At 39.2% G+C, this 69629-nt stretch overlaps 8 protein-coding genes and 2 non-coding genes across 11 annotated transcripts; 5 read left to right on the forward strand and 5 right to left on the reverse strand.

The window, feature by feature from the left end:
* Positions 1-4451: 4451 nt before the first annotated feature.
* On the forward strand, positions 4452-9509 carry LOC104448547 (alpha-1,3/1,6-mannosyltransferase ALG2). Its single transcript, XM_010062405.3, has 9 exons — positions 4452-4624; positions 5133-5349; positions 6466-6582; positions 7177-7370; positions 7449-7554; positions 7651-7798; positions 7889-8025; positions 8785-8951; positions 9039-9509. Exons 2-9 carry the CDS (start codon positions 5274-5276, stop codon positions 9330-9332), a joined length of 1239 nt encoding a protein of 412 aa, XP_010060707.2. The 5' UTR covers positions 4452-4624; positions 5133-5273; the 3' UTR covers positions 9333-9509.
* Positions 9510-11050: 1541 nt separating this feature from the next.
* On the forward strand, positions 11051-13073 carry LOC104448548 (the record flags this gene model as incomplete). The annotated part of the gene is made up of 1 exon (XM_039314378.1): positions 11051-13073. A coding segment is annotated over one exon (1641 nt), but the record flags the coding sequence as incomplete, so codon positions are not given.
* Positions 13074-16367: 3294 nt separating this feature from the next.
* Positions 16368-18301, forward strand: LOC104448549 (pathogen-related protein). Its single transcript, XM_010062407.3, has 4 exons — positions 16368-16881; positions 16998-17130; positions 17305-17603; positions 18009-18301. The coding sequence occupies exons 1-4, from the start codon at positions 16735-16737 to the stop codon at positions 18162-18164; spliced, it is 735 nt and encodes a 244-aa protein (XP_010060709.1). The 5' UTR covers positions 16368-16734; the 3' UTR covers positions 18165-18301.
* A 197-nt stretch (positions 18302-18498) lies between these two features.
* On the reverse strand, positions 18499-28261 carry LOC104448550 (anaphase-promoting complex subunit 6). The gene is made up of 16 exons (XM_010062408.3): positions 27935-28261; positions 27670-27804; positions 27039-27112; positions 26734-26773; positions 26458-26503; positions 26094-26173; positions 25802-25983; positions 25601-25726; positions 25090-25164; positions 23862-23987; positions 23218-23287; positions 22271-22353; positions 21907-22020; positions 21100-21199; positions 19861-19896; positions 18499-18843 (listed from the first exon to the last, which is right to left on the reverse strand). Exons 1-16 carry the CDS (start codon positions 28178-28180, stop codon positions 18739-18741), a joined length of 1638 nt encoding a protein of 545 aa, XP_010060710.2. The 5' UTR covers positions 28181-28261; the 3' UTR covers positions 18499-18738.
* A 98-nt stretch (positions 28262-28359) lies between these two features.
* TRNAE-CUC lies at positions 28360-28432 on the forward strand. The gene has a single exon. It is a non-coding gene; the product is annotated as a tRNA-Glu (tRNA).
* Positions 28433-30865: 2433 nt separating this feature from the next.
* TRNAE-CUC lies at positions 30866-30938 on the forward strand. The gene has a single exon. It is a non-coding gene; the product is annotated as a tRNA-Glu (tRNA).
* A 4743-nt stretch (positions 30939-35681) lies between these two features.
* LOC104448552 (protein GRAVITROPIC IN THE LIGHT 1) lies at positions 35682-38859 on the reverse strand. 2 transcript variants are annotated; one of them, XM_010062410.3, is made up of 2 exons: positions 38374-38859; positions 35682-37488 (listed from the first exon to the last, which is right to left on the reverse strand). In XM_010062410.3, exon 2 carries the CDS (start codon positions 37486-37488, stop codon positions 36103-36105), a length of 1386 nt encoding a protein of 461 aa, XP_010060712.2. In that variant the 5' UTR covers positions 38374-38859; the 3' UTR covers positions 35682-36102. The 2 variants fall into 2 exon arrangements, with proteins under 2 accessions (XP_010060712.2, XP_018732288.2); XM_018876743.2 differs by lacking the exon at positions 38374-38859 and adding an exon at positions 38116-38356.
* Positions 38860-39984: 1125 nt separating this feature from the next.
* LOC104448553 (protein transport protein Sec61 subunit alpha) lies at positions 39985-44055 on the reverse strand. Its single transcript, XM_010062411.3, has 7 exons — positions 43900-44055; positions 42713-43087; positions 41991-42218; positions 41448-41802; positions 41241-41368; positions 41012-41147; positions 39985-40574 (listed from the first exon to the last, which is right to left on the reverse strand). Exons 2-7 carry the CDS (start codon positions 43054-43056, stop codon positions 40335-40337), a joined length of 1431 nt encoding a protein of 476 aa, XP_010060713.1. The 5' UTR covers positions 43057-43087; positions 43900-44055; the 3' UTR covers positions 39985-40334.
* Positions 44056-45036: 981 nt separating this feature from the next.
* Positions 45037-50142, reverse strand: LOC104448554. Its single transcript, XM_010062413.3, has 8 exons — positions 49910-50142; positions 49294-49349; positions 49091-49215; positions 48164-48323; positions 47630-48054; positions 47019-47504; positions 46258-46357; positions 45037-45540 (listed from the first exon to the last, which is right to left on the reverse strand). The coding sequence occupies exons 1-8, from the start codon at positions 49976-49978 to the stop codon at positions 45354-45356; spliced, it is 1608 nt and encodes a 535-aa protein (XP_010060715.2). The 5' UTR covers positions 49979-50142; the 3' UTR covers positions 45037-45353.
* A 15576-nt stretch (positions 50143-65718) lies between these two features.
* LOC120294335 (TMV resistance protein N-like) lies at positions 65719-66541 on the reverse strand. Its single transcript, XM_039314379.1, has 2 exons — positions 66058-66541; positions 65719-65846 (listed from the first exon to the last, which is right to left on the reverse strand). Exons 1-2 carry the CDS (start codon positions 66539-66541, stop codon positions 65719-65721), a joined length of 612 nt encoding a protein of 203 aa, XP_039170313.1.
* Between the last annotated feature and the right edge of the window lie 3088 nt (positions 66542-69629).

Consider the following 69629-nt stretch of genomic DNA (forward strand, 5'->3'; position numbering starts at 1 on the left):
TTGATTTTTATTGTTATATTTATGATCCATTTCCTCGATGTTTTCTCTGATAAAGTCATTAAAAAATTAAGATGAGAGTTATCAATTGGATTTTCACCTTCTTTTTCTTTTCCTTTTTTTATTTTAGATTTTATTGCCTAAATTTCTCTTTGTATTTGGGCTTGGGTATTTTTAAAGTTTTCATTTCTAAGTTTTGATGATTAATTTCATTATTAAGGTTATTTATATTAACTAGATTAAATTTTCTTATTTCTATTAAGAATATCTTTGAGATTATGAGTTGTATTAGAATTGGTTGAGATTTTCATAGAAAACTGGAGCCTGTCCGAGTATTAGTTTTTGGCTTCTAAATCTGATAATGTATCAATTTCTAACAAAAATTCTTATTATTTTGTTAAAATATTGATTTGAGGTGTCGGCTCATCCGGAGAGGAATCACTTTCTTCAAATTCTAATGGAATTTCTATTTGATTGATTTGAAGATCCTCTTCTTCAAGAAACTCTTTTGAAGAAGTATCGTCATTTGTAATTGCCATAATGTTATTAAGCCAATAAAGTGTCTCCTCATCTATTGAGAGCTCATTTAATAATTTATTTGTTCAACAATATTTTGTAATGTTTCTTATTTTCCCACAATTGTAACATCTAATATCTTTGTTAATTTTGTTTTGGGTTTTTATTTGTGTTTATCTTATTTGTTGGTATGTGATTCATTTTTGTAATGATTTTTAGGTTTACTTTTTTCAGGAGGACAATTCCCTTTATACTTTGGTTTTGATGGTGGAGTGTATGAAGGATCATATTGTGCATAGAAATCTCCTAAATCTTTATTGCCTAGTGATTGTTCATTCTTTAACTACTTTTGTAATTTAATTGTATTACAAATATGTGTTCCTTATTTATAAAGATATGAAATTAATTCTCCATATGACAATAGGTGATAAGGTATTTGGCCATCATATTTCTCTCTTATTTTATTACGAACCTAATCTCCTATTAAACGGGATAATCCGGCTAAGAATTTTTCTTTCTAAAAAGGTTGATTATAATTTGGTCTAACTAGTATTTGTAGTAGGAAATTATCTTTATATTCTCTAAATTTTCCTAAAGATTTGCATTTCATATTAGAAAGATCTTGATGGCTCGCTTGAAATATACAAAATGAAGTAGAGTTATAACATTACCATCTGCTAATCTGAGATCACTGTGTATCATACACCGTCGTTTGTGCCAAGGTCATACTTTAAGACCTCTACAAAACAGCCGGATGAATCCTTATTCTCAACCTACATAATAGCCCATATGATGGGTTAATTTGATTATTTGAATCCCTCCTAATAGCAGTCAATAACTCATCCTTCGACATTTATTTTAAGAGACATCCATGCAACTCTATTAAAGGTCTACAACCTTTAAGGAATCACTTTCTCGTAGCATCAAAACAAACATAAAACCATTAGAAGATGGGTCTTGAATTTGGTGATTCTCTTACAAATTTTACCTTAACTGTATTTTGAGGATTTCTATAAATAATTTCTTCACAAGAACTCCATAACCTATTGAACTCATATTAATACATCTCAATTAATTTTTTGATTACCTTCATCTTAGTCCTTCTACATTGGCTGATAGTAATATTTAAACTCATTTGCTCTCATACAATTCTCTTAAATTCTTGCAACTTCATTAAAGGAGTGCCCTCCACAAGCTTAGATAATGCTTTGCCATGTATGTAGATGTAAACCTTCTCACTTAGAAAGACTAGGGGCACGTGTGCTCCTCCTTGAAGGTTTTCACTCAAAACAAGCCTATCTTGTTGTCTCTAGCTACATAAGTTAGCCAATCACAATCTTTAGCCTTACATTTTCCCTTTATTCTCGTCTTGTCATTCTTGATAAAATCAATATTAACTCTTTTGGTGGCTGCATATTTTAGGGCCATTAAATATTGTATTCAGTGCAAAGTGAGATATCTTAGTGGTTTCATCATATTACACATGTGTGCTCTTCCTTCTAACGACCTCTTCTATCTCTAGTTCTTTTTCATCACTTGTGACAAAGCTCCAATTAGAGTAACTAGAGTTAAGGTATTCAATCTCAAGCTTAATATTATTTTCACAATGAGTTGTATAGCCTCTTTCCTCCTCCTTTTTGGTTCCATTTCTACATCCATCTCATTAAGTATCTCCAACAACCTAGCGACACCATACGCATTATCTACCTTAAAAGTTCTAGTTCTTCCCCTAGCCACTTGAAGTTCTTCTTCATTGTCGGATAATCATGGCACCTTAACAAGCTCATCATCATTTTCAATAAGCATTACAACTCCCTTATTTTCTTCTATGTTCATCAATCTCCCAATTATCCCATCACCAATGCCAACACTCATATCTTCACCATGTTCAATAAATATCTCATGTCTACCAACAAAATTTGCCCAAAGTCCCAACATTTCCAACTAAGTGTCATCTTCTATTAGACCATTCTCAAAATTCTTCCCTAGAATTAAATAGTGGAATTTCTCAATATTAGTGTGACCCATATCTTGTAACAATTGGAAAATCTCAAAGTAGCTCAATTTGTTAGGATCATAAAGCCCCTCGATGCTATAATCATCAGCATACTCTACTATTTTATTACGAATAAATCTTCCCCCAACCTATAGAGTAAATTTGGAACATCTCATCAACCATTTATATTTACAAAAAGTTATACATAAAAATCATCTAAACTGAAAAAGGAAAAGGACATCGGTCAATATAGTTCTATTGTTCATACAATATGAATAAACAATCATGAAATGTATAATCTAGCGAAAAGAAAACAAAGACAAATGTGGGCCATGTATAAAAAGCCACAAAAAAAGCTACTCTCTAAAACTATGTCAAGTTGAGACCACTTTAAATTAATAAAACAAGAATTGTCTTGCCTTTGATATTGTTTCAATACTCTTATGGGATATTGCATAATAGAAAATGCCCAAATAAACTATTTAAACTTTACGTCATAACCACACTCTTATCGAGTCAATAAACCGTGTATTATCATCTTCAAGAAAGCCTTGATTAAGCCATCTTCAAGAAAGCCCTAATTAACCCTAAATAATAGCAATGGAGGAGCCATCACGGCACATTGTCCTTGTAGAACCCCTATGTGTACAAACTCAAGTCTTCATTGGAAGCATTTTGGCCAAGACAACACTTCGAGCACAAAGTAACTTCTTTTGTGCGATGAGATAGAGTCATTGTTTAGAGCAACCTTGAGTCTTGAACCATAAATCCACATATATGCCCTAAAAAATCATGATGCGTACTTCTAATAGAGATTGTAAGGCTTACCTCCTCCTTCTTGTTCTTCTTCCTCGTGTTCTTTGTGTCTTGATATGGCTTTTTGGGACCAACCAGAGATGAGAGCACAATCGTAGAAACATAGAGAAGAAGTGGCCTTTGTATTTCTTTTTTGGATGGTGGCCACAATTTGAGTTGTTTTATTGTTAATTTCCATGTGGATTTTTCTCTCTTAGTTTGAAATACGTGTTCTTTTTTATTTTATACTTAAGAGACTAAAAGCCACGTCAACAAATTTCATAAACTTTAACTAACAAAAGGTCGAAATAGTTTAGGAATTAAATTAAACATCCATCAATAGTTTATGGATCAAATTGAACAAATTAAAAATCTGGGAACAAGATTGAAGTTCATGGATTATTTGTGACATTTTCCCTAAACTATTCCTATATATGTATCTCATATAATAGCGTAGATTTCATGTATTGTTTAAATTGTTTTCATATGAAAATGAAAAGGAAAGGTTTTTACTTTTTATGACTACATACTCCATAATAAATTAATGGCATTGTAAATTTGCCGTGTCAAGTGAATTTGACTACATATTTTCCAATCAATCGTTACAATGAAAATGCTTCTTAATTTCAAAACACTCAAGTGAATATTGTCATTGCATTCAAAATTTATTAATTTAAAAGAAAAACCTTTTCATTTTATTTTTTGTTTCTTTATGAAGTAACAAATAAGCTGGTATTTTTTTTTTCAAAATTAGATTAATATCATGAAAATTTGTAAATTAGTATTGATACCATATTTACCTTAAATTAATTTTTATATCATAATTTTTTTTTCAAATTAGTACATTTGCGCCAAATTCACCCCAAATTGGTATTGACATGCCACTTTTATCCTAAATTAATTTCTATGTCATAAGAAATTCCTAACGGGTATGTTCATGTCACATTTACACCGAATTAATATACTCGTATCACATCTAACAAAAAAAAATCTCATATTTATCGTAATTTGGGGTAAACATGGTACAATATGGTACTAACACACTAATTTGAGCACTTTTGCTAATGATATAAAAATTAATTTAAAATAAATACGATATAAATATATTAACTTAAGATTTTTTGATATTAGCCCGTCAAAATAAACATCGGAAGACGCGAATGGGAGATCGAGCACTGTCCTTTGATTGGCTGTGCATTCTGAGCGAACGGAGAAGAAGAAAGTCTCCTCGCTTCCTGTTGTAAAATCAGACAAGACTTCCGCACCGATCGTCGTCCCATCTCCGATTCAGTCACTTGTCAGGCGCCGGCCAGGATTCCGGTGAGCGCTCTCCGTCTCTCGACTTTTGGGTCCCGTTCTTTCTCCTTGCCCTTCGATCACGGTGGCTGATCGTTGTTTAATTCATGGGTCCTGTTCGGAGTACTTGCACCGATCGATTTCCGCGGTTCCCTGGTTCGACTACTCCTTGTTTTTTTTTTTTTTTTTTTTTTTTTTTCTGGGGAGTTTTAAATGCACCCAACATGTGTCGGTGAAATGCCCGATACGGCAGAATCTAAGTTCTTGGTTAAAGGCTGGAGCTTTGCTGCGGTTTGTCATGTGCTGATGGCTGTAGCCTTCTTGTTCTGTGCTTGGGTGGTCGATTCTTTTTTGGGTTTTTTTTTTTTAATGTGAATTTAATTTCTGGGTATTTGCGTGCGACTTCACGAGTTCCTCGGTCTCTTCTCTTCGCAATTTCGGTGGAATCATGATCGGCCAAGGGACTGGTTCCTTATTTGGGCCGTCTTTTCTCGTAAGAATTGGTACAACAACGACCTTTTCCTCATTGCAGGCCTATGGACCATGGCTGGCTGTGGAGAACCATGTTCAAGATCGGGGGCTTGAAGGGTTGCTGACAATTGGCAAATGTTTGGTTCGTTTTCTGTGATTTGCCATTAGAGGAAGAGTTTGTTGGTCGATGTGAAAAGTGTCAATGGAGGACAAGATGCAAGCAAAAGGAAGTCAAAAGAAGATGAAGATAGCCATTATACATCCCGATCTTGGTATTGGTGAGTTGCCTACTGTTGCTATCGTTGCAGTAAAATTTTGTTAAATTTTTCTTACTTTTTGTTGACAATCTCGGTGGTGTAGAAGGCTTTCCCATGGAAGAGAACAGATTAAGTTTCTTGTGGGCCTGTTTTAGTTCCTTTTAAATTTGGGGATTTGAGAAATTTTTGCCTGCATCAGTTGTGCATCGACATAGCAAATCATTATCCCCTGATTCAGTTGCTTAAATTTCTCTCTTTGACTTAGCTACTTTTCTCTTTGGACATTTTGAATGAATAGTATACTTAGAATTAACTAAAATGGAGCTCAGTTTTTATAAGTTTATTCTGGTAAAGGTTCTTACATGTACTTTTTTAACTGCTGTTCCGCTCAGTCTGGCTAGTGCTACAATCTCTGGTGGGTGGCCATGTTTTGTTTGATGTGAAGGTTGCATTTGATCAAGTTTCAGGCTTAAATCATGGGCCAGGCCAGGCCTGGCCAAGCTTAGTCAAATGAAGGAAGTCACCAAGCAGTTTAAACTTCATTGGTTGATCAAATTTAAGCTCGTTATGCAGTTCCAGTCGAAATGGGCATATAGTTTCGTGGAAGTTGTCTGAAAAATGTTCGTTAGACTTTAAAGGTTGGGGGCTCATTGATGGTGGAGTTATGGGGATTGCTATAATTCCTGAAACTGAATATAAGAGCAGTTTCACGTTTCACAAGGACATTTGGTGTATAGGAAGCTTCAATGATAACATCCTCATTAAAAGGCTTCATTCTAAAAGTAGAATCTTGGGAGATTAGGATAATGCCATAGTTCCTTTGGTTTGTGGCGGTAGTAAGCGCTTGCAAGTTCTTGTAGAGGGAAATTATACCTACTTTGACAACCGACACGTTATATTTAAATGATATTGAGGAAACACTCAATAACCTTTGTGCAAGAAAATCGGGGAGTTGGTTAAGTTTATCATTTCTCATGTATGCTCCTTTTCTCGTACCACCATTTAAGGCAACAATATTCATCATGATTTGCTCGAGGGGTGTGTAGTAAACTTCTATTGATAGTATGCTTGAATATTTATTAGCTGTTGCCACATCTTCCGTCTGTTTACATGACAGATACCTTGTATGGTGCATAGGTGGTGCTGAAAGATTAATTGTTGATGCGGCCGTTGAGCTGGTATCTCATGGGCATGATGTTCATGTTTTCACCTCACACCATGATAGAACTAGATGTTTTGAGGAGACTCTTTCCGGTTTGTCTTCTATACCTTCCTCCTCTCTCTTTCTGGTGATAACAACTTGTTCTCTAGTGAATTTGGACCTTGTGTTGCCTTTTTTTGTCTTGAATTATTGTACATGATTGGAGCTCCCTCTCCTATCAACTTTTCACTTAGCTACTAACACACATTCAGAGTTTCAATAATTTTCTTATTATGATTTTTTACTTATCAATCTTTCTCTTTTTGCAACGCGAGCTTGTAACCTGAGTGGGGGCATTAAGGAGGTGGGACGTGGTCTTGGGATCTTTTCTCTCTTTCTTCCCCTTTGCCTTATTGATTCGCTTTCTGTTGGTCGTTTTGTTGCTTTTCCGCGGTTTCCTTCCACTCTTTTTGGAGCCGTGTTGGTTGTACAGTTTGACCCCTCTTAATATGTTGCTTACTCTTACCAAAAAAAAAAAAAAAAAAAAACATTTTCTGTGTGAGCCATGTTCTCAAATAAGTACAAGCTATCATAATTGGGAAGGTCTTCATTAGCTTCTCTAAACTATCTAGTTGTTTATTCTGTTGGCTATTCTAGTCCTATTTCACCATCTCAGCCCTGAGCATTCAGTCAACGCAAATATGCAGGTGCCTTTCCCGTTACTGTGTATGGTGCTTTTCTGCCTCGACACATCTTCTACCGTCTCCATGCCATATGTGCATACGTGAGGTGCATTTTTGTTGCTCTTTGCATGCTACTTATGTGGCCTTCCTACGATGTTATTATAGCAGATCAAGTTTCTGCTGTCATTCCAGTGTTGAAACTGAAAAGGCCAGCAAAGGTATCTACATCTTCTCTACCATATAATGATGGATGTCTTCCTATCATGGTTATAGTTTAATTCCCCTTTCTGATTCAGGTTGTATTCTATTGTCATTTTCCGGATCTGCTGCTTGCCCAACATACTACGTTTCTTAGGAAGATGTACAGGAAACCCATAGATTTCATCGAAGAACTAACAACAGGTTTGCTCTAATGCTGCCTTATTTATTTGTTCTTGGGTCCATGGGCTGTTTTATGAAGTCTTCAAATTTCACATTAGTATGGTTGCGGGAACGCAGGAATGGCAGATATGATCCTTGTCAACAGTAAATTTACAGCTGCTACTTTTGCGAAAACATTCAAGCAGCTTAATGCACGAGGAATCAAGCCAGCTGTTCTTTACCCAGCAGTCAGTGTTGATCAGTTTGACAAACCCCATTCTATTAGGTAACAGAAATACACCTTAACGTCTTCACATACCAGGCTCACTAGTTTCCTATTATGCTGACGATCTAATTATCACTTTCTGTACTTCAGGCTGAATTTCCTATCCATCAATCGTTTTGAGAGGAAAAAGAACATAGAATTGGCAATATCAGCTTTTGCTAGGCTCTATAACCTCAAAGGAGAATTTTCCAGTCACAATTTGGATGGTGCTTCATTGACCATTGCAGGCAAGTCATGTATCATTGCATATTTCTTACCAAGATTTTCTATAATTTACATATACCTTTTGTTTTAGGAAGAGGAATCTGTAGATGAAAAAGTAATTCTTCAGGAGTAGGAATCTCACGGATGGACATTTTTGGATTTGTAAGGAATTTTTGGACAAAGATATTTGATTGATGACCAAACATATGGACATTGTTGTAGAATATCGGGAAGTCATGATATTGGTAATTTAACACAAGGAGATTTTTGGTTCTACTGTTCCTGATTGGTGGCACGAGATAACTGGGACATTTGAAAGAAAGACTGAACTGTTGAAGAGATAGATGATGGATTTTGATATCTTAGAGGTCTATGCTTAATCATGTGAAGGGCAGGAGTTCTGTTAAAACCAAAAGAACACTCTGTTTGACAGTGTAAAGATAGAGAAGATCATAACTCCTGAATGTTTTGATTTATAGATTGATTTGTATGTAGCTCTTTGTCAAGTTAGCATGCAAATGAAGCAGCACAATGGGGACTGTCTTTTGACTCAACATGATTAAGTGATCCATCTGGTACTAAGATATCCATCTTAGTAAGCAAGCTGACTTTTCTTCTTATGCCATGCAGCAAAGAGATTTAAATGACTGTTCAATTTTTGTACATTATTTATTAGTAATTTATCTTAAGTAGTAGGAAGACAACTGTGCATCATTGCTTGCCTACTAGATTTGATTTTATGTGGATTGCGGAGCACCTTCAATGTTCATATATTATATCAGGTGGTTTTGATAAACGTCTAAGGGAGAATGTTGAGTACTTGGAGGAGCTTAAAAGCCTAGCGGAAAGGGAAGGAATCTTGAGCAGGGTTGACTTCATCACATCCTGCCCAACAGCCAAGAGGAACGAACTCCTTTCCGAATGCCTTTGTGTTCTCTACACGCCAAAGGTTAAATAGAAAATGTCACATTTACACAAATAGCACCATATTTGAAACAAATGGTTGTCATATTGACATGATGGTGCTAATTTGCAGGATGAACATTTTGGAATTGTCCCTTTGGAAGCAATGGCGGCTCATAAGCCTGTAATTGCGTGCAATAGTGGGGGACCTGTGGAGACGGTTAAGCATGAAGAAACGGGATTTCTTTGCGATCCCAACCCACAAGAGTTCTCATTAGCTATGGCTAAGCTAATAGAGAACCCCCAAGTGGCAGAGAGAATGGGTGAAGAAGCTCGGAAGCATGTCACGGAGTCATTCTCCACGACGATATTTGGCCAACGTTTGAATCAGTATATTCTGGACATTGCTCATAGGAAGGTGGACTAGGAGTAGTTGACCTTGTTTAAAACCCATAGCCCTGGTTTAGCTTCGAATGCAGTTTTTTATCTTTTATTTCAAAGAGGGTTGTGTGGCCCAGTAAAGGAATTTATAATACCTAACGAAGAAGATATGGCAGTTCTGTTTAGTTTATGGAAGGAAGCGGAGTGTATGATTTTTGGTGAATTATTGTTGTGGTTAGGAAAAATTAATCCCTAAAAAGGAGGTTTAGGATCCATAATTCCATTCTTGGGTGCATATACTTTGTGTTTCAGAGGAAACGGACCCCATTTGCTTCATCCTTCTTTGGGGAAGTTCTTCGACACAAGCCATTTAGAAAGTGCCTTTTGGGAGAGTTGTTGGATTGAGCTTTGCTTTGCTCATTGAATGGCTGGTGGTCCTGTCTCACCTGAATTCTAACCGACCTTATCTTTGGGCTCGTCTGGAATTACTCTATAGCCTTTAGTCACATCACCTTTACGTGTGGACATTTTATAAGTTTACAACAACTAGTCCTCATGGACTAGAATGGGGTTTGCGTTCACTTAAAAATAATGCCTTTCTGATGCAAGTCGTCAATTTACCGACCGTACAAGGCACGCATATTCTATGCGAATCTCAAACTAGGATAATGTCTCGATACCCCGATGACAGTTATCTCCAGTTTTGCACATCGGAGTCAGGAGAACAAAACAGAGACAGAGCATCAAACAAAAGGTTGACCCGACATGGGACAGAAGCAGAGAACAAAGGGACTAAGAAAATATAAACAGGTCGAACGATTGACAGAAGATGAGAGGGAGAGATTCTTAACCGAGTCCAGCTCATCAATTTCCATCCGTTTTTGCACTAGTTAGCGTGAACACAAACGCTTGCCGACATCTTCGTGGTCAACCAAGTACTTAAAGATTAGATGGATCCCACTGGCCAGAAAGTAACCCATTTTCTGACAAATAGTGAAGAAATCGTTCGTCTCTTTTTTGCTTTATCTCTTCTTTTTCTCTCTTTTTGCGGTTTTCGGGCTTTCGAGTCGCAGTTGTTCAACAGTTACCGAATGCACGGCCGTCAGTTGCAGAATCCACCTTGAGGCTGACGACCCATTTGATTTCACGGCTCAAAAAGGGCATGACACGGTGAATCAGATTCAACCCAGATAGATGCGATTTCGTGGAGATAAGACCCTCCTGAAAAATCGAACCTTTTTTGTCGAGATGATATTCTTCTTCTCGCCCGGATGCTTCCTCCTCGAGTAAGTAACCGCCTGGGAGGAACGCCAGTTCTTGCCCCTCCTTTTGCTTTCGATCTCGGTTGGCTGTTGCTGTAAAGGGACGACGACACGCTGTGAGCCGTTTTCTGGGTTGCTCTCGTTGGTTTCCGAGGATTTAAGTTCTTGGGTGTTGGAATGCAATCGAGTCTTCTCTCTGTTTGATGTCGATGTGGGTGCGATTGTTGCCAGGCAAGTGAAAAGTTCTCTTTTTTTCTCGACTTCCGGCTGAAGTTGTGACCATGGTTTTCTGTTTTTTGATGACATTCTGCCGTTTCTGTAGTAATTCTTGTCTATTCAAATATTAGTCAGATCATTTGCCATAGCTCAATATATGATTTTCAGCTCTTTGTGCTTGTCAGGCTGTAGCTATAATAGATATCGTATGAGTTCGTAGATAGTCACCCAGAGACTTTGGGGGAAGCTTCTGTTTTTACTTCGAGATGGTTTCCACTGATAATGGAAAGGACAAAAAGAAATTGAGGAGCCTAATGATCAAAGCGTTAAGGTCTCGAATTCTGTTCATGTCTCAGTATCTCGAAGAACGCTGTTGAGTGATGAGAACCAGGAGAGAGCTCCACCTGATCTGTTGAAGTTCCTGAAATTCGGGTCTGCTTCTGCCAGGTTCATGCGGATAGCTAAGGAAAGAGATGAGATTTCGCGTTCTGTAGCTTCATCTCCGAGTGGTCGTAGGATCCGAGAACGCGTCAATGCAGTGTTTAGTCGGAAGATTGATTGGGGCTCACTCATGAGGATGTCCAAGGAATGGATCAAGGACCCAATGAACATGGCCCTTTTTGCATGGATCTTCGTTGTGGCTGTGTCCGGTGCAATCTTGTTTCTTGTCATGACGGGAATGCTTAACAAAGCAATCCCCAAAAAGTCTGAAAGGAATGCTTGGTTTGAAGTTAACAATCAAATTCTCAATGCGCTCTTTACTCTTATGTGTTTGTATCAACATCCTAAGCGGTTTTACCACCTAGTACTTCTGTGTAGATGGAGGCCAGAAGACATTTCTACATTGAGAAAAATCTACTGCAAGAACGGGACTTATAAGCCCCATGAATGGGCACATATGATGGTGGTTGTCATTTTGCTCCATATTAATTGTTTTGCTCAATATGCACTTTGCGGACTGAACTTAGGATACAAGAGATCTGAACGACCAGCTTTAGGGGTTGGCATATGCATATCAGTCGCAATTGGTGCACCTGCGTTTGCTGGTGTTTACTGCATTATCAGTCCTCTCGGGAAAGATTATGATTCTGGAGTGGATGAGGAAGCTCAGGTCCAAATTACCGACCATCAAAAGACAGAGAGGGTGAAGCCTTTCGAGAGGAGGTATTCATTTGCACCAAGAGATGCACATATAATTGTTGAAAACAGACCAATGTGGAGTGGAGGGATACTCGACTTTTGGGATGATATCTCTTTAGCATATCTCTCACTCTTCTGTAGCTTTTGTGTTTTTGGGTGGAACATGGAGAGACTCGGGTTTGGTAACATGTATGTCCACATTGCCACTTTTATTCTGTTTTGTATGGCTCCTTTCTGGATATTCACTTTGGCTGCAGTTAATATTGGTGATGATATTGTGAGGGAGGCTCTTACTGTTACTGGAGTCATCCTTTGTCTGTTCGGTTTACTTTATGGTGGCTTTTGGAGGATCCAAATGAGGAAAAGATATAACTTGCCACCTTATAAGTTCTGTTGTGGCAAACCGGAGATTACTGATTGTGCACTCTGGCTTTTCTGCTGCTGGTGTTCTCTTGCTCAAGAAGTACGAACTGGGAATTCTTATGATATTGCGGAAGAGAAGTTCTGCATAAAACAAAGGGACGATGGTGAGCTGCTGCCGATATCTCCCTTGCCTAATGAAGATAGAGTGCTCGAATTCAGATCCGGTTCGGCTTCCCCAGCTGGTAAGATCTCTAGCTCACCTAAGAATGCTGCAGGTAATTCTCCAAGTCCAAGCAGATTTTCAATTGGAGACCACAGTCCTTATAGGAAGCTTAATGTGGTGAAAGAAGAACCTTCTCCACAAGCTAAGAATGAAATTATGAGCCCACCTGCTCCTTTGCTGATTCACAGAGAGGGCCAGTAGGCTTCAGATTTTTTGCAATAGTATTTGAGCTTATGTGATGAGTGATGTGGTAGAGTGTGTCTGCAAATTTCTTGCTTGAGGCAATGCACTTTTATTGTTTTTCTGGTGATTTGTCATTCTTAGTCTTGTATAACTTGAAAAGGTAGAAGAAGTGATTTGTGTATAATGAAAATCAATAGTTTCCATTTCTTTTTCTGGTGGATTAAATACTGTCAAATATAGGGATGAGTATTAACACGATCATTTGAACTGTAAAACAAAAATCCCTGGAGAGAAATATACTGTAGACCCCTCAAGCTGGGAGTTAGCTCCACTTCCTTCACCAGCTATTTAGCAAACACACACACACAGCATGGAATGGTAGGATGATGTTCTTAATACACTTCTTATTTCTCTTATTTTGGCCTCTATGCTTTGTTCTGCTTGGGCATTCACTTTTACTGCAACTTCTGTATTTTTTGATGACGGATCCTTGTAGCATTATGTATGAAACTCTCAACTTGAACATTCCAAAGGAACGAAAATATTCCCAAAACATCCACATCCCCTCCAAGTGGATTGCTATTTAATGTGTTTCCAGATTACTCTTTTATCATTTCGTCCAATAGTTTGAGTTCTTTTAGTTCCTTCACTTGACTCGCTCTTGTTGGCTCATTGTCTCCTGTTGTCACGTGTCATTCTAAAAAGTTGTTCCATCCATTGATAGAATACTTAGCTGGTGATGCTTGCTGTCAAATACAGAGAGAAAGGTGGTATTAAGAATGAAGTTGTATCACTTTAAGCTTTGTTCCAATTGGACATCTGTCTCGTAGTCTCACATTTGGTCTTCCTGATTTTAGTTATATTGAGTTGTTTCTAAGCTTGTAGGAGAGATGGTTCATGTATTAAACAATAGCTCGTGTTTGTTTGATTTGGTATTGGTTTTCTAACAAAATGGAATTGACTGAAAAAGTTGTGAGAGAGAAAAAGTATTCCTGTTTCAAAGTGAACTTAATGAAATGAAGGTTATTCTGAAGACGTCTGATGTTGAAGGGTGGGTAACCAAAAGATTATTCAAAGCAGTCATGAAGGAGCCGTCTGATGGGTAACTCCTGCGATGATTTTCCAAGATGAAGGGGTGCAGAGCACCTATCTGATCTGAATACACCTCATGTTATGTCAATCCGTATATTTCCAATTCTTTGACGCATGCAGCCATGTACTCGGTGTCGGACTGCCTAGATCCTAAATTGAGAAAATTGTCCAAAAAGTCCTAAATCCATTATATTTTTGCCAATTCAATCCTAAAATTTTTCATTTCTTATCAATTAAATTTATCCGGCTAATTTAGATTGGAACTTACTGACATTGCACTTTTTAATAAAATTTTGAATTTTTTTGTGGTTTTCTCTTCTTTTTTCTTTTTTATTTATCTATTTTTACTCTTTTTTTTTTTTTTTTTGGGTTTTTGGATTTAGGGCTGGCAAGGATTGCCGGCCAACCTTCATCGATTGACTTAATTGACAAAATGTGAAAAAGGGTTTAGGACTGAATTTACAAAATTATTTAGGACTGAATTAGCAAAAATGTAATATAGGCTTATGACTTTTTAGACAATTTTCCTCCTAAATTTGTATACTTTCAAGTTTTAGTGTAAATCTTGGTTTTTTTGCCCTCCAAATCTAAAGTTACCGGTCTGCCTTTACATATACTTCTAGAAAAGTGGATTGTCAACCTCAAACACATGTTTCATCTCGATGGCAACCTCCCTCAGCCGATGAAGTTGCTATCATATCAGATACGGCCAGATGCCTTCATTTAAATATAGTTCACAAGGCTAAAACCTGAACTGTTCTGGTTCAAACTATGGGTCTTTAATCTCTCTCTCTCTCTCTCCCAACCAATCGTCACAAAGCATGTCCCTTCAATGTGTTGGTGATAGTGAAAGCCGAAAGTAGACCGTTGCTATTCTTCAGTGGAGACTGAAGAACGCAGAGTTATGTTATGCATTCAGTACCTTTCACTTCCTGGTATGGCTAAATATATAGTTACAAAAACTAAACTTGGTTAACATCAACGGGTCATATAAAAGCCGCGGAGTCGGCTTGAAATTTGGATAACAATATCAAAATCAGGCATTAGGTAATCAGATTATCTGGGGAATGACCCATTTTCCGGGTCGAAAATCTCCTGTCCTCCTCCAGTTGATCGGCTTTTTTTCTTCAAGATAAGTCCGTTAACCATTCCGAAGATCAGTAGAAGTTTCTCCTGGTTTCTGGATGAGTTTAAATCTCCGCTCGTGCTGACAGGCATAGATAAGGGGGCAATTAGTGTCGTGTCGTGTCACTGTATTTGTATCAAACATTAGTTATGCTCCAAATTTGAGTAGTGTAGTTAATACCTCTTTTAAAATGATTGAGTACAGATATGGTAAGTCCCACATTCAGGTTTATATTGCACGAGTCTGTAAGTTTTCCGTATTCTCTTGTATTTGTATATCGTTTTCTTGCGCGATGCGAGAAATCATCTGACCCCTCATAGTCAAAGACACGGATTGAATTATTTTGGTGCGGCCATCAATGATGCCAAGGGCTATCTATTCATTGGTTCTTGATCTTGACCGCGTTATTGAAGGTTGTCAGAACAAGCATCGCGTCCTTGGTCTAATGATGGACCCATTTAAACCGCTGGCTGACACTTAAAATGAATGGCCTGAGTCAACCGCTGGAGTTGGTTGGGAGATGAATAGTAACTCGTGAAAATAATTTGAAAATGATGATCCAATGAGACGCGAAACATGTGGTTGCAAGTTTGGCTCTTCCTTTATTGGAAAAGATCATCCCACCCTACCCCTAAAAAGAGAACAGGTAAAAAGGACAACTCAATCCATCCTGAAAGAAGACAAGAAGCTAAGGGAAGATAGAAAGAACGAAAAAGCAAGAGAAGCTATTGGGGAAATTTCTGTGTGTCCTATCCCATTCTTTATTGACGTACAAAGTCATGTAAATATAGTACAAAATGTATTCAAAAGAATGGAAAATATATTCAATAAATCAAATATAATATTTAATTGATTCATCTTAACGGATTTCGTCCGGTTCGAGCATATATTCCAACACATCTGACATGGTGGAAGCTATTAATGAGCTCTTGAAGCAAGCCAGAAAAGGTATCAGATCAGCTCGAAGTTCTCCAAAAATGATCGTGAGTAGAAGCTAAATGGTAGCTCACAAGATCTCACATCATTACACTTCTCCATATGAAACTGATAATTTAATATAGATTTCAGAAACATTGGATCCAGAGGGAATGGCTGTACTGAGATTTGATGTATTTTGGTGAAAATGAGGGAAAGACAATATGGTCATATTGTACAATGCATTTTCTTTAGAAGCTCATTGAACTGTGGACAATCTCTTAAGTTGGGAAACAAGTAATCATAAATTTTATGAAGCTAGTAGATACACCATACATTTCTTGCACTTTTAGTGGAAGCCGCGCACTACCGAGTCCCACAACCATTGTAACAATCAGAAGCCACTAGTTTTTACCAAACACTCGCTTTGCTAATCATCACTAATTCATACAATCACTTCACCAATCATCGCTTTGAAGCCTTAAAAAACTCGATATTGGATGAAAACTAAACTATGCTGTCTTTCCCTGAATTGTATGTCTTACTTTGCATCACTCATCTTTCTCATCGAAAGTCCTGACATTTCCATGGACTAGAAGAACTCCATCAGAAGCTACCGTACTTTTTTAATGAAGAAAGGCAATGAAAGTCCACTGCTCAAGCATTTATTTTACTTTTTCAGATGAAGGACATACTAATGAAACTCTCATTAAACAAAAGCATTTATATCTCGCCCGCTGTCCAAGAAAATCTCAGTGATTATCCAAGGAAGGGACATGCATGAACAAAGAGTTAGAAGACAAATGGCTTTTTTTACACCTATCTAGCAACCACTCCCATGAGGACTAGAATTCTATAACCCAATTCTCACAAAACTTCCCTATAAATTCCTCACACGGTATCCACAACACCAGAGGCGAAAAATATCATGGCAGCTCAAGAAACTCAGGCAGAAATTCCCAGAGATAAGTACCGCTCTTTCTTGTATGATGATGCTGAGAACACTCACTGGAGACATGGCGGTCCTCCCTCATATGAAGATGTGAACAGTCTCTTCGAACAAGGCCGAACCAAGGTTGATGCAATGTTGATGCTGTTCTTGTTGATATTTGTATTGTATTGCTGGTTCTCGCACTTCAGATTTGGAATCGTTACTCTAGCTCATCTTGGTACTGTATTTATGTTTTGAAGGAGTGGCCGAAAGGATCGTTGGAAGAAACTGTACAAAACGCTATCAAGTCGTGGGAAATGGAGGTCTCACACAAGACCCGGGTGCAAGACATCAGGACAATAAGTCCCGAAAAATTCAAGTTAATCATCAATGGTATGGATGTAACTTAGGTTCTATATAATGATTGTAAGTCTCTTATTTACCCTTTCGAACTTATGAACCCATTGCAGAACATAGTAAGCATACCGTCAGCAAATTTTAAGGATGACAAACATTCTTTAGGCAAGCATAAAAATAAAAAACCTGTTCTACTGCTGTTCTTCTCAGGTAGAGAGGGTTTATCTGCTGAAGAAACTCTGAAACTCGGAACCTACAACGCATTGCTGAAAACTTCTCTGCCAGAGGAATTTCAATACTACAAAGCTGAAAAAGAGACATTTGAATCTTCTCATGATACGTTCAGATCGGCCTTTCCTCGTGGTTTCGCATGGGAGGTGCTGGAGGTTTACTCCGGGCCACCGGTTATTGCCTTCAAGTTCAGGCACTGGGGTTTCTTTGAAGGGCCTTTCAAGGGGCATGCGCCCACTGGAGAGATGGTGGAATTTCATGGCCTCGCGACTCTTAAGGTGCGTTGTTGGATGGAAAAATCTTTTATACAAGAAGCATGCGGTTAAAAGCACACAGACTCAAATAGTCTTTCAGCTGGAAATGGTTATTGAGGTTGGTCTAACGTGTTGCCCCAGTGATGAACTAAACCAATCAAATACGTATGAAAATATCAGCGAGTCATTCTCTTTGCAAGGACTTAGAAGTGCATGCACCGCAATTGCAGTCTGGCAATTCATTACAAATGAATCCAAAGTAGATGCTGCAATTGGTAAACAATAAACTTGGCTGCCACCAGGACTGGATGGACTGAGTTAGATAAATTTCTGTGAGATACCAGGGAATTCTGTAACTTTATAAAAACGAGTCAATTATTCTTCTGCGGGCAGGGATGTTGTTTAACCACCTCTTAATTTCTATATCAGGTTGATGAATCACTGAGAGCAGAAGAAGTTGAGATATACTACGACCCAGGACAGCTGTTCGGAGGTCTATTGAAGGGCTCAATTATCCCAGAATCCCACAATAAAGACACCAACGACTTCTCTGAAGCCGCTGCTTGCCCGTTCTCCAACAAATAAATGATACATATAATCTAGATGCCATGCTCATCGAGCTTGCGTGTGTTTGTCATGGCTCGATTTCATACTGTCCATGTAATGAGCTGAACATATCCTTGTGTTCGACTTATGAATCTGACTTGCCTCTCTCTCGTGCCTCTCTCTCGTGTAGCAGAAGATGAACTGGAATAAAATTTCTTAAAGGTTCACTCCGTCAAAGAAAATACAAGATGAACAACTCAAAACAGTTTTGGCTTTTGGCAATTGCAAGTTTGCAACATTTGACCAGGTTTTTTTTAGTCAAACTATGATAAACCAACAAATGCTTTAACTCGTCCAAACATCCCAACATCGGTTGAGAGCAACATATAATTTTATTAATCACATATAGATAATGTTACAGGACTATGGCAAATGAAAAGGAAGAAGAAGAAATTGACAAGGTTACAGAGACAAAGGCATGCCTGACATGTTTGTAGACTCTAGAGTACAGAAAAATAAAGCAACCCAAAATAACCCTATGTCATCCTCTTTTTCCTGTAATTACAAAGCACGTACAACAACTCCACAGATGAGATCAACCAACCCCCTCATCTTAACGGTACTCGAACTTCGAGTCTACACCACGACGGCATTCATCGATAAGAGCCAAACTTAACATCTCAGTGCAGAATTGATCATCTGGTTTTAACCGCAAAGCCTGAAAACAAACGAACAGAAAGACTTAGGGCTCGTTTGGTAACCATTTTGTTCCGGAGAACAATTTTTGAACAAAAATAGTTTTTTTTTTTTTAAATTTCTGTTCCCGGAACAATTTCTGAGTATAAGAACACGCTTAGTGACTGCAAAAAATTTCTACTCCAGGTTCAAAATGCGTTTAGTAAACTTGTATAATTATGCTGTTTCTTTTAATTTTTCAATATATTCATTATATTTTTCCATTTTTTCTTCTTTCTTTTTTCTTTTCTTTTTTTTTCCTTCTTTCTCCTTTGTGGTCGGTCCCAGCCATGGCGGTGGCTGATGACTAGCTAGGTGGGGTCTGGCGAGCTCGTCGAAGCCTCTCACCAGGCCACTGCTGGGTGACGCCAACCTAGGCGATGGCCCGACAAGGCCGACCCTCACCTAGCCACGGCAAGGCTCGGCGTCACGGGGGGACAGCAAGGCTCGGCGTAGCTAGGGGCCAACGACACACTCCGGCGAGGTCACCAGCCAAAAAAGGAAGAAGAAGGAAAGAAAAAAGAAGAGAGAGAAAATTTGATTCTCGGAACTATTCTCAGGAACAAGAAGCTAATTTTTTTTACTTCTTGTTTCTGTTCCCTTTTTGTTCCCCGGAACAAAAGAATAGAAATTTTTGTTCCGGGAAACAGAAATTTTTGTTCTGGGGAACAGAAACACTTTTTAACAGACCCTTAGCAACTCAAATACATGCTTTCTTTACCAAAAAAAAAAAAAAAAAAAGCTCAAATACATGCATGTCTTGAGAAGGTGCTCAGTGTTGAGAAAAATGCCGATACATGCAACGTATTAATCTACTTTACTGAGTGCACAATGCAAATAGCAAGGAAAACATGCATGAATACCTGGCATAAAAAGTACTGTCAAATAAGTCAATTCAAAATCTTCACATAAACATAGCTATGTCTACTCAGACTAATGCACACAGATAAATGGAGCGTTCAAGGGAAATAATGCCATCACAGAAACATATGAATCTTACTTTGTGATAATATGTAATAGCTGCCGTGAAGTTGTCCTGCAAAATGCAATCGAAGGAAGCAGAAAACTATCAGACCAGTCAAAATTCACCACAAAAAGACAAAGCAGCACCTGAAGTGTGACCACACACCCAGACAGCACCATGCACCGTAAAACATTTTTCTTCTGAATGGTTATCCAATCAACATCAGTGAAATGAAAATATAATCTAAAAACTAAAGCAATATCATAGCCTAAGAATTTTAAGTTGTTAGCCTGAATATCATGCAATGTACTACAACCAGTGAAAGAGATGTGCCACGACACGCCCAACATATTACACTCTTAAAACCGTTAAAGATCACTCAGATTTCAGTCACTTCTGTCTTTTAATATTCAGAAGCCCTACAAAATTCTGTCTGCAATGAAGAGAACCATTACATGCTCTTTCAAATATGACAAGACTGTCTTCATACCTATTAGTTGCATCTTCAACAGTTTAGACTCAAGTCATGTATCTTAAACTTAGGTAACACATCCCATATGAGTTGATGCATAATGGATTTCTATCGTCGCCAAGCATCACTCTTCTTTTGCTTGGGAAAAGTCCTCTAAATGCTCAAACAGCCACACGGAATGTGGAACAAACAGTACCATGATGTTCCGGAAAAGGGGCAAATGGCTATAGAAAGAGAACTTGGATTTAAGAATACAACTTCCAAATTTACTTAAGGCTGCAGGTGGATTGAGCTAGCCCTTGCACTTTTTGTGCCAAGAGCATATAGTGGAATATTTGTATTGTCTAATTGTAACATAGAGACAACCACTGATACTTCCCACTAGCCAATCGTGGCACCTTTTTGTAATCTTAACCCCCCTCAGTTGCTTTAAATCTGCTTACAATGGTTGAGTTAGAAGACTTATATACATGAAATATTACTGGATCAACCAAACCTTCTTTCAGGACTTGGAATATTCAAAAACTTTAATTAGCCTAATTTAGATTTAAATAAAGTAAGACAAGCCTCTCTAGCAAAATAAATCTCATCCAACCTCCAGAAGTTCTCAATTGATATACACGCAGTGGAACTATTATTAGATAAGGTCATCTAAAACTTTCTTACATAAATGAAGTGTTCACAAGCAAAGGATAATTAAATATTCGTATATTTGTCTGCGGAGCAATCAACGCCTAATTAAATTATTAAAGTTAAAAACAACAAAGATAATACATAAATTACAAAAAGGAGTATCCAAATACCTGCAAATGGTAAGTGTAAGCAATACCAGCATAAGTGCACACGCTTCTTGTGGATAACGCCAGAGCTTTCTCATAGTTCAATATTGCTTCATTGTACATCCTGAACATGCAGGAGATGAAAGGATTAGGTTCAGCAAAGGATAAACCAAACATTCTGACAAATTATCAATCTCGAAAAGCACATTTCAAGCGAAACAGGATGAACAACCCCTGAAAAGTAAGAACAAATTAACATGAGATGGCTTGCCACCCAAACCCATTCTCCCACAAATCAGCTCCCCTCCAAAAATGATAATAGAAAAGGATGGCTGGGGAAAAATAAATTTGAGAGAGCTAGAAGTAATATATATTCAGTACTGCTTGTTTATGAAATTCACATGACATCTTGAAATTCATTTTTTGAAATTTTATCAAGTTTTAAACTGAGCATATTTCAACATTTATTTTGCAAGGTTCATAAGAAACATAAAAGACAAGAGTAAAACAGAATCACGATTATATTCCCTTAGCATTCTTTGCAGCAACCAAAGTAGCTCAAACTTGCATATCAAAGTCTTCTTATTATGATTTGTTGGACCTGAGCCACATCTCATTGAACACACAATTATGAATTCTACTTCAAACATGAGTAAAATAGTAATATGCAACTTCAGTAAACGCTTCATCAAAACCTCTTCCAGCTTCCCAACAATCTTGCATAAAAAAGCTCGTTGCAGAGAACAGCCTTTGTAATAGTAAACACTCAACTAGGATAAGAAAATAAAAACAAAGAAATAGACAAGCCACTCACGAAAGAACTTTACATACTTTAATTTTCTGTATGAATGAGCTAGATTAACAACAGTGGGTTCCCACATTTCACTTAAAGAAGATGAAATGTGAGCCAAAGTTTTCTCAAACCACCGAACAGCTTTGTTATACCTGGAAATGTCCCAAAAGGCATATTTAAAAGCAAGTCAGTGTCAGAATCTCAGAGTATCTTAGCAACCATCAACAAATATTATTGACAAAAAACTGCAACCTACTGCTTTGAAAAGACTCAGATAGAGTGCTAAAACATGAAAGGATCCATGCAGCAATCCACAGCAAGTGCAATAATGCCTAGTTTTTTAGAAATTTCCAGAGAACAACCTAAAGCAAGGAAAAAAACAAAGCAACCAAGCCTCCTTACTCTTTCATGTGATAGGAAACAACTCCTAATTCGTTATATACAAGAGGGTCCGATGGGCAGATTGTTTTAGCCTGCATGAAAAACTGAACAACAAAGAGGACAATCAGAAGTGCATGTTATCAAATCACACATCCTAATGATCTAATGATCACTGTTATGATCATAGAACATGGTGAATATAGCTGCAACTTTCTCCATAAGTTTCCAACTATAAACATATTTTCTTGATAAACAAGGTTACTTAATAACTAGTGGGAAAGATCAATATTACTGTTAAAACTAAGAGGATGCATCAGTTCTTTAACCCCAGAGGACACCCCACCATACACTCTTCTAGAAACTAATATCATCTTTAGCACTTATTACATATCAATGCCAAATGCCGACATTCTCAAAACTACATTTAAAAGGCCTTAGCTGCATCATTAATTCTCTAGGAAAATCAACCTAACACACAATCCTATATATCTCACAGAAACCTTCTTGTTCTTTTCTTTTACTTTTTTGTTTTTTTATTGGGTGGGGGGAGGGGAGGTAAAAGTATCACCGATGAGATGTTTAGAAAAGGAAGGAAAAATGCGGATTGAAAGTTTGGGGGAAAGACGAGGAAAATTTAAATAAATAAAAAAATTTGAGAAGGGAGATGAGGGAAAGTGTAAAGTTTTTGGCATTTTCCAACCAAATTCTCATCTCCCCCACTCCCTAACATAGCATAGAAGAAAAGTGAAGGTATAAATATTAGCATACACAGGAGGGATACAAAGAGATAACAAAATAAGAAGTATATGGTGAACTCCAGTACAAAAAGAGTTATTACGGCTGATGAAGATTCCGTTCATGGATCACTTAATATTGACACAGATAACTAATGAAAGAGCAAACCAAGAACATTTTTTGATATTCGTAAACACGGCCATAATAACAAATTTCCAAGAGGAGTAATATACCTGCTCAGCAAGTTTAAAACTATGTGTTCTCATGTACTCCATCCCAATGTATAATGTCGGCAAATGGCACCTGGAATAAAAAAATATCAAGATTCAACCTGTAAAAGGACCACTGTCACATAACAGTAGAATTTTAATAGTTTTGAAGACATTCTAGACCAAAAACCACTAACAATAACTCAATGGGTATGTAATTCCTCAAACGACAGAAGAAGGTGGAATTTTGAATTTGTAGAAACCACAGGCGCTCTATAGAGGAACTGATTTAGATGAAATCTTGGAAGGAAAAAGGAATTATCAACAATAGTTACATCTATGATAGTACCGTTAGACCCATTCTATTCATTTGTCCTTTCAGTATCTTAAACTTCCACACATATAAGAGTAATCAAATTTGAAGTTCTGTCATCAAGTCATACAAAGAGCATTCAACAATGCAAAACATAAGAAGCATCTGCACAGGCATGCAGGAGTTATGTATATGAACCGCGTATACTTTGGGTAAGTCTCCACTCGAGCAAGATCACTAATTTCTCAGACAAAGAATACAGCCACAAAAAGCATAACTAGCGAGAACAAAGTTGCTTGAAGGAGTCCATAAGATGCAGAGTTATAAATAACTAAACAAAAGCTTGTGTAACTACCCAGGAAACAAACGAGCAGCAGTGCGATATGCAGACATAGCCTGATCCCCTTCATCTTGAGCAGCATAAGCATTTCCATAACCAATCCAAGCAGGAGGGAATGTACCATCCAGGTTTGTAGCCTTGCTGTAGGAGAAAACAAGCGACACAAGATAATGAATTTGGATTTGTGATTATGATCAATGGGCAGGCTGGCCAAAAGGGAAATGGGCAGTCTTGGGCAAGAGCTTACATGAGAAAGCCCGCACACCCATCTTTGGCTTGGGCATAGCCCAGCCCAAAAGTTCCTTCACACATTTTATATAAGGGCGGGCATGGGCAACACATTATGCCTGACCTTGGGCCCAAGCCCACCCAATGATCACCTCTACTCATGACATACTATTGCTCAAATCATCTACGTAAGAAAGTGCATGATAGCTTACAGTCAATTCTCCAGCTTGGGTTTCCCGCCAAATTCAGAAAAGGTTAAATTCATTCCATACAAAATTATGAAAGTGTTTGAGGCGACTCTTAATGTATCAAAAGCATTAAAAAAAATTCGGTGCTCAATGTCAAATCAAATTTTTATTCAAACTCTCAAAATTGAAAGAAAAGACCAAGTTCTGAATATCTGAAGAATAGAGGTGGATCGTGCTCGATAAAGAAGAAAACAGTTATCGATTCGGTAAATATTTCCAGATCATATGCATACGAAGAATTGTAAAAGTTCTAGACAACTCCAGCCAAATAACCACGTCTTTATATAGCAGTTAGCGGGCACAACATTTGCTCAGACTATAAAGTTTGATAGAGTAGATCACGTTCACAGCCTGGCTTTGCTCTTGTGCTAAAACGACAGACTTGCTCAACTTTTACAGCAATCAATTGGACATCAAGGAGGCACATTCTAAAGGTTAGCCTTAAAAATGTTATAAGATATCAGATGACTTGGTTTAGCAGAATTGATTGACCGACAGTAAGCTTAGAATTTAAAAGTGCTGAAGTCTTTCATCAGTAAGATGATAAAAAGGGCCTAGTAGACTTGTCCATTAACAAAGGAAAAAGAGCAACTGACAATATACATCGGTAACACATAAAGACAGGTGAAAACAATGCTCAACTGACGCAATAGCATTACTTAATACAGTTTCTGGGAAGGTGTGCATGAAAGACAAAAGGACCCCTTATGTTCCCTCAATGAAAGAAATTAAAATGTTCAATCTTAATGAGCAACAATGATTTATACCTGAAATATCGCCGTGACTGGTCATACTTCTTAATGCAATAATAGTAGCAACCGACAGCAAACCATGACAGAGCCCTACAGAGAAACATAATCAAATAATTTGCTCATGCAGCCCACAACAGTAATATAGCTATAAAAATCCCAACAAGTCATAACACTCATTGTGGTACTTTGCCAGTTGCCGCTCGTGACAAAACAATGTTCAGTCTTTCTACTCAAAGAAGCTATTGGAGAATGTCTAGGACTGAAAATACGACAAAAAATGATGCATTCAGGGATAATATTCAGTTGATTAGTATTACATCCTTTTCCTCCTGCATATATATGGCTAAGTGAAGACTCGCTAATACAATAAGTCAAACAGTCTCCAAACACCACATCTGTGAATTCCAAATGATAATTATCCACCAAGGGATGACCACCAGAATATTCATTAGAAAATTACTGTTTAACATTGCAAAGGCCTTGAGAAATTGAAATAAAAGAGCAGTAACAGGAAAACTATACTCACTTTTGGGGATAGTCCTTCACTAAGTTGCATGCCATAAGGTAAAGTTCATTTGAATGACCAAGTTCAGTAGCAGCTGTTAAATGCACCAGAGTACATTTCATATGGAAGGGATCTTTCTCGAGCAGTCTAAGACATTAAGGAGAATCCAGGTCAGGTATCGACAGGAGTGGCCATTGTAAGCTCCAAGTTGGTCATTCTTACATGGAAGTCAATTCAAAGCATTTCTGATATTCACCACACTGATGATAGTATTCAGCTTTGCATGCCATTAGATCAGTATCATTCTTCAGGGTCCGCATGAAAGATTGCTCAGAAGGATTACTACTGTAACTTTCATTCTCAAGTTCTTTAAACTTGGCCTCCACAACATTCTCTTTGTCATACTGAAAAAAATAAACTGATCAGAATGCAGGACTGGAAAAAGAAAATAATGTAAGCAGTTCCCAAGTATGTTTTGCATGACAAAGAGCTTGTCTTAGCTGCACCTTACTACCTTCTTTATCAGGCATGAATAGAAAGAAGAGAGCCATTCATCTTCTGGACCAAAATGCAGTGATGAAAGTAAACTGGCTTCTGTAAAAACAAAGGCATAGTTTCATATGGCACCATACTCAAAATCAAAAAATCTCATGAAGCAACAGTCTTGTATGTCTATAAGGTCTCAGAGTATGTTGCAATTCATCATGACAAACCACGTAGTTTAGTACTTACCATAAAAACCCATAAAGTAAAATGATGTGGAGACCCACTAATTATGTAACTTTGGACCTAAAAGGCTTAATATACGACAAGAAGAAAGTACAAGATAACATATATTTTTTTTTTTGGTAAAAAGATAACATATATTTCAACTCCACCTTCTTCACTTGAAAGCATGTGATTGTTGATAAGACATTCCAAAGCCTGAAAAAGAACAAGACAAAACAGTGAGGAGATCATTGCAAGTGAGGAGTGATACCCGTTTCATAATATGCTAATTTAGAGAGACTACACAGAAGTTTCATCACAAGAAGCGAGAAAATGTCAACCATAAAAGAGGAAACAACAAATATACAGAAACACTACACAGATAGAAGGAAACATCTTCACCACCAAAAATAAGAGAAATTTACCACGGCAATTGTCACACATACCTCATAACAGAGAGGATCGGCTTTTACAGCGGCTTTGTACCTTAAAGAAAACACAGCAAAACGTTAAAAATTGACAGACATGTAGCTGAACGTATGTTTCTTCTCTTGTCATCAAGACAATTAACAAAATTCAGGGAGCTCAACATAAACATTAATTCTCTAACATACAGCTATGATACATTTGACAAGAAACAAACATTCAGATTTTCACCATCAACAGAAACTAGGATCATAACAAGCCCATTCAGCCGCAAGTAGCTCACCAAAATGAATTAGTGCAAACAAAATAGGCAAAAGGAACCAACCATTGCCGGGCTTGGGAACGATTTTCCAGAGCCTCATATGCCTTGCCTCTCAAAAAGCATATAGCTGAAGATATCTGTTGAAAGAAATAAATCATTAACATGCTTATTCAATATTTGCAGTGGTAACATTCTACCATAATGACTCAATCTCATGCTCCTTGGGGATGGTCAGCCCAAAGCATTTGTCATTTTTTTACTTTTTTTCAATTTGAAGCAGTCAATTTGGCACAAATAAAGACCAGATTAGTTACCGAATACTGGATAAGCAAAAAGGCAAAATGTAGAACAGAGATATGCGGGAAAATAAGGTATCCGATTCTCACAGTTCCACCACCATGACGTTCAAAATTATTCCCTTCAAATAAAAATTTTATCCTAAACGCCTGCTCACATTTAATTCAGCATGTCTTCCAAAACAGTTACCGAAGCCCATCATCTTCTACTACTGAAGGGGAAAACCCAGATACCGCTTACTCAAAAGTGTCCATCTAAATAATAAGACCCCCTTCACAATGACAAATAAGAATAGTTCTGCCATGTTAAGTAACATTATGCGAGACCCAGATTGTTTTCCTTTTCGATTAGGAAAAAGACTCGCAACAGCTGCAGGCAACAACTTTTGTAAACTCACATTGATCTCGCGGTCCTCCCCATCCTTATCTAAGTACATGGCATTAGTTTCCTTCGTGTCGTACACATTCCCATGTTCGTCCACCTTGGCATCGCCGAGCATCAGCAGACACTGATCCCACTCGTTCAGTTCCTCCTGTTCAACACGAGCAAGTTTCAATTTTTTTTTTCTTCCAAGAGGAAAATAACACGCCAATGCCCAACCCAATTAACAAAAACAATAGAGAGAGAGAGAGAGAGAAGGGATGAAGAAAAGGGGGACTTGCGAGGCATTTGGCGGCGAGGTAGCGGAAGCGGAGGTCGCGGAGGACGATCTTGGAGGCGTTGAGGAGGTGGAAGGCGCGGCGGTAGTGGCGGCCGAGGAAGAGGGCCTGGGCCTGCATGTAGACGTCGGCGGGGTCGCGGGTGAAAGCGGCGACCTTGTCGGCGAAGAAGATGGCCGACGAGTAGAGGTGCTTGGTCACGCAGTCCCTCACCACCCCCCGCAGCTTCTCTACCTCTTCCTCCCTCATCTCCTCCGCCGTCGCCGCTCCGATCTGAACGCCGATCGACAGAGAGAGAGATTGCGAACGGAAGAAAGAGTGAATTTTCGGAGTGAAATGAGCGGGAGGATTGCCCTTTTGGTGAAGACGGTAGGGTTTTAGCGGCTAATATTGAATATGTAAAATAAAGTGGAATCTATGGAACAAGCTCCGTTGTAGTCTAGTTGGTTAGGATACTCGGCTCTCACCCGAGAGACCCGGGTTCAAGTCCCGGCAACGGAATTCTCCTTTTTTTTTTTTTTTTTAATTATCTTATCTCATTCCCTTTCGGAGGAGACTTTCCTTTCCTTCTTGCTTGCAGTGAGTTTGGCTCGTCTCGCATGATGTATATAAAAACAAAACTATTTGCTATAATTCGTGGTTCAGTCATTCAATATAACAATGCTAAGAAACTGCTAGAGGCTATTGATGCACAATTTGAATTTTCATAGAAGACATATACCATGACCCTGATTATAAAGTTCTCATTCTTAAAACTTACCAATGTAAGAGGTGTGCGTGAGCACATCATGAAAATGAGGGACATTGCAGCTTAACTGAAGAATCTTGAGGGTGAAATGTGAGAACTCTTTCTTGTATACTATATCCCGAATACTCTCCCACAAGAGTATGCTCCTTTTAAGATCTCTTACAACACACATAAGACTAAATGGTCAATCAATGAACTCATAACCATGTGTGCTCAAGAGGAAAAGAGGTTACTAATGGATGAATGATAAAGTGCTCATATGGCAACACAGGATAAGTATAAAGGGCAAGGCAAGCTAAAGGGAAAAGGTAAGATGCCTCTATCTCCCCAAATTGACATTAAAAATGAATCCAAGTGCTTATTATGCAAAAAGAATGGGCACATGAAGAAGGATTGCGCCAAATTTAAGGCTTGACTAAAAAAGAAAGGTAATTAATTCTCATGCGTTTGTTATGAATCTAATATGGTTGATGTGGGTCATAATACTTGGTGAATTGATCTAGTTCTACAATCCATATTTCGAATTCCTTACAGGATTTTCAAAATCGGCAGAAACTAGTGGGAAGTGAACAGAGCATATATTCGATAAACAAGATGCGCTTACATGTGGAAGCTATTAAAACATATAGATTAGTTCTCAGTAGTGGTTTTGTTTTAATTTTAGAAATGACATTTTATTTTCCTAGTTTTTCTTGGAATTTAATTTCAGTTTCAAGACTTGTACCTCTGGGATACTCTTTTGAATTTTCAAATTAAACATTCAATTTATTGTATAAATCTGAAATTGTTGGGAGTGGTATTTTTTCTGACGGTCTCTTTCGAATTAATTTACAAAACAATGCCATTAAATCGTAGTCAACTAGCCACTTTCCCATTTTGAATGAACCTCCACATTCATAGTTGTGCCCACACTATTTGTGAAGAATCCGAGTTGGTTCGTCACGAAGATCGATGCTTTTACGGATTTGTACTTTTTTGTTAATTGAGTCATAAATCTTTAATTATACTAATTGAATCATAAATATTTTCACATTTTATCAAATGAGTCAATTCGACCAATTTTTACCAAAAATCACTAACGTGAAAACTAGCGAGCCACTTACATGACATAGTCGACGTTAAGTTGGACAAATTTTTGACTTTTTAAATAATTTTTAATTATTTTCTTTCATTCCTTTTTTTTCCCCAACTATGGACTAACAAGGGTTGTGATGCCTTGCCTAATCTAGGCAAGGGCCATGATGCTTCACCTAGTATAGAAGAGGACAATGATCCCCTTGTTAGCCACAAATGAGGGTGTTGCAGCTCTTGTCAGCTAGAGTTGTAAAAAAAAATAAATAAAGAAGAGTTCAAAAAAAATATTAATAGATTGTTAAAACTATCCACATCATCATCGGTCATTAGTCTTATTGGCATCCGTGTTAATAATTTCTTGTTAAATTTTGGTTAGATAGACTACGTTGACAAATCATAAAAATATTTAATACTTAACTAACACAATTAAAATATTTGAGACTAAATTGGTAAAAATATAATAAATTTATGAATTTTATAGACAATTTTCCCAAAACATCCCCTTGAATTAAATTGAGAGGCATTTAAGAGAACTTTGAATTAGGAGTATTAGTGGTTCGGTTTGGTTTGGTTTTCAAAATCTAAATCGAACTAAACCAATAAGGTAAGTAGAACCGAATATGAATTGAATTGAAAACCCAATTAAGTTTGGTTTGATTTGTAGTTTTTGCCTTATTTATTGGAACCAAATAGAATAAAAAGCGAGAAAGATGAAAGATTTAAAATTGAGCATTTAGTTTTTCTTAAGAATTTTGGTTTGGTTCAGGTGAAATAACCTTAACAAAAAAAATATAAAAAATAAATAACGATTATCTTTCCATTATTTGAATCATAACCGAATTGACCCGAAAGTGCACAAAAATTCGGTTCAGGTTTTCGATTCAATTTTGGCACCCCTGCTTTGAATGCCCTAAAGTGCAAGTAAGGAATTAATAGCAAAAAACGAAAAGCCCATGTGAAGAGCACGAAACAGGGTAATCTTGTACGGTTAATAAATGCAATCGGAAGAGAGTGAATTTTGAGCGAAATGAGCAGGAGGTTTGCCTTTCGGCGGGGAGGGTTTTAGTGACCAGTATTCAACTTATAAAATAAAGTACCACGTCCTTAACAAATCCGTTGTAGTCTAGTTGGTTAGGATACTCGGCTCTCACCCGAGAGACCCGGGTTCAAGTCCCGGCAACGGAATTCTCAATTTTTTTCAATCCCATTCTTTTTTTTATTTTTTTTTATTTTTTTTTGGTGATGATATTAAATTCGCATGGACAAGAAATTCACTCGAGGGTCATTTCTACACGTGACAGTATTTATAGCCGATGCGATTGACAAGAAATTTCACAAGATTCCAAATTTGAAAGCTTTGTGCGTCTGTTCCCGGGGTCCTCGTTGTATGATATAAGACCAAACCATCTCTAAAACTACCACAACATTCCACCATACAAACAAGGGCCAAAACTCTCTCGTACATTGATCAACCGTCCATGTCCGAGCCATCTTCTCTAGCGTCGTCCTCCGAAACCACCTCCGGGTCCATCGACAGCCCGACCGTCCAGATGGTCTCGAGGTCGGTTTCCGACAGGCTCCTCGGCAAGTTCTTTGACGCCCATCAGTTCGACTTCGACTACGAGCAGAGCAGTCTCTGGTCTCCCCCGATACGCCGAAGCGTGTACCTGGATTCACCCGGAAACGCCGTACGCTGTAAAGAGGACGACGGAATGGGGTTGGGACTGAAGAGTGCTAAGAGGGCTCACCGGAGGAACCGCATCTTTCGATTCAGCGTACGCATTATGAAACTTTTCCCCCCGTTTTGCTCGCTAGGAAACTTCGCTTTCTTTCTTGTTTGCAGTAAGTTCGGCTCATCACAGTGAACTAGCTACCCATACACATTCATTCGGTAGATGCTTCGGCTGCGCTGACATTGTTTGCAAAGAAGACGAGCTGGTTCGTGTTGCAAAGACTAATGCTTTCAGGTCTATACTGTTTTTTGCAGGCCCTCTGGTGCTTCTAAAGAATGGATGAAATATCAGGGTGTGCTGGCTTCCCTTTAATCATCATTCGGAGGACATGGAAATGAACACGATCTCCTCTTGCTTTGTTTCCATGGATGAGCTTTCATTCAGTGTATCTTCCGCTTAAAAGAATCACATCATTCAAAAGAAATCCAAATCTTAAAATCCTGATCATTTGACTTTGTCTATCTTCACCATTGCATGATTCTTTTGATGGTTCGTTTTTGCCTTCTCGTTTTCAATTATTAGGTGAAGTGGGATGCTTTTTGCTTACAATTGTTGACCCATTCATCAACTACAACACACTTTGAAGTCGAAGAAAACCTCTTCACGAGAAAATCATAAGATGTCGTGGCTCCCAAACACTCAATAAAAATTGTAGCATTCACTCTCAAAATTGAACTTGGAACTAACGGTCGAGGTGTGCATTTTGTACTAAATGTGAGAATTTTTGTGAGACTACCGTTAATTATTTCAAAAGTTTAAGTTGTTAGATGAAGATATGATTTAATCTTTAATTACGCTAACATTTCCTCTCACGCTTAGTTTGTCAATTGTTTTAAAAATTTAAACTATCAAATGAAGTTGTGGTTTGATATTCTAATATGTAGAATGAAGTTTGAATGAAGATGAGGCAGGGCGGTTCGAATGAAGAACAGTGACCCATCAGTGGACGTAACAGTGGCGGGTCTAGCAAAGAGAATTTCCAGACACTGGAGGAGTCCATGAAATCTGCGCAAGGGTCCATTAAAGGTGTAAAGGCGTCAGCTTTCTTCGTGTCCTCCAGATTTCTTCCCTTTTGTCTCCAATCACTCAGGATTATATTCCCCTCTCTCACTTTTGGTTTCCTTCGTTAAACTGTTGGGAACAGTGAACAGACCAGGCATTAGTGCTGTCTCTTTCCCTTTCTTCTTTTCTGGATCTTCTTTGTTCTTTCCTTAAACCATGCTATGATGATTAGGCATGGAGTTTTAGTTACATTACTGTAGCGTCGAATCCTTTTTTTTTTTTTTTTTGCCTTTTAGATGAACAGATTCTCAGTCAAGTTACGAAACGCTAATAATGCTTTGTATTGTGTTGAAACATCTGTCAAAGAAATTTAACAAATCATATCAATAAGTGTCTCGAAATACTTGTTAAGCAACTAAATAAGTAAAAGTTTTGCACTTTTCAAGACATCAATTTTTTCGTATCATGTGTCATTAGGCCATCTTGGACTTGAACTAGGACTTGAGCTAGGGACCTTGCCCATGGAGAAAATTATCAAAAAACTTGTAAACCTAATGTACATATGCCAAATTACTCCCAAGATTTTAAATTTGGCAAATTTAATTTTAAACCTTTTAACGATTTGTCAATTTAGTAATTCGGCAAATATTGACTAGCTATTATCGACAAGAATGCTGGTTATCATACATGGCATGACCAAGTATTAACGTAAACATTTTTTGCTTTTAAAAAAAAAAAATTCTCAAATTTTTATGAAGTTTTTATAATTTTTTTTGTCCATTGTGGAGCTAGGGCTATGATCCTCGTCAAACTTCAATAAAAAAAAAAAATACTAAAGAAAGACAAAAAAATAAAATAAAATATTTAAAATATTTAGAATCACTTAATACAAAAATTGTCATCGTTGGGGCCAAACCATCCCATATAAGTCCACACAAGAGATTTCTAGCTAACCTCGACAAATCGTTAAAAAATGTTTAAAACTAAATTCATCAAATTAAAAAGTTTAATACTAAACCGACATTCATACAATAAGTTTGTGACTTTCTTTGATAATTATTTCCATGCATTATCGATATTTTGAAAAAAAAAAACGAATAGATCTTTATTAAGTAAACTTACGGAATACTTTGCTCACTCTATGGACAAAATAGTATCTATGGAATGGGAGTATGGTTGTCAGGCGTCTCCTCAAAATCATATGCCAGACAGATCACACCTTTATCCTTACGTTGATGCCAAGCCAATCCCAACAAATTAGCACTTTCTGCATCCAAATAAAAGAGATTAGTTAATCAAAACCTCTGATGCAGTTCATTAGCCGGCTCTTACCCTACAGACATGTCATCATGGGCCAAGTTTTTCAATCAGTCTGACCTTCATGCGCTCAATCAACGCACCTTTTGTCCGCTTTCGTCGTCGCATCTGGCATCAATCTCGCACGCATCCAGAAATCGGAATATGATTTCACAGCACCATCATGTCAAGTTGTCAACGGGGGTGTCTTATATTGCAGATGCATAGGCGCTACTTGAGGTGGTCAACCAATTATTAACAGCATATTGTATAAGCGGACGGCTAATTAGATGCTGTCACAAGCCCCCACGAGATGCCATCTTGGAGCTCACGAGGATTCAGAAAACTGCACATATTTTTTGACATTTTCGCCCGCTTTTCTTTGTTTTTGGAACCCGAAGAAACTCCTACGTCTGTAGTGGCAAAGAGTTACTGTGATGTCGCTTTAGCTAGCTGAACTGGCAATTTGAACGACGCTATTACTTGCAAAGAGATCAAACCGATTCGGGTAGAGACAGTAACGAGAAGTAGAAAGAGTCATTTAGGGAGGACCTACAGATGCTGCATGAAGTAAAGACCCAAAGGAGAGCTTTTTCTAAACTAAATCAAGCCTCACGAGTCACGAGTTGATAATTAGACTCCATAGAATAATGGCACTACGAATGCAAGCTCCGACAAAAAAATTAAGAAAAAAGGAGGCCGGCGGTTCATCTCATTCGCCACCAAATTCAAACCTCCACTAAACCAAGCATTTGAATATAATACTACGTGATTATATAATGCAACCTCAAGCTTCAATTAATCTAAATTGCGCTAATTTAGCCAACTAACGTGATCCTTTTGTCTCTGACTCTTCTAGCTAACGTGTGCAAATCCCTGTTATAAATAGCTCACTCACTGCCTCCTCGTATCCACCATAAAGAAGTCACACATGCCAATCTTGTCCTAAACACACGCATAAGTCCTAAACGTTTTGCCTTTTCCGGTCTGATCAGAGATAGTAATTGCTGCACATGGCTCGGCTCAGGTATCTCTTGCGTATCTTCATCGTTCTAATCATCATCATCTGCTGCCCGTCGTCTTCAGAAGCCCGAAGGTTGCCGCTGTTAGAGGAGGGACTGCTTCTGAGTGCCGCATCTAGCGGCATTATACCACTTCCCTATGAAGGGCATTTGACAGCTATCGACAAGGAAAAACTCTCCAGTCTTCACGTTGCCAACGGTGGCAGAGTATTGTGGCAGTCGGTCCCAAGTCCCGGAGTTGGTCATTGATCCAAAGAAACCCGTCTTCAATCTACTCCATGAGCTTGATGTTGAAAATTTATCAGACAAATTAGCTTTCCTTTTTTCTTGTTCTTTGCCTGGACGTGGGGTAATTTACTACTTCACCTACAAATTCCAGGGTATGCAAAAAGAGACACAGCGTATTGTAGAAGATTTTGTATACTTTTGGATGCTCAAAATGATAAATTAAAGGCAAAAGCTAGGGAAGGTGTAACACTAAGTTTATGAAGCAAGCCTTGTGAGTGAAATTTCCATGGTAACATTGCTCATTTCCGACATATTCTTCATTGATAAATGACAAGACCAAGTCTGAGATGAAACAAACGGTTCAAAATGTTCTTTATGTACCAGAAGCATAGCACATGACCACTAATAAGTGCACTGAGCTAAAGGATTATTCAAGACTGAGAATTCAGGCACCATCTTGGGCTAGGCTTGGCAGACCATTGAGTCTAAAAAGATACAACAGACCTTCTTGTCCCCATTATCAGGTATATTACGAAAGTGGTGGGCGGCATACTGCTGCCATACATACCTGTGGGATTAAGCATGTGTCTTTAAAACCTTTCGGAGAGAATAGGGATCTCAGTTTGAAAGATTAAAAGCATGCGAAGTAAAGCTACAAAATGATACGTGTATAAGTTCCAACAGAATGCATTTCATCCAAATATACATCATACAAGACAGTGAAGATCAAGACAGCTAAAGGACTCCTTCCCTATCCTCCTAACATCACAGGATGTTGGGAATTTCTTAAACAAACCGTCAATAAATTCACTGTGGATTGCCAATACAGCCAATCTTCGCATTTTCATTCTTCAGAAGTACCCATGATCAGGTAGAATTATATCTGAAGGAAAATGAAAAGTAAACAAAGAGAAGTGTAGCCATGTTGGAAGTAAGTCCCCACAGCACATTTAGCAACCTGGTATGCAGTTTTCCTCTTCTTCCTGTGATCCGCTTAAGCAGATCAAGACAATTGCTTCCACTCAAAGATACAATTAAGTCTTAAAAGCATATTGGCATATCTGCGGCTCATGCTGGTTTGGAAGTCATTAGATAGACCTGACAGTGTAAAACTGCTGTGGCAATTCTGAACCCAGGAACAACAGTAAAGGCCACCTGTTGGTCATATTCTTCCGGCATATTGTCTGCTGCCAGCAGCTCCTCCTTGGCCACAGGTTCCATAAATACTTCATTAAACCTACACCCTCTGCTCACTTGAAAAATGGAGGCATGATGTTCGAGTGAGAATCCCAAGCAATGCAGGAGCCAAATTCGCTTTGCCATTTCCAAGAAAATATAAAAGAATGTGGTTTCAGGATATTCCCCGGCATTGAGCTTATTTCTGAGCTTTAAGTTGCCATAGAAAGCCAGTTCCATTTGAGGGTGGATGAGCCGCACATACTTCACCCAACAAAACTTGGCAAATGCTGATTCAGGATTCTCGCGAAGGGAATCCATTGGCTCACGGGAAATGAGCTCCACAAATCTGTCGAAAAATAGCTGTTGCTGGCTTTTACTCTCCTGTGGTAAGGACTCTTTTGGCTGGGAAAAGTCTGGGCATTGGAACCCATCAAACATTTCCCGACAAACATGGGATTCAAATGCAAAACATTTATGGTCTTCTTTCTGATAAATCACGCCAGGTTCTATTGCATTAGCTGCTGCGTCGAGATCCCAGCAAGCGGCTTTCATCTCATCCACCATGGATCTAACAAAGTTCCGCAGGGACTCAGTAGTGTACTTAAGAAATGCATCAAAATGGATATGGTTCAAGCTTGATAACTGTATATTCTGGAGATCAGAGAATGGCCAACTTCGCTCTGTGCTCTTGATGAGCAACCTGTTCTGCCAGCTTGATTCCTCCAACTTCTCCCTGAGAAATGCAATCTCAGATTCCTTGAGCTTAATCTGACGTTCCAGCTTCTTCACCATAATTTCATATGTTTTTACCATACTCTTCTGCTCTTTGATTTCGGCCAACAAAGAACTCTCGAGTGGAAGGTCAAGCTGCTCATTCACATAGGATTGCTTCAAGTCAGCCAAATTCTTCAATTCAGATACGATGATCTGGTCAGCCATTCGAATCCCATCGCTATCATAGGGACGCTGAGAAAACTGTAAGTGGGCATACGCCGCCTTTAATGAAGAAATGCTGGCAAATAATTCAGCAAGAAGCACGTCCAAGGCATCCCATTGCTGAGAACCCTTCTCTTTAATATCGAACTGAGGCAGAGTATCCCAATTTCGGTCTTCCTCTAGCAAAACATCCGTAACTTTATCTCGGGGCTTGATTTTCTGAACAAAATTATCAACTGGGGCAACCCCAGTAGTGGATCGAAGGTGGAGAAACCTCGCAAAAGCTTGCACAAACTTATACTTTGACGGAGTAACTGCAGACTGTTGAGCGGAATCCATCTGCAGAAAGAAAGAGGTAATAGAGATAGAATATCAAAAATACGATTACCAAGTCGTTCAACGGAAGCTTAAGGTTGTCAAAGAACAAGGATACTGTAACGGGTCACTAGGAGCTATGATGAGCATGGTGAAGAAAGCAGAAAGTGGCATGCTTTAATTCTCAGAAAGAGGCCATAAATTGAGGATGAAACGAAATTTCCTTAAGATTTGTCCTTCTAGCTTTATAAGATTCTGCTCTTTCTTTTGAAAAGAGTTAAAAAGTACACTCCAAAGCAAAGCGTATAAGTTGTGAAAAAAGATGAATAGAAAATAATGAGGACAAGTGGGAGCCTTGGATGAGGTGAGCGATTCAAGAAAGATGCCCAAAGGCTGCAATCCTCTAGATTCTTAAAAAAAAAAAAAAATTCATATCCATGAAGAACTCATGGAACTCATGTAATTATTTAACCTAACGTTCTTTCTCTGTTGGTTGTGATGTGACCCCTCTTGAATCAACAACGTTTAAAATCTCTCCAACCACCGACTTAAACTGAGAAATAAATCCACGAAAACGAATTTGCTTACGAGCAGGCGGTCAATACTTGTAGAAGATGAGATGCCATTTACTACAAGGCTGCTACACCATACCTGTGAAATGGTCTCTAGCGACATATGCAGCAAGCACAAGTGCAAGGCGACACGTTACAGAGAGCATGAACCAAAAACAACTTAGGATCATCAGAAACTTAAAAACCCAGTCGAGCATGACCATGTTCCTTCATCTCAGAGGTGAAAAGGAGGCAGCTTGACCCACGACTAACACTACATAACAGTCGTAGGTGCTCATTGACATTGTCTAAACGAAGACCCATCACTAAACTCGCAAGAAAACAGAAACCATCATACCTCTAACGCTACCCCAGGAAAACAAGTGTGAAAGAGACCGTGCGTTTATCTACTTCTTCTCCGCACATTCCAAACGTTGACAACCTCAGGCTCCCTGCCTCAGCCCAAAAAAAGGCCGAATCCACCACGCGGCTTTATAGCAATGCTAAGTAAAGCAAAGCAGGTAAAAGATGGAGGGCACTCAGAAGATTCGAGCTTTGCGTGAGCTGTCGTTTGTCTTCAGCTACTACGGTAGACTGAAGACTTCAGCGCCTAGCTCGGAAGAGGAACTGCCCGGAAAGGCAGCTACTGGGCTGGGCTTTGCCATTTATTCTGCAAACTGCCAAGAGTGATCAAATGGAGACAGAGACTCTGAACGCAGAGAGAGAGAGAGGCAGAGAGAGACAGAGACAGGAGAGAGAGAGAGAGACGGTGCAAAGCTCGAGGACAGAGGAGGAGATTTACATGAACGAGAAAGGACAAGAAGGGAAACGGATCATTTCAATACAGCCCAAGTGGGGCTATCTGAGAACTGAGAAGATCAAAATTGAAAAAGCAAAGCGAGAAACACGAAAATCGTCATAATTTCAATATTGAAAATGAGTGAATGTAGCAGGGTACTAGTGGCCTATCTACCTGTCAACAAATTTGAACCCGCACAAATCACCCCTTTTTTCTGCTTTTTTTTTGTTTTTGTTCTTTTCTATTTTATAAATTTTATAGAAACGTTTCCCTCCCCTGCGGAAGGAAATGCCCGTTTGCATTCACAAAACACGTTGATTTTTGCCAACATGACAACTTGTCCCTTGTCTGTCTTAACGTGTCCACGCCAGCGTTTTGCATGAAAAGAAAAAGGTTTCCAAATAATGTTAATTGTCTCATGTTCCCATTCTGTTTCTAGTACAGATGAAAAAGAAAGCTGAATCCGCAGTACCGTATATGCCCGTTACATCTCAAATGAAAGCGGAGGCAAGAAAGCATGCCATGCCTACAATAGGCAAAAGGGACTTAAATTCTTTCAATTAGAGTCCACTTTTTGCCTGCGTACCGCGGCGTATTGTTGACACTTTGGAGGAAGAAAGAACACCTTCAACTACAAAACACACCCGCAGAGAATGAAAGTCAAAAAGAGATTTCATTTCCAAAAAGGAGCATCACGAATTGGAGTCCAAAGGCATGCAGCAATCAATATACAAACACTACTTTTTTGAGCCAAAAAAGAATCACTGTACTTCATTTTCCCGTCACTGAATGCTTGTTTCTGAAGGCCAACATTAGCACATACATACACCAACAGTCCAACGAAACATCTGGTGCATGTAAAACCAACGTCCATTCTCTGTATCAACCAAATCGCTACCTCGATAGAGCTAAACTATAGTTTTCAAACCTGCCGTTGCATTCCGACATAAGCGAAGCAACCATTGCCTCGATTCAATTAACTTTGTGGAAATCGAAATTCAATGCATTCAGACGAGGTTTGCCAGAAAATAAAGCCACCCAATGACTGTCCAATCAGCAAGTGCGGAAACAAAGCCGCATCTCCAACGCATCGCGCAAAACAAAATAATGCGCTTTTCCTTTTGGCACCTGGAAGATAATGAAGTTCCACATGGGCCTGCAGAGCAGAACTGGAAAGAACTCATCACGAGTATAGACATCCATATAGAAATTAAGGCCCCATTACTCGTTCTTAATGTGCTAGTTTCACGTAATTTTACAAGCTATTGAATTGCAAACTGGAAAAACTATAGGATCAGGCTGTGGCGACGGTACAGATCCAGTCATACTGCAAAAAATAGTTGCAGAAAAAAGGGCATAAATAAGGAACAAAACTATCTTAAGATGCTGCCCCATCTGCATTTCCTAGGAGCATTATAATCATCTCCAATCTCTCAAAGCTAGCATGTGTGTCCTACTCGCATCGTCAGATTCACCAAAACTGGACTGCGAACAAGCTTTGGCCAGAGAAGAGCACGGCCTTAGAAACCAAAGAACCCAAGTTCACTTGCTTTTTCTTTCTCAAAGGTCTCAAAGTACTGATAAATGATGGTGACGGCAAGAAGAATCCCGGTCCCTGAGCCTATTGCCCCCATGAAATCTGCCAAAACAGTCAGTGCGCCGATGCACATGCCTCCAAATGCTGCAGCAGTGGGAATGTAGCGGTTGAGCTCTTTCTGTAAGTTTGACTCACGATGGCCTGGCATCACCATTTGTTGTTCCTAAGATTGACAAGGAAAGAGAGATGTTAGGGAAAAGATGGAACTGTGCAAATCTGCATGACAAAAGGTCCAGATTAGGACCGGCAGACAATTTTGAAAGCAATTAGAATTTACCAAAAGAAATGACAAAGAACAAGCCATAAGTAGGTGGCTCCAGCAAAACACAGAAACTTGTGGAAGATGCAAATCAGCTTATCAGAGATTTAAAAGCTCAACAGACAATAGGGATAGTAAAAGATGATTGTCGAAAGGAAAAGCTCCCAATGAACCTGATAAATCCAGGGTCACTTGAGATAAACGTACATAAAAGCCAAACAATTGTAGCCTCGACATGCAGGCATGCAACTACTGATACCCCATTATTTGAACCATAAGGTTGTTTCTCATTCAATTGTTAGCAGACTCTGTCAAGAGAAATAAAGTTTCACACTTCATACCCTGAGCTGTCTGGCAACATCTTTAGCAGAGGATCCAGAAACTTCAATCCATGTTTTGGAGAACAGTGCACAAGCTGACAACATAAACACAAGATAGAAGAGTGCATGGAAGGGATTGGCTGCCATATCAGCCAAGCTGCAGGAGGATAGAGCAAAATGTCAACTGGTGAGTTTTCAAATCAACAAAGCCAGACTGAACATCATTTTTTGAAAAGGAACAGATGATCACCTTGATGGAGCGGTGATATAGTAGGCGATACCACCAACTGGGACGGATTGGCCACCTGAGTACTCAGATTCTTTCCATTTACCCAAAAGGTTCACAATGAAATTTCCACTGTACTTCCTGTGAAGCAACTGATGCCAACAACAAATGCATGAGTCATAAAAGCTAAAATTTGAACATAGCAATACACAGAAATGTGACCTCCACTACCTGAGAAATGAAGTAAATGTTGGTTACAAGAGCTGACTGCAGAATGATGGGCATGTTAGATGTGTAGAATAATTTGATCGGATATGAACCCTGCTGTCCTCGAGCATTCTTTGACCTCACAGGCAAAACCACACGGAATCCTTGGAAGTATATGACTATTAAGAAAATCAGGACAGTGGCTAGCAGATTCGTGACATTTGGCAGATTCTGTCGATAAAAAGCCTCCCGCAGAGCACGAACCTTGTCCGTTCGAGTGATGAGGAGATGAAAGAGAGCAATGACTGCACCTTCAAATTCTGCTCCTCGTCCACTGTTAATAGTTGTCGGGCTAAATGCTTTCCAGATAATAGATTCACTGAAAAGGAGAAATGAACAAATGAGAAGGTGCAGGCTCTCTATGTTCTCTCAAAATGTAAAACAATCAAATTTGGAATGAAGCCACTCAGTCAAAAAATCTCAAGAGCTTTTTATATATAAACAACATATGATAGAAATGCTTATAAATGGATAGGCAAAAGTTGGGTAAAAAGAAGGAAAACTTACCAGATGTTAGTTGCTATGAAAAGAGAGATTCCAGAACCAAGACCATAACCTTTCTGAAGGAGTTCATCCAAGCATATAACAATGATGCCGGCAAAGCACAGTTGAATAATGATGAGAATGGCATTTCCAACACCAAGTTGGCCAACACTTCCATACATTCCTGAAAGAACATATGCAACAGCCTCACCAATGGCAATCAAAATGCCCAGCAACTTCTGAGCTCCATTTCTGCAAGAAAGAAGTTACCAATTCAGCACGAGGGAAAAAAAAAAAAAAGGAAATAAAATTTGCCAAAGTAAATTGAGGAGGCACACACAAAAATAAAAAAAAAAGACGCACTATTTTGATCAAGCAGAAAAACTGGTGCACCGTGACTAAGGTCAAATGCAGAAAAGGACGTCCTCATTTCCATTAAAGACATCCAATAGCTACGATTCAAAATACGGGCCAAGTTGCAAGCTAGGGGTATCTTTCAGCACGTACTGATGCTTCAAAGATGATAAGAAGTAGGAAGCTAATTCAGCAGTAGGAGTTCCACGGGCATCAAAATTACGTGAATATTAACAACAGAGCAGCAGCTAAAAGTGTCTACCAGTACCAAATAATGACCAGGATACCGAAAAATGCAACATCACCACTGAGGCTTGGGTATCAAAAGAGAATGATCCAGCTCTGGACATAATAATGTGCTGGAAATATAAATTACTTCAACTGATACTTACAGGAGAGCTCGATCCTCACGGACATTATTGTCCACTTCGATGATTTTTGACCCAGCCAGGAGTTGCATCACAAGCCCAGATGTCACGATAGGAGTAATACCAAGCTCCATGACGGTTCCACGGTTGGAAGCAAGAATAACACGCATCCAGTAGAATGGATCGGCACCTGTGGTGGAATGTATGCCATACAGAGGGAGCTGACTGCAAACCAAGAATATGAAGAGAGAAATGACGGTGTAAATCACTTTCTCCCGGAATGGTATCTTCCTATCAGCACTTTGAACTTCAGGCAAGAACGAAAGGAATGGTCTGACAAGATGAAGCACTCTGAAACCACCACCCATGGTGCCTTCCTGACACTAATCCACCAAAGACCTGCACACCAGATATAAATAAGAGACCAGGTTCAAAACAACACTACACAAAAACCTCTCCATGTCTTAAGATTGCAACATCAATTTCTGAAAATCAAGTGCTACAGATATAACAAGCCACTAAAAGAACGGCCATGAGCCATCCAAAAGAGGTTCATCGATCTAAATTTTTCCTCCTAATCTCAATAAACAGTCCAGTGTAGAATGTCAATACACTTAATATATCGCAAAGAGTGCAAAGTCCGCAACAAAATCACATAGTTCTTTTTAGTCTTCATATGTTTCAACGAAAAACAAGAACTCTCGACAACTCCGCACAACTCCTTGCAAACACCAAACACAACCGACATCATAAAGGGTTCTATTCTCCAAACCAACGCCACATGCGACACAGTCAAAGGCATTCAAGCACACAAATACATAAACGAGCACCCATCAAGATCCCGACCTCAGAACAAAATCACACCACTCAGTCCACCTCGAAGCGATATTCAAGCGCTAGCAAAACCCCCATGCTCCCACACGTTCCCGCGGCGCAGGAAAAATAGAAACTTTTTTTCCTTCCACATCGACTCAATCCAAGCATCTACAACGACGCGATCCCCGACACGCAAGCACGAACCCACCCTTCCCCCACCGGATCTCGTCGTACGGAAATCCAAACCGCGCAATTCGTCGGTCAACATCTCGGAAACCACTCAAATCGTCGAGCTTAGAAGCAGAACAAAAAAGGGACAATTATCGACAGCAGATCCGCACTAATCCGACAACGTTCAACCGAGGGATCCAGGAAGAGCGAATGGGAGATCGAACCTTTGAAGACGCGTTCGAACTTTTCGGCCGTGCGGAGCGAGATTTCCTCGGGTTCGACGGAGAGAGAGAGAGAGAAAGACAGATCTGGGGGAGAGCTCGTGAAAGTCGAGGTGGTTCAAGGCCGCGATTTGGTTCCGGTGTGGGGGGGGTGGGTTTGTATAGGGTCATCCCGGGGTTTTATATGTGGGCCCTCGGCCACGACGCCCGACGAGTGAAAGCGCGACACGTGTGGGGCACCGCTGACGTGGCGAGGGGTGCTCCGAGTTCTTGTTGAGATGGATCCCTAAAGGCCGTGTTGATCTTTTCGAAGGGTTAGGTTTGAACTTTCAACGGAGGCTGCGCTCTCTGTGAACTGAATATATATATATATATATATATATATTAAGGATTCACACTAGTAGTGGATAAATTATATTCAGCCATGGAAAACTCGGGTTTAAAATATAAATTTGTTAAAGTGTTAGAGTTACCAAAAAATATTTCATGTCGATATATCCATGATATTTATCTCGAATTAATTTTCATCTTATAAAAAACTTCATATTAGTGTTGATAACCCAAATTGATCCTATTAAAATGCATACATATCAAAATAATGAAAAGTAATTTTGAAAAAATACATCGAAGATACCAACTCGAAATCTTCAGTGACACATATATGACGAGGGTTTTAATTTGAAATTTTTAGTGGTATTAACTTTTTTAAGAAAAATGTTGGAAAGGTATCAACACTTGTCTTAATGATTCTTTTAAATGGAAAAATGCGCCACCTTGAATTCTTCAATTCCACCTTGAATTTGAACAATATAATAAAGAACGTGAAACTTTGCTGAACTTTTCAAATTCACCTTGAATTATAACAATCCTTCATTATACCCTACGACTGCTACGTTCAACGCTCGCTTATCTGGCGTTGAATTGTTCAAAGGAATAGACTTGACCAACCCAATATGATTGTCAGAATGAGAAGGGCGGACCACATCGATTTCGAAATATTAGAGTACAAGAGAAGAAATTGTGGGTAGCTATCTCGAAAATAACAGTCGAGTCTATTTAATCCGTTCACCGGCGGCAAAATGTTTTTGTTGGGGTATAATAACTAATAAAAGTAGGGTCTTATGATATTCCTCTACAATACATCAGAAATTCAGGATATCCATTCCAATGTCCAGTGAAGAAGCCAGCAACAACCTCCACACATGATGAATAACAAGTAATGGCATGTTGCGCTGCCGCTAATTGTTTGGTTGAATTCATCAAGTTTTTGGGCAATGTGCTATTAGTCTCTGCCCGCGCTCCAGTCTGAGTAATGTTTCATTCCTCTCTCGATACATTGACACAGAGATCGTGGACGGAGAAAAGTAACACTGATAGAAACCATTCCAAATCACAGAGGTAGGAAATTTTATAACTAATGACCTAATTGCATGGAGGTTACATGTACACAGTGAAGATCACAACCAAGAACACAGGATAGAGAATATAAAGTGTCTCAAGTTGTACTCAAACTTTCTTGAAGAAGGACAAGATGTTGCCTTGCTTAGGATCTTTAAGACTTCCGATTTCTTGTTTCCTGCCTTGCCAGCTGGATTGCTATGACCTGTGGGAACGACTGCCGGGGACTTCTTTGTCAAAGGAGGCCTGAAGTTTTCACGAATTTGTTAAAGGCATTTATGCGGACAACCTAAACATAAGAGACACTACATATGCCAAGAATCAAACTGGCTAGCATGACAGTAGCCTAGCTCCATCTTTTAGTACCATAGATTATGTTTCCAGTCATAGCCCCAATCTGTCATTTAATGACAAAATCTCCAGTCAGCATCTGATGTCATGGGTCCAGTATGATGATCAATCTTAGGTGCTATAGTCCTTTTTGAGGCAGCTACCATTCCTTGTGGTCAAGCTCAAAGCAGATCCCTAGTTCCATTTATTTAACTCAACCAAAAAGAATGCCAGACTTGGGTGTTGCTATTAGCTAATTGTGGCGTGTCTCTGACTGAATGACATGATTTCTGTACTTGATGTGGCATGACAAGTCAGAAAAAAAAAAAAAACCTGGGACTCGGTTAAAAGATGCAGACTGGTCCGATTTAGTTAGGAGAAATATCCAGATAACCTCTTTTAATTAGAAATGCATGAAGGATGAGGGAAAAGGTAGGAGTCATCAATCATGCTTTCATCTTTGCCTAATTGTAACTGAAGAAATGGCAATCTTAACAGCATAAGATATTATCAGTCTAGCTAAGCTCTCTATAAGCATGTATACATGTAAACTATACCAGTGTGAGCTTCTACCCAAATAAAGGTCAATTGAGATATTGCAGAACGAAAACAACCCAAAGGAGAAGAACAAACCTGCTCTTGGTGTCAGCAGCTTTGTCATCATTAGGTTTGTCAGCTGCAGTACTGTTTGCTTTCTTCAATTCTTCCTCACCCTCCCAGACCACTTCGGTTACTGCAAAGAAGATGCACTCAAGGACATGTAGAGGTAAACCTGAGGACACCTCTTACCAATGGATAACATACAAAAAACTCAAGATTTGCAGGTAATGCCTATTTGCCTTGTAAGTGGCTTTTGTGATGTATTTGAGTTTGTAAAATAGAATTGGTGAATCCTACATCTCCTTCGAATAAACAAATTAACTTACACCGAAAAGAATAAAGTATAGAATACCTATCAACAGGGACGGATGTAGAAACTTCTAGGAAGTGGAGGCAAACTTGTCCATGTGCTTTAATTAAGTTTGTTGATTTAAATAATGCCTAAAGTTCTTGTATGCTCACATCATTAGACAAATTACTACAGGATCAACTATCAAGTATAGATGCACAACAACTAACCATCTAGCAATGTTAATCTTTCCAAAGATGTGGGGCCAAACCAGAAACTTGTCAGAAAATTATTGTTCTAAACAATTCCTTCACAAACTTAATGGTGCAAACAATAAAATCCTTATAAAACTACTACTATCCTGATGCATTTTTCAAAACGTGAGCAGAGACAATTGCCCCCACTTTCTATTCAAGAATCCGTCCTTTCCTATCAAACCCCAAAATATTTACATAGAACTAGCATGCTAAGTAGATATGAAAACCATAAATAAGCATCAAGGTACCTTCTCTCCCACGTTCATCGATTCTAGTCTTCAAAACCTTTTGCCTCTTTGGTGAGGTTGGAGCAGGATTTGTCACTTTTTTATTTACATCCTTGGAGGAACCATGATTTTGGCCCTTCAAAGAGCACATCCCAATGTTCATGCCTCTGCTTACAGCAGAAACATCTTCCTCTGGTGGCCGGTGGTGTCCTTCCTTGCTCACTTTTCCTTCATCAACTTCCACTTTATCTTCCTCGCACTTCTTCTCAGAAACTAACTCCTTGGCACTCTCTTTTGAAGCGAGGATAGACTGGGCTTTTGGAAGATCAGGTGATGCCAAATTGACTGCATCTTCATTCTCATCTTCTTCATCCGACAAATCAAATACAACTCTTCTTTTTCTACCACCTTCAGTTTTGGAGGTTCTCTTAAAATTGATATCCCGACCCTCATCATCACTATTTGATTCTGCTGCCTCATGTGCATGGATTTGAGCTTCTGCACTAACTGATGAAGAGATATTTTCCATTAACAGAAGGAACTCTGTAATAGTCCTTGTAAATTTTTTTTTACATAACTTGAGAGAATTAAAGCAAACTTTTGAAAGAGACAAATGGGTTATAGGAACCAACCAGTGGAACTTGGAGCAGAGTTCTTATTTTCTGCTGGCCCAGCACTTGATTTTGTTGTGGTGGAAGCACGACCCCACAGATTTGCTAGAGAACCCCCAGCTGTGGAAGAGTTCTTGCTGTTCTGGCCCAACTTTTTACTCGCAGGAAAGTTAGTGACTTTTTCTTTGTCTGCAGGCAGTTTGCTGGCCTGATCATGAACTCCTGCACCATTACCTTCACTATTTGCATGCTTAAGCACATCTACGGATTGCTCCGACTTTTTTTGGCTTGTCTGTTCAATCTTTCTTGGTTGTGGTGGGTTAACCTTTTGATGGACAGCATTTGATGGTCCTGAGGCTCTGGCGCCATTCAGCTTGGGAGCTCCCAAGTCAAATAACTCCCCCTCTGCACTTCGCCTAACAAAGGGATTAGCTACCGCACAGAACCTGAAAAATCACACAGAGAAGTCGTTGTGTTTAGTCCTCGTCAAAATATTATGTTTAGCGACACCTGCATGCATATAGATACTCAGAAACCTGAACCAAGGCATCGCACCTGTTATCTCTCAGACAATTCTCAGTGGTTGCATCCTGGCTGAAAAGCTCCTCCGCCTGCACAAATTCAGCATTCCAAAGTGCAGCTGAATCCTTTGGAATGCAAGTTTGCACACTATAGACTTGAACTGAGCATTCACCGTCAAATTCTTCCCTGGCGTCTGCATAGACATCAAGCAAAGTAAATATCCCTTATGGACTTAATAAAATAATTAATTAATCAAACCATGAAATTTCTAGGAATACACATTTAATATGTGGCAGGCAAGGGAATAAAGCTCACATATTCTCATAACTGTGCAAATGAACAACCATGAAGTCAACAAGATCCCTGTTCAATTTCAAAGTTCTATCCACAAATCGAGCTGTATAGGCATCCACGCAACAAGTGGGCCTATTCAAACCTCAATTCAAGGCATCACTTTGTTGGCATGGAGATTTCATAACAAATGTTCGAACTCAAGCATGGCCATCGGGCATGTTATTTTGACATGACATTATTGATTAACTCAGATGGCAAAACTCATTTCATACTGCTAGTAGCCCCTAAAAAATAATTTAAACCTACATATCTAGTAGTCCCTCAAAACCAACCGTTATTTACCTATGCAGCATGTTGCCAATCAATCCATGTTTTCAGGAAAGGGAAAAGAAACTGCAAAAAAGTACTCTTCTTAAAATCTGAAAGGCAGGTTTTTAGTTATAGATGTCAGAAACAACTATCAGTCATTGCACATTTTAGCTCCTTGAGACATCATAAAATGAAGAATCAAGGTCAAAACCAATGTAACTATATGAATATAGTAATTCCATTTGGTTATTTCAGGAAGACCCATCTCCAGTGCATGGATAACACATCTCAGGAGGTCAGATAAGCATCAAATCAATACAAATATTAGGCAACAGGCAACGCAAAATAAAATCTGACCAGCAAGTTTAGGCCCAGAAACAAGTTTGATATGGTAACACGACGGATTGTCCTTTAACCATCCAGATAAAGAGTATACTACTTCCAATCCGTCTCCATGTCTTTCAACAAATTCTTGCAGCAACCTGAAGAGGAAGTAACTATTAGCAGTGCTGTTTCAAGCCCATGTATTCTTAATCATTCTCCATGAAGACAGTGCCAACCTCTTTGCAGTATTTGAAGATACCAAGAAATTGCGGCTCAACCACTTGTATGAAACCTGAGAAGGAAAGCAAATTGCTTAGAACTTGCTAAAAAGAACTGACCATTGAAAGAACAACACCCATAAGTCCTGGAGAGTAATTGGTGTCCTTACAGAAGCGAGCAAAACTGGGATACGACAATTTTGACTCAAACAGATTGAACCAATGAGAAAATAAGTTAAACACCGCTTTCTACAAAGAAATGAAGCCATTAAAAATCCAATACCGGTCTTTCCAAGATCCCACAGTTAGACAACTAAATCAGGCAGAAGAACTGCGCTAGAAGAAAGACTACAAATTTCAACATAGAGATTAATTCAAAGCTGTCACACGACGGAACCCTTCATCTCGTAGTGCATTAACACTCAATACGGACTAAGACACGGGAATCATGTGCAGTGATTCTTTCTCTTCCCCTGACAACCGGAAACACGTCAAAATCTAGTTACCGATCTGCGGGCGTCGTGAATCTTCATAAAACAATCACTTCTCGACACGAGAGAGAGATCGGAGACGACGAAAAAGGCAACAATTTACGAGATCGAAATCGAAAGAGGGAAAGGAAGTCGAAGGGTACCACTTGCAGCTTATCGGAGACGAGGGCCGCGATCTCGTCGACGATCCCTAGGGTTTCGGCCTGGCACATCTTTGCTCCGGAGCTCCGATCGATGCGGGAAGGCCCTTGTCCTTCTGACCGACGATTTCGCGCGACGCCTCGAAGAAGAATCCGATTGCGCCTTCCCCTGCTAGGGTTCAATCCCAATCCAATTTTCCCGCCATTTCTGTGCGGCGCCCCGGGAATTATTTCGGGTGGGGGGCTTTTATAGTGCGCGCTAAGCGTTAAAGCGATCTAGAAATAATAAAAACCAGGTCCTTGTATTTTTCACGCTAAGAATCCATACGAAAAATTAAAACGATTATGACGTCTTTGTTGTGATTCGACGAGGATAAGAAATAAATCCATCTTGGCCTATTTTCTAATATCTATCTAACTATTAATTGAAAAAACAATTTATGCTTCGTGTTAGTGGATTGATGGCAAATTTTGATTTGATTATTGAACTTGTCGTTTTACAGTTCTATTATCTTAATTCGACTGCTAGTCACATTCTCCTCGGGGTTTGCTCATATTGGTCACCATCGCCAGCACTGTCTCCTTTATTTGGCACATAATGTGGTCTATTCCTATCATTCATCATTCCCGAAACGTGTCGGTATGCTAGTCAAACCTAGAAAAATTATAAATGACTATGAGGTAGTGGCTATTTGCAATGATTAATAAGTGTTCCATGTAAAGTATGTTTAAGAAGTGTCGAGAAGACCCTCCATCAAAATACAGGTACTTTGCTAATTGGCCACACTCTTCCATGAAGAAAACTTTCTATGATGAATTATTGATAGGTTATAAATTGGTCGTTACCGTCGTTACATACATTTATTTTTAATTAAGTTGACATATGATTGATGTCTATATTTTGAAAGTAATCGATTAAATGCCTACTTAGATTTTTTTTTTCTAGATTAGTAGAAAAACACTACCAATTTACTAACTGATAAAGGTGGTCATTGGGCTGAGCGTGCATTATATATTTTCAAAAAGCTCGCCCAAGATATAAAATTTTTATGTAAAGGTTCTATTTAGGCTGGACCGGGCTTTGTAATGTAAGGGTGTTGCTCAAGTTGGTCTATTTTCTTTTCGAGGCGCTTGCCCGCTAATCACCTTTACTAATCGGACCGGTAGTCGAGGAAGAAATATCGCATGGTCTACAAATTCTATAGACCAAACCTATCTCCACCGTCGATCATAGCGGCTCCGTGATAGGTCCTCCACAACTTATGATTGGGATGTTAATGGCCTATAGACTGGACGAACCATGCAATAACTTCTCCATGTTAAGCGGGTTGGCCGAGCAATTCAACTCGAGCAGCCACAATCGTTGTTTGCCACTCGGAATGTGGACGCATCACGAGGCTGTCCCTATGTTCATATGATCGAAATTGTGAAGATTCAAGAGAGATAGATTTCTGCATAATATTGCCTTGAGGAAAGTTTTATTATATTAAGAGCTATATAAATCTTTGTACAAAGGAGCCAATATATAACACAAAGAATGATTAATAAAAGAGAGAGAGAGAGAGTATATTTTCCTAATCTAGGTGTATCAATTCTAATCCTAGATTGATTCAATTAATCAATGTGAAGATTTAAGAGAGATGTCTTTTGAGTGATTTTCCTTGGAGAGGAAGTTGTGGTGATTCTAAGATATCTTTCGGGTGATCTTCCTTGGAGAGGAAGTTGCAGTGATTCTTGGGTGATTTTGGATTATTCATCTTAACTGGTAGTGTTTCCTTTGGCAATCTTCCTTGGAGAGGAAGTTAGTGATTCTTGGGTGATTCTGGATTATTTCTTTTAATTGGTATTGTTTTCTGGACATAAATCATGTTCAGATGAAAGGTAAAAAGAAAAGTCTCTTTGGCCTTGATGAGATGCGGACGGCAGGAGAAGTAAACGCAGCGAATATAAAAATACGATCTACGCATGCAGAGCGCTTTGTGCCGAGTGACGTCTACATATGGGTGTCTTCTGGAAATAATAGACTTAACGCAGACGAAGATTGCTGCTTGGGAGTTGACTCAGAGCGATCCCCGAGCTGTCATTCCTTCACGGAACAGACCTGGAATGGAGTGGACCGAAGCAGGTCGAGGTTTCGAACAGCTAGAGCTACCGCGGTAGACTCGGCTTCGATATAGACATCCTTCTAGGTCTTCAGCTAAAAAGGAGAGGAAAGACGAAGAAGCGTCCACAATGGTGAACTGCCTTCATCTCCCCTGCGAGTACTACAAACCAAACGCTTTGACGGGTGATTCCACCATGGAAGTAAAAGAAGAGTTGAAATGGGCGTTAATTTATCGAGGATCTGCATTGCCATGCAGTGTTATGCTCGAGATAGATGCACTGCCCACGGACGACCCGGCCCCCTCATAGGAGTCATCATGGACATGTCATGTGATATCCCGAAATTTGGCCATATTTCAAAATATATGAAGTAGTTATTTCATCGATGCATTTATGATAATTTTACTCTAAACTTATCACTTAAGACTTAACTAATCTAAAAAAAAATTAAATTAACAATAATTTTCGTTTTTTTTTCCCATTTTTTTATTTCTATATTTTTATTTCTTTCTATTATAAAATATATATTTTCTATATATAGAATATGTATTTAATTTATTATTTCAATTTCTTATTTAGTATTTATATTTATTCCATATTTTAGGTATATTAGTATAGTTTATACTATAGTTTATTATTTGAGGAATTATGCTTACTTGTTTTTTTAGTACAAGTAGCTACGGGGTTTGCTATGACCTTTTACTACCGTCCAACTGTTACTGAGGTTTTGGGGATGGAATTTGTGGCGTCAACCTATAGGGATTTTCATTTTTCTAATTTCTTCCCTAGCAAAATGTGAGAGATTACCTTTCGATTTACTAGGAGCGGAGGAAGAATTAATAGCAGGTTATCAAACCGAATATTCGGGTATCAAATTTGGGTTATTTTATGTTGCTTCCTATTTAAATATATTAGTTTCTTCATTATTTGTAACGGTTCTTTACTTAGGGGATGTCATAAAGAGTTAAAACGTGAAAAACCAGAGAATTTGATCAAGGATCGACTGCTCAACTATAAGGATCAACAAGGGTCAATAGTACATTTTTATACCTCAAGTAGCAAATAGATATAAATCGATTAGACAGAAGTACGTAATTAGTTCGCGGGTGATTCCATTAGCGTTGAACAACAATAAACCGATTTTTTTATTGATTTCCCTTGTCATTTTATGACAACCAAGAGTTGTTCATGATTCGAAGAGGCACACACATAAATCAAAACATATCGACCACGAATCAACCACGTGAGAACCATTAAAAGCCATTCGATAGATTAGATTGTACTAAAATTGCATTTGATCAATTTTTAATCACAAAATTTAATCCGATTTTGGGTATCGAACTTTCGAGGGTTTGAAATTAAATTTTTGGACATCACCTTATCGTCTATTGAATTGTTGGCATGTTCGAAATTTTTGAAAAATGAATTATCGGACGAAAAATTAGAGATCGGAAAAGGAAAATTCGGATCCAATGGCAAAACCATTAATTATGGGCCATAATTTTGGCTTTAAAGATAAAAAGAAAAGAAAAAGAATTTGCGGGAACATAATACTAGGTTAGGAGGATTTTGAGGGAAGTAATTTTGAGGAAAAATCTTTGAAACGGGTAGGTTTGCTCCCCCTCATCAAGCGTTTGTAACTTATTGACAGGTTTTTGACAAGTACCAAGATCTATACATGCTTAAAAAATTGTCAACTGATTTTAATAGTCTATCGATATTTATTTCTATAACTTATCAATGCTGTGAAGGTCAAAGCAATTGCAGGCCTTGATTTGATCATATCAACATTTGACATGACAAAATACCAATTAATTTTACTCACATGCCAACCTTTTTTTTTTTGGGCTAGCTTTGGAAAAGTATCACCATTTCTTTATACTTCTGAGGATTATCTATTGATTTCACAATCTTCAAATATCTATAATTGCAATTGGTAGAATCTAACAACATCTATTGGAGATTATTCAACATTAATTATATTGAGATATCAATTAATTTTAGTCGCTCACCAACGACATACGATCGCGGATTTTAGCATAGAAAACTATGTAGGAAATCACACCTAGCTCCATATGGCGGGAAAAGATTATGAAGTAACGTTGCAAATTTAATAATCGCCGATGCAAAAAACAGTCATCTTTCTGGGGAGTTTCACTTGAGCAATCCTTCATAAGAACAGCTTCGATCAGCTTCTGAACAGCTTCGATCAGCTTCTGAACAGCTTCGATCAGCTTCTGCATATATCTCTTAGCTCGGACTCCAGCTTCTTCCATTCTCAAGGTTTTACTGTCCTCTGCTTGTTTCTGAATCTAGCCGTTCCTCGTTTGTCAATTGTTGTATGTATTTCAACATTTCCTAGCTCCAGATGTATAAACTGCCATTTCCTTTGGTTATCTTCTTCCAGAAATTTTCGTAACGTTAAATGCGTGTTGATTTTGTGCTGATTTGACCATTTTCTGTCCTTAGAAGTGGCCTAACCCAATCCAATCACCAGAAGTTGCACTTTTCAGAGTCTCGTTCATCTTTGTTTTGTACTTTGTTCCTTTTTTCCTTTTTCTGGGCTCAAACGTCTTTGCAAATTGATGGTTCATGCCATAACATAACATCACAAAGTTCCCAAAGAAGGAATTAGTCGAGATTAAGCCTCTAGCCCTCGCTAAATCTTACATTCATCTTCTAGGGGATGTCTGAAATCTCTTCTGGCTCTCTTTTTCATTTTTTTTTTTTTTTGTGATGTACAATCAAAGGGCATTCACTTGTACTCATTCATCTCCTCTAGCACAGAAATGGAACTATGTGATTAGACGAAGTGCCTTTACATAATCCCATAAAATCTCTTCATCTTTGTTGAATCGTCAACACAACCCCGATTTATATCTAAGGACTCCTATATGGACAAGGTGCATTCACTTTGCAAATTTTGTCCAAGAAGATATGGCATCTTTCCCAACGCCAGAAAACAAACATAGTCAATATAAGTATGATGTTTTCCCAAGTTTCCGAGGTGAAGATAAATGCAAAAACTTTGTTGACCATCTGCACGATCATCTACGGCGAAGAGGCCTCGTGGCCTTTCGAGATGATCACCACCAAGATCTTTCGAGGGGAAAATGTATTAAACCGGAAATATTGAGGGCAATAGAGCAGTCAAGACTTGTACTTGTGATATTTTCTAAAAACTATGCTTCTTCTACTTAGTGTCTGGAAGAAGTTGCTAAGGCTGTGGAGTGCAAGGATATCAATGAAGGATTAGTGATACCAATCTTCTACGAGGTCAATCCATCTGACATACGAAAACTGAGGGGAAACTTTGGGACAACCTTTGCTAAAATTGAGGAAGCTTATTCGGATGACAAGAGAGATATAAAGAGGTGGAAGGATGCAGTGAGTAAAGTAGCTAGTCTCGCTAGAATGGAATTAAAAGATGGGTAGGCCTCTCTTCCCCTAACTTGGAATGATTTGTTCATAACCGTCATACTCTGCACTATGTTAGTTCATCCGAACTAGAATACACTCTAGAACCAAACAACCTCAATGCTTGCTGGGGAACTAATCATCTGCATTTCTTTGTTGCAGATATGAGACCAAGTTTATTCAGCAAGTCATTGGAGAAGTCGAAAATAAACTAGGTCCTTGGCTGTCCTACGTCGTAGGTGATCTTGTGGGAATGCATTCCCGCGTTGCAAATGTAGTTGAATCTTTATGCTTAGACAGGAGTGATGTAGGCAATATTGGCATATGGGGGATGGGTGGCATAGGCAAAACAACTGTTGCACGAGCAATTTATGATAAAATCCACAGCCAATTTGATGATGGATGTTGTTTTCTTGCAGATGTCAGAGAAATTTCAAAAAAGAATGGTCTAGTGTATTTACAAAACCAGTTTATTGGCAATATTCTCCAAGACAACAATCTGAGAATTAGGGATGATCATAAAGGAGCGAACATGATAAAAACAACGACTACAACATAAAAAAGTTCTTATTATACTTGATGATGTGGATGAAAAGGAGCAATTGGAAAAATTAATAGGAGGTTTTGATTGGTTTGGACATGGAAGTAGGATCATTATAACAACCAGAGATGAACATTTGCTTTTCCAATATGGAGTAAATTCCATATATAAGGTGGAGGAACTATCCATTGGTGAGGCTCTCCAACTATTTTGTTTGAAAGCTTTTAGAAGTAATCATCCTCTAGCAAAGTTCAATGAGCTCGTGAAGCAGATTATTGGATACGCCGATGGCCTTCCTCTAGCCCTTGATGTCCTAGGTTCCTTTTTGGCTTGTAGGAGCTTGATGCAATGGAAGAGTGCACCGCCAGACTTAAAGAATGTCTAGAAGGGAAAATTTTTTATCAGCTTAGGTTGAGTTATGATGGACTTAGACAGAAAGAGAATGAGATTTTCCTAGATATTGCATGTTTCTTCAAGGGAAAGGAGAAACCTTATGTTGTAGAAGTTCTGGACAATTGCAACTTGTATGCAGATATTGGAATCAAAATCCTTGTTAATGAATCTCTTATCCAAATTGTGGGCAACAAATTGTGGATGCATGATTTGCTACAAGAAATGGCTTGGGAAATTGTTTGTCAAGAGTCTCCTGAAGAGCCAGGAGAACGAAGTCGAGTCTGGCTTTTTGAGGATGTATGCCATATTTTGTCAAAAAACTCAGTGACTATCTGCAAAATTAATTTTCAAGCATGTTTATATGATATAGGGGGAAAAAACTTGCTAGTCATGTATCGACACTATATGGGTTGTTTATCAGGGAACTGGAAAAATCAAAGCCATAGTCTTGCAATCTGGGGACCATAGAACAATGCGCTTGAATGGAGAGTCATTCACAAACATGAATAACTTAAGATTGCTTGATATTCATGCCATCCACCTCTCTTCCGGGTTTAAGCACCTTTTCAAATGAACTATGCTTGCTAAGATGGGACAACTGTAGTCTTAAATCATTTCCACCAAGTTTTCTTCCAAAGAGTCTTGTCCAACTCCATATGCAGGATAGCCTCATTTGCAGCCTCTGGAGAGGGGAAAAGGTTGAAATTAGTACTCATGCATGTGTATGCTTCATCAGACGATCTATTATGTTTAACAAGCTAATAAAATTGTTTGACCAATTTTTTTCTAGATGCAGGTCTTAGAGAAGTTAAGGGTGCGCGTGGCAACGTTTCTATTCCGGGGAACTATTTCTTTTCAGATATATTTTTTTTCTATTTCTACTTCGGGAACAATTTTTGATTAAAATAAGGTGTTTGATAATTATACAAAATTTATATTATTGGAATAGAAAAAAATAGAAATGCATTTGGTAAAAATTATAAATTTTTGTATTTATTTGTTTTTTCTTCTTACTCATGGACCGTTGACCGCCGATCGCTGATTGCCATTGCACGACCGCCACATGACCGCCAACCGTCGCCACATGACCACCGCATGACCGCCGCACGACTGCCACACGATCATCATATGACCTCCACACGACCGCCGCACGACTGCCACACGATCATCGCATGACCTCCGCACGACCGCCGCACAATTGCCACACGATCATCGCATGACCTCCGCACGACCGCCGCACGATCGCCAGGATCATCGCATGACCCCCACGACCGCGGACGGATCATCGGCGCATGGCCGCCGACGACCAGGGGCGATCATCGTATGACCTCCGCACGACCGCCGGTGGTCGTGCATGGTTGACCTGATGGCAGGCTACCGCCGACGGCCTGCCGCGGGATCGGCCGGTGAGCTGGGGCGTGGTCGTGCGGTGACAAATGGTGGTCGGCAACCGATGGCGCCGGTGGTCGGGCGCCATCGGCCGGTGGGTGGTGAGCGGCGGCAACCGTGAGGGTCGGCCGACGGTTGAGGTGGCCAACGGTTAAAATGGTGTGGCCGTGGGCCGCAATAAGGAAGAAGAACAAAAGAAAAATAAAAAGAAAAGAAATTGTTCCAGAACAAGAATCTACTTTTTTTTTTTTTTGTTTATGTTTCAAATCTATTCCCAGCCACTTTTCTATTCCGGGAATAGAAAATAAGTCGGCGTTTCCAAACATATTTCTATTCCTTTTTTGTTCCAGGGAACAAAAGAACAGAAATCGGGAGAAATAGAAACGTTATCATGCAGGCCCTAAAAGTCATCAACCTCAATGGTTCCAAATTTTTCGTGGAGACTCAAAACTTCATATATGTCCAAAATCTAGAGAGGCTAATTCTCAAAGGTTGCAGGGCATTATCTCAGGTTCATTCTTCAATTGGAAATCTAGAAAGACTCAATCTACTTGACTTGGCTTATTATGAAAACCTCACGCGACTTCTAGATGGTGTACGTAATCTAAAATCTCTCAGAGTTCTTAATCTGTTTGGATGTTCGAATCTTGAAGAATTGCTTGAGAGCATCGGGGGCTTAGAGTGCTTAAAGGAGCTTGATATTAGTGAAAGTGTCATAACACACCTCCCATCTAACTTGACATTCTTACAAAATCTGAAAAAGTTATGCTTTCATGTTAGTAAAAGGAGGCCATAAAATTCTTGGAGGACACTGACACATACGCTAAGAAGAGCTTCGAACTCTAGACGTCCACAATTGCCTTCATTTTTAGGGCTATCCTCCTTGACAGAGTTGGATCTCGAGTGGTCAGAGTCTTTTGGAAGGAGAAATTCCCAATGATATTGACTGCTACTCTCCTTGAGGTCTTTAGACCTAGCTAAAACCTTTTTACCACCTTAACCGCAAGCATCGAACATATCTCTAGCTTGAAATTTCTCATATTAAATCATTGCAAAAATCTTGAATTGTTACCAAGACTTCCAGAAAGCACAATGGCTGTGGTGGCTGAGAAGTGCCTCAGATTGGAAAGGATATCAAACCCATTCATTATATGCACAATACCTGACTCAGAATTTTGCTTCCGCATGATCTTGATTTAACTTTGCAGCAGAAGTACTCCTTGTCGTTGCTTCGTTATATCGTTAACAGTTCCAGGATAATGATTCCGAGAACTTATGTGGTGTCTCCATGTCTGCGATGTGAAATACCTGAGTGGTTAGCTACTAGGCAGTTGGACATTTGTTGAGCATAAACATGTCCCCTAATTGGCATTACAATAGCTGGAGATAATTTGACATATGTGCATCTTTTAAACAAATCAATTGCATCTCCTGTTAGGACCTGGAAAATGCCCACTTCATTTTTTGTGGGTTCTATGTTGATGGAAATCAGCTAGGTCCCTTATTTAAGTTTCCCATCAGATTTGTAAATTCAGGTTGCCTTTGGTTAGGTTATGTGTTAGGTACTCAATTTCCACGTGATATAAATTGGGAGACAATGTCAAACCACATTGTCGTTTCATTTATGATCACCAACCCTAGGCTAAAGGTGGAAAAGTGTGGTGTTCATCTGGTTTACGAGCAGTGTATAAGAGAGTTTGATAATCTTTCAGTCTGGTGGTGTGGCTTATTGCCCAAGGATTGGAATAGAATCTACCATGAGGTTCAAACACCAAGGGAGGTCAATAGTGTCTTCAGATAGTCTATTGATTCGGATCTGTACAAAGTGAATGAAGGTGTAATGAACTGTGGGGTCTATGAGGTTAGGTCCCACCCATTACATGGAGGTCGTTTACTCATGGAGCATCTATATGTCATTTGGCATCGTTCGAGGCTTGGACAATTGTCTGTCCATGATTTCAAAAGAAGGTAATCACTACTAGATTTGATCAAGGCATGGGTTAGACCTTTTGAAATCCAAATAGACTATGAAAACTCATGTTAATCCTAACCCAAAAACCTAGAATATCACCACCTGCACCAACATCTCCAAAATAATCAGGAGAATTATTTTTGCTGAGAATTATTTTTGCTGGCTTTTGTGTTTCTCTTTCTCACCATAACAAAATATTTCTTACAGGTTCTTGAAGAGCTGTCAAATGCGGTCAGTAATGGTTGATTTTTAGAAGAAAGCTCCATGTTTACCGTAAGTGAATTCTTTGTTTTCGAAAAACTTATGCCGTACTTTAATACTAGAATATATATTTTGATCAAATATTAATTTCACTTTTTTAACTTTCTGGACCAATCCATAATTTTCAATTTTACTACTGACTATATTTTACTTTGTCTAATTTCATGTAGACATTTCTTATTTTTTTTTTCAAATTCTTTCTTGCATCTGAAATTGCAGTTCCAAATACAAATTGTAATGTATTGCTAATTGTTGACACCTAAATTTCATTTTTAATTAATTAGGTTTTTTTTACATTTATTTGCCTTTTTCGGATAGTAAATAATAAATAAATAAAAAAACAAAACAAAAGAAAAGCAAAAAAAGCAGCCCATTGGGGCCGGGCTCAAGGCCCAGCCCCTCCCTTTTTCTCTCTCGCGAGCCCGGCCCCCTTCTCTTCTTCTTCCTCCTCGCCTTCTTCTTCCTCGCCGCTTGCATCTCACGCGCGGTGTGGCGACGACGCGAAGGATGGCCTACGGCCGAGGAGAGTAGGCCGACGTCGGCCGAAGGGGGATAAGATTGCGGTGCGCCATTAATGTTGAGCGAGCCGCTGAAAGCTCGATGGGACACCGGTTCAACCAAGCTGAACCGGATGCCGGCGGCCGAGGCCCTTCGTCGACGGGATTTCCTTCGCCTATAAATAGGTGGCCGCAAGCATCGTCGGAGGGCACGCAAGCTTGGAGATCTTCCCACCGAGAGACTTCGGGAGGAATCGACAAGCGAGTGAGAGGGAACTCGAGTTGTGAGCTCGGCCCACCCTCCACCGAGAGACTTCTGGGAAGGCCTTCGGCGAGCAACTTCGAGAGGGTCGATCCGCCGGTGGAGGCTCTGGATCGCTTGAGTGAGAGAGAAGCGAGGTCGGAGGAGGTGCAGAGAGGTTCCGGATTCGCGAAGAGGGGCGGAAGAAGTCCCACCCCCTCGACGCCGCCGGTGTGCAAAATCCCCGCCGTGCCGCCGAGCGCCCGCCGCTTGCCTTCGATCTCGCATTGTTGCCGCGCCGTCCCCGTTCGAGAGAAGGTAAAAAAAAAAAAGCGTCGCCGTTGTCGCCTTCATCGTCGCCGTCGTAGTCGCTGCCGCCGCCAAACACCTGGTCCCCCACGACGTCGCGGATTTGCAAACCCTAGGGTTTGCGATTTTCCTCGGCCTCGGCGAGTCGATCCCGTGTCTCGGAACCGGGTAGGGTTCGCGAGATCGAGGGGCGGCGGAGTCGGGTCGCGATTCGGGTCGGATCGGAGTAGTGTTCGCGGGAGCCGGTCGCGGAGCGGGTCATCGGCCGGCCCGTCCCCAAACGCCCGGCCACGACGTCGTTTTAATAAAATAAAAATAAAAAGATGAAAAATCCGAGCCGGGCCCGCGTCCGCGTTTGGGTCGCCAAGGCCCGGGTCGGTTTTATTTTTTTATTTTAATATAAAATAATTCTAATAAATAAAACAAATATTTTATTTTCAAAAAAATCAAAAAGTGTTTTATTTTCAAAAATATTAAATTTTTTTAATTTCCAGAAAATCGAAAATATTAAAAATGTTGAAAAATGTTTTATTTTCTAAAAATCGAGAAAATCAAAAATAATTTATTTTCCAAAAATATTTTGAAAAATATTAAATTTTTTTTTAAAATCCAAAAAAGCCAAAATCCAAAAATCCAAAAAAGCCAAAAATTCATGAAAAAGCCAAAAATTCAGAAAAAGCCAAAAGACTTGTATTTTTCCAAAAATACCAAAAAATCCCTTTTGTCCAAAAATGAGAAAAATACTCAAAAATGTTTTTCCTCCCAAAAATGCAAGGAAAATCTCTCAAAATCCAAAAGCCTTAGGGTTTAAACAAGATTAGGTACCGAAAGGGCATTAGTGATTAACTAGTGTAATCAAGTCCCCGATCCTAATTTCTCTCGGTCACAGAGAGCGAGTATTTCTCTCGATACTTCGCTGTTTCTAATTGACTCACCCCAAACCGATTAGTGGCGACTCCATTTTAAAATTAATTTACAGGTTAAAAATTTAGATTATTAAAGTCGTGAATTGGTGGACTTGGGAGAGTCCGGGCATAACAAATTTCAGCCGAGCCATTAGCCTCCTTAGGCTCGTACCCGATTGCGCGCCGGAAAATAAGAGGTCGCGACACTAATCTACAATTAGAGTTTTAGGCGAACTAAAACTAAAACCCTCTCCATGGGATTGAGTGAATGGAATGAACTCCCACAATCTCTTTCCCGGCTGCCAACTCCATGTCGAAGTTTTCATCGCCCAAATGTCTCTCTTTTGTGGCACCAAAGGAGGCAATGCCAACGTTCATCCATCTCCTAGGTTGAAGATGAACAATAAGAGGGGAAGACTGAAATAGTGAAATATAAGTGGGGGCACTTTGAAAGAAAAATTCATTAACCTTAGATTTATCCTTCTGAAAATGTTGAAAGCTCAAGACGTGCCAGCGTTGCTAAGGCATCATTTGGCCAAATGAGTCTAAAAACATTTGCCAAACACTCCTAATTTTCACCAAGAGGCTTTAGAGGTCCAAAGCTTTTGGAAAAATTGAACCAAACACAGCCTTAGAGGGATTTATTCATAGGTCTAATACCCTAAAAATTCTTAACTTTTAATCTAGTCCCATTTCTTAACTTTTAATCTGACCAAAAAAATCTAGTCCCATTTCTACTCCAAACTACTTTTTTTTTTGCAAAAAAAAAAACCCTCAACTTCACTCGAGTCTCAAATATGCAGCCTTAGAGGGGTTTGTTCATAGGTTTAATACTCTAAAAATTCTTAATTTTTAATCTAGTCTCAATTTACTTTGAACTTTTTTTTTAAAAAAAAAAACCTAGTTTCACTCAAGCCTCAAATATGTCCCCTATTAACATGCCATCCAAGTAACCGATAGTTATCTCACATGGCATCCACACGAAGCTGTTGACATTAAATTTTGTTGCCACGTCGACAATGTAAAGAAGAAGAAGAAGAGCTAAGAGAGATGCGGCCATGGCAGCTGAGCTTCGCACTTCAAGCTCGCAATGGGGCCGCTCGTGTGCTCTGCTCAGTTGGTTTGAAGACTAAACCCAATTTTGATTTGAAGTTCAAGTTGCCATGGTTGCGAACTTAGGAGCTTGATCAACCATGGCTGCATCTTTCTTTATTTTATTTTTTAGGTTGTATGATGTGATACCGGAGTTCCATGTCTATAGATTCATGTGGATGTCACGCCGGATAATTATTGGCTACCTGATGGCATGTCGACGGGGATAAATTTGAAACTCAAGCATAATTGGGGCTAGTCTAAAGTTAAGGGTATTTTTAAACAAAAATAAAAATAAAAATTCAGGTTAGAATTGGGATTGAGTCTTAAACCATGGATTTTTTAGTCCAAAGTGTAATCGAACCGACTTGAGTCACTCTACCCAGTTTACTACTGGAGCAAACTCAACCGAACTGGAAAAGTCCTGGCCCATTGGATAACCGACTCGAGCTCAGTTGAAGTTCATCGCTCTAGCTCTGACGCATTTCAGCAAAATGATTCATGAGCTCGAGTAAACTTGGACTGGGAAAACTCCTCTCAGCTTGAAACGGCCCAATATGAGGTTAGCGTCTTGAATTTAGAAACTATAAAAGGTAAAACCCATTGCGATGGTCAAGAAGGCCCTGAAAAGGCACTTAAGCTGCATTAGTCTATTTCAAGAACGATAGCTAGAGTTATTATTTCGGATGGGCATACATGTGTGAGCCCATCACGTAATCCTACCTCGAGTTACTTCAAGGCAAATGGATAAGCTGATTGCTAGATGATATGTTAGGGAAAACATGAGACCTTATTCAGTTCCAGCCTTACATAATATTACCATTATGTAAAAGTACCCAAATCTAGACTTTATGACATGCTTGATTATTTACATTTCCCCAAAAGCTTTCCCCATGTTTAAAAAAAAAAAAATCTTTTGGATTGATACTTGTGAACATTAATCCATACATTGGACATAAATATACCCTTTCTCACTAAATTGAAGATTATATACACTGTGCAATAATTAACATGCGCGTCCTGCATGTACTCCATGTACTTCCCGTGCTCCCTTTCTCTGCCTACTACACTTGTCCCTCTACTCCTCCCCTCTCGCACGTAGTCCATCTACTTCCGACCGTCCTCCCTTTCTCTGCCTACTCTCTCTCTCTCTTCCACGACTCCTCCTCCCGTCCTTTGCCTAGATTCCTCCCTCTCCTCCTCCTCCTCCTCCTCCTCCTCGCTCCTCCTGCATGCCCTTCCTTGTATTTCCGAACCTCCTCCCTTTCTTTGCCTACGCTCGTTTCTCTACTCCTCCACTCCTCCCCGCACGCACTTCTCGTATTTCCAGACCTCCCTCCCACTCGTCCCTCGCTTCACGTACTCGTCGTTCTCTCCACGCGTATCAACTCCATACTTCTTCTGCTTTCACTCCCCTCTCTCCCTCCCATATCCTCCTGCACTTGACCACGTTAAAATTCCACATTAGTTTTAAGAACTACACAATTAAAATAATGCTGATCTTCTAATCATCTAATCAAGTATAGAATAGGTCGCTTGTGAAACATTTTCTTTATACTATGCTGCAGATACTCGAGACATGGGGTCAATGGAGTTTAGAAAAAAAGAAAAATTCCTCTTTTTTTAAATAGTATAGTGATAACATTTAGCTTGACTAATTCCTATTCGCACACATAAACTACCACATCTACGTGCTTCTTATAAGGCTTTATCCACATGTAGACAAGTGTTGCTTATAAGATCATTTTGTATCTAACAACAAAAAATTGTAGTCAAGGTGGTATGGTAAGTAAAATTTCATACACTATTCGAGAAACCGTCAACTTAATCCATGTCAATATTTAAAACTTCAGTCTCTATTTGTAGGGCAATTGGGCAAATAAATCACATTTTTTGGTGGGAAAATTTTCTAAAATGGAATTAGAGTACGCTGGAGAAGCTGGGAGCAAACTGTACCTTTTACAAAATCTACGGGCTATTACGCAATAATGTGAACGTTCAAGAGGGCTATTACTATATATATTTAAAAGAACAATTATCACATCACATAATGTCCAACAATGAATTGTACAGCGAGAAATGAATTTCAAACTTACAATTCATGATACTTACATTTGTGTGCTTATTTAATATATAGGAAACAACATTTCAAATTAAAAAGAAAAAAAAACATGTTGAAGGAACACTAATTGATTAAAAAATCTATTTTTGTCCACATAAATTTCAGAATAGTATTTAACTTCTTGCAATTTATGTAGTTTTACCAAATTATAGCATCACGCGTGTCTATTGTATATTGACATAGAAGAAGATATCGTACCCCCGTTGCGTGATTCAAAGAGTCTTTAAGTAATTGTGTCAAGTCATCGAGCTCAATCAGATACTTAGTCAGTGACTCATTTTTCTGCCCAACTCCTCCAAAACCTTTCCAAATCAACAATTTCTACTTGGCTACCATACACAAAAGCACTTTCATTTGTTCACTAGATTTAATTCATACTCATGCATCACGCGTGGTTACAAAGGATATTTAAATACACCGAATAACAAGTATAGGCTAATTTAGTAGAATTCGGTTCATTGGATGTGTTTTTCTATAGGTGGTGGTTTACATGACCGCTGAAATTACCAAGTGGCTACCACATAATGCCCAAGCAATTTCGGCATCTATAGCTAAGCCTGGAAAAGATTTTCAGCACTCGTAATAGGGAGAATCAGGAACCGAGAAAATGTAGACAAATTCAAGGTCATCCATTGAACACTGCAATTTGGTGATGACAGATTGAATGACCCCAAAACCCATGACAAATTCCCGAGCGACTGAAATATTAGGGAAGATGTCTCAAGTAGAGGATGTAAAGTTCAATAGGAGCAGCACTTGCAGTTGGAGGTAGTTTTCAAAATTTTGCATTTTAAAAAAGGAGAAAATAAATGATTTGATAGGGAATGTTTTATCCCCTAAAACGAAAAACTAAAAAAACACAAAAAGAAGAAGAAGAAGAATTAGGCAGCATCTTAAAGGTAGTTTTACCTTCGTCACTCCTTGACCTTCCATCCCTTGATTTTACCAACCTTTGCAAGAGCCTCTTTGAACGCCCCAAGTTCGACTTTAGAGGAAAGATTCTTTGAGCGTGGAGTCCGATGCTTAACATCCCCGGTCTCACTTTATAAAAGATGGGAAAAATCTTTTTTCTAGCCTCTGATTGAGACACATTGTTCATCATGCGTTCAAGCTCAATGAGACACCATTTGCAATCAAGATAAGTTTGAGAGATGATGGGTATGTAGATTTCGGAGTTGTCGATAGCCTGTAGAATTGTCTCACCAATCTTATCACCCACCTTGATTGCATCTTCGTCCATGAATACGCGGATTCCGGCATTATTCAAGGCTCTATTGAGGAAGACCGTGAAGTCAGAACGAGTATCCGCCCCATTAAAACTCAAGAACACATCGTACTGAACTTCTGATGCTCTTCTCTTTGAGTGTGCCATATCGAGCAATCTGCTCGGCATGGTGGCGTGAGAAATTCCCCAGGGTAGGGGGGGAAGTTGTACTTTGGGTGCTTTGCTGGCCATGGGCAAACTCAATGAAGCTTCACAGAGAGATTCAATTGTTGACTTGGATTCACCGAGAGCCACACGAGCACCACCCCACGGACGGGAGTCACATCACGTCGAGACCACCCATCCTTGCCGCACCATCAATCAAGGCTGAGCACCACCATGAAACCTAATCAGCTTTTAATGGATCGATTAGAAATCGAAATGAGGTGTGTGAGAGAGATTAAATGGATCTAGAGACTTCACTATGCTAGATTACCTGAATGCGTTTTCGTTACATTCTCTTTCTTATTTTCAAAAACAATTTGTCGCCTGGGTCGGTTGTGCAGAGAGGAATTCCTCAAATTTGTTCATCTGTTAGTCCGTTACGGATTTGGTCGGAGGCGGTGGTTTCTGCGGGTCAAGCTACACTGTTTACTCGTGTTTTCTTGGGGTTAATTTAATTTGGGTTGGATACGATCTGGAGTAGATTCATGGCTCGAATTCATTTGGTAATTGTCGGGCTAATGGCTGTGGCTTGGGGGGGAGGGGGTTTTGCGAATCGTGTAGTGTCGATTCGTCAACGCGGCGCGTTTTTCCTTCTGATTATGCCTGAATTGAATTTGCTGCTGGCGCCTTTTGATTGTGGTTATGTTCTTGTGGTTTGAGAACAATTTTAAAATGTGAAGCCAGATCAAGAACTGCATCAACATAAGCCTGCCTTTGACTGTCTGAAACATGGATACGATCATATCTTTATTTCAACCGAAGTCAATTGCCATAGTCTGGTTTGAAGAAAAGGTCGACAACATAGGGAGGACACAGCATAAGCCAGATCAAGAACTGCATCAAAAACTGCATGAAGAAAAGGTTGAATGAAATTGGTGATAAAATGTCAAGCCAGATCAAGAACTGCATCAACATAAGCCTGTGAGACACTTTTGACAGTCTGAAACATGTATACTATCATTACTTTGTTTCAGCTGAAATCAATTGCCATGGTCTTGATTGAAGAAAAGGTCGACAATATGGGGGATGAGACAGCTGCAGGATACACGACAAATGCACGGCATTTGAAAGTGAATGCAGCCTTAAGACAACTCCATGCAAGAATATGTCAGTCATTTATTTCACGAATCGAATGATGATCTTGATATATTTCTCACATAGCATCATTTGAAAGCCAAAAGATATATGGGCAACCTTTTTCAGCAAAAGCTACGTTTCTTTACTTAAAAAGCTTATTTGTTTGTTGACACCTAAATTTTGGCGACCCGTTTAATCATTAATCACATTAAAAATTAGGGGTTAATTTTATCCCAGAAAAAATAGTTAATTGCATAGCATATAGTTTTATGTGCATTTATTTTGAATTTGCATTTACATTAAGCCGGTGACAGGTGGGTTCGAATTGATGGTTCGAAACTTTTAAATTAATGAATCCGTATCCTCGGGGAGATTTTACGGATTTACCTTTGTGAGATTTCAATTCAAAAGCAAATATTGCGTTTAGAATAGAAATCTTCGTGGATATAATTTTGGAAAATTAGAAAACCTTAATTCGTGGCCTATAAATAGGTTAATTCGCTAGGGTTTAGAAGGGGGCCACCAACAATTGATACACACGGCCACAATGAGGCGGCTCTTCAGGATATATACGGCCACAACATATTGAGAGACGATAGGCGAGAGGAGAAAAAGAAAAGGAGAGAGCGGCCATAATTCAGAGCTTCACTTGGAGAGAGGGTGTGTTCAGAGCAGAGCAAAGAGAGTGCTTTCGCAGCTCTTACGGGGAGAGAGAGCAATAGAGAGAAGGTTCACACCACTTCTTCCTCGACACCTCATCCGTTGTTGCACCCTCTGCAAGCTGTGACACAAGGTCCGCTCAATCCCCGTGACACCTCAACATCCCAGAGAACTCCGGAGCCCTTCTCGACGCCAATTCCGCAGATCGAGCGAAGAAGCCCGCAAGCTCCTCAGCAAAAACCACGTAGCAAATCGCATTGAAGTCAACAACTAGAGACGTCCAGCTCGTCCAGCAATCGCCTCACCCGTGTTCCGTGAGCAGCCAACGCCGGTTTTGTATTCTTGGTTGAATTTTCGCAGGTTTTTCCGATGAACACAGCAACCCAAGCAAACCGTCACAGCAGTCCTCGCTTGTGGTTGCGCTCGATACCACGAACCAGCACATCCTAGGGACGCTTGAATTTGGCCGCTTCGTTTGTACTCATTCTTCGCAGATTTCGCCGAGGTGCAACAAGGCTACCATCTCCCGTTCAGCATGAATACCACGTCATGTTTTTGCGGCCAATCGTTTGCAAGCATGAAGTCCACCAACGAAGAAAAAGTGTTGGGGGGGCAGCACATAAAGAGCAAATAAAAAAAATAAAAAGATCACTTTCTTTTTCTTTGCAGACCATTCACGTTGACCAGTGAAGTCCAAGCAAACCAATTCCCACGGAGCCCACATCTCTCGTTTTTGTGACGCGAGTCTAGCAAGCGTGCAAATAACGGCTGCCATTCGTATCTTGCAGTCGGCGACATCCCAGCTACTATCCAGAACTGTTCCTCAGTCGAAGCAATCACCGTTGGCAAGCCATCCATTGACAAATTCGGATTTAGAAGTATATTCGGCAATTAGGTAAAAAATCTCATCTTAATTTGATTTAAACATCATATTTCCTAGATTGATGAGATTGATATCTAATTTAAACCTTTTGAGTAAGAGGTATAATATTCATTAGGATATATTTCCTAATTCGCAACCGCACACCGATTTTTTTATTCCATTTATAAGGCTTTAGATGGAATAATTAATCACGCGGGAATAAAATTGATATCTTGATCTTTAAGGTTTAAGATTAATTTATCGATTTTATTATCGAAATAATCAAGCTGATTTGGATATTGTTCCCTGATTCGAACAATGTATGATATCTTTGATGATTTTGAATGATTTGGTGTTTATCTTTTAATTGTTTTATTTATCCCGAAAATACAAAAAAGATTGCATTTGCATATCATGTAGATTACAATAAATTTCCTAGATAGAATTGCATGA

This window comes from Eucalyptus grandis, chromosome 6 (assembly GCF_016545825.1).
Source record: "Eucalyptus grandis isolate ANBG69807.140 chromosome 6, ASM1654582v1, whole genome shotgun sequence".
Classification (NCBI taxonomy): Eukaryota; Viridiplantae; Streptophyta; class Magnoliopsida; order Myrtales; family Myrtaceae; genus Eucalyptus; species Eucalyptus grandis.

Coding starts and splice junctions, on each gene's coding strand:
- LOC104448554 (XM_010062413.3), bottom strand. CDS start 49,978: ATGTGCCAGGCCGAAACCCTAGGGATCGTCGACGAGATCGCGGCCCTC. Junction 48,324..49,090: donor TTCTGGGCCTAAACTTGCTG/GTCAGATTTTAT, acceptor ATGTCTATGCAG/ACGCCAGGGAAGAATTTGAC. Junction 46,358..47,018: donor CGATGAACGTGGGAGAGAAG/GTACCTTGATGC, acceptor TCTTCTTTGCAG/TAACCGAAGTGGTCTGGGAG.
- LOC104448553 (XM_010062411.3), bottom strand. CDS start 43,056: ATGGGTGGTGGTTTCAGAGTGCTTCATCTTGTCAGACCATTCCTTTCG. Junction 42,219..42,712: donor CGTGAGGATCGAGCTCTCCT/GTAAGTATCAGT, acceptor TCTTTCTTGCAG/AAATGGAGCTCAGAAGTTGC. Junction 41,148..41,240: donor TATATCACCGCTCCATCAAG/GTGATCATCTGT, acceptor ATCCTCCTGCAG/CTTGGCTGATATGGCAGCCA.
- LOC104448550 (XM_010062408.3), bottom strand. CDS start 28,180: ATGAGGGAGGAAGAGGTAGAGAAGCTGCGGGGGGTGGTGAGGGACTGC. Junction 21,200..21,906: donor CATTCATACAGAAAATTAAA/GTATGTAAAGTT, acceptor CTGCATGTTCAG/GATGTACAATGAAGCAATAT. Junction 18,844..19,860: donor CTATTACATATTATCACAAA/GTAAGATTCATA, acceptor GTTTGTTTTCAG/GCTTTGCGGTTAAAACCAGA.
- LOC104448547 (XM_010062405.3), top strand. CDS start 5,274: ATGGAGGACAAGATGCAAGCAAAAGGAAGTCAAAAGAAGATGAAGATA. Junction 7,371..7,448: donor AACTGAAAAGGCCAGCAAAG/GTATCTACATCT, acceptor TTTCTGATTCAG/GTTGTATTCTATTGTCATTT. Junction 7,555..7,650: donor CATCGAAGAACTAACAACAG/GTTTGCTCTAAT, acceptor GCGGGAACGCAG/GAATGGCAGATATGATCCTT.
- LOC120294335 (XM_039314379.1), bottom strand. CDS start 66,541: ATGCCGAGCAGATTGCTCGATATGGCACACTCAAAGAGAAGAGCATCA. Junction 65,847..66,057: donor AAGGTCAAGGAGTGACGAAG/GTAAAACTACCT, acceptor CTAATATTTCAG/TCGCTCGGGAATTTGTCATG.
- LOC104448549 (XM_010062407.3), top strand. CDS start 16,735: ATGGCAGCTCAAGAAACTCAGGCAGAAATTCCCAGAGATAAGTACCGC. Junction 16,882..16,997: donor TCGAACAAGGCCGAACCAAG/GTTGATGCAATG, acceptor TATGTTTTGAAG/GAGTGGCCGAAAGGATCGTT. Junction 17,131..17,304: donor ATTCAAGTTAATCATCAATG/GTATGGATGTAA, acceptor TGTTCTTCTCAG/GTAGAGAGGGTTTATCTGCT.
- LOC104448552 (XM_018876743.2), bottom strand. CDS start 38,139: ATGTCGCTAGAGACCATTTCACAG. Junction 37,489..38,115: donor CGCTAGAGACCATTTCACAG/GTATGGTGTAGC, acceptor TTCTTTCTGCAG/ATGGATTCCGCTCAACAGTC.